The sequence below is a fragment of the Balaenoptera acutorostrata genome, chromosome 6 (genome assembly GCF_949987535.1).
Source record: "Balaenoptera acutorostrata chromosome 6, mBalAcu1.1, whole genome shotgun sequence".
Classification (NCBI taxonomy): Eukaryota; Metazoa; Chordata; class Mammalia; order Artiodactyla; family Balaenopteridae; genus Balaenoptera; species Balaenoptera acutorostrata.
In genome coordinates this window covers 53289784-53361872 of record NC_080069.1, presented here as the reverse complement: position 1 = coordinate 53361872, position 72089 = coordinate 53289784, and positions in this window count along the sequence as shown.

The window sequence follows — 72089 nt, the reverse complement described above, 5'->3', positions numbered from 1 at the left end:
AAAAAATGAGTGAAGGGTTAGAACAACTGAATTTTAGACCAGACTTTTAGACAGAGACTAACTGTGTAACTTTAAATAAATCTTGTAATTTATGTGACCTTAGTTTCTTCATCAACAAGATGTCAAAGGTCTGGGGTGTATTATCTGTCAGTGCCTTCCAGATCTCAGGGTCCATCATTTTAGGTATAGGCTCATTGTCAGCAGGAAATTTACACTTCTCTCATTGTACTCATCCCAAGCTAGTACAGTATTTTGTATATCTTAGGACTTTGCATGATAGAGAGATCCAAGTTCTGAACGTTTAGCCAGAGACTTCAGTTGAGTTCCAGCCCTGTTCCCATAAAGTCCTGTAACTACAAATTATTCACTTAATTTGTTTACTTGTAACATAATGCCCTTCAAAGTGCTTTACAGCTGTGAGGGGGAAAGGTTAAGGTATTGACTATATTATTTATATGCCAATATGAGAAGGTATGTCTTGGATTTTTTTTTTTTTGTTTAGCCTCTTACCTTGTCAAAGGATATCTCTAGAGGATATTTGCTCAGGTATCAGTCTCCACTGTTTATCATCAGTGAGACAGCTTCTTCCACTGAGTGGGAGAAGGGCAATTTGAAATTCTGTGTGTGAATTATGTTTACTTAGCAAAGCTTTACCTTTTCTCTTTTTTCCTCATTGTTTTCCCCTTGTCTCTCTATGATGCACTCAGGGGGCTTGCATTAAGCTTATGATGTCTGGCATGATTGTGTTTCCAGTGGCTGGACACTTTGCTGGGAGCCGTGGTTATGTCTTGGAAAATCACACTAATCGAATCTGAAGACACTGATGTGCATTCTCAAGTAAGAGCCTGGCTCTTGGGGGTTTCATCTAGGTCAGGCCTTATAAATTAAGTGATGATTTTTTTTTCCTTAAGTCAGTAAATAAAATTCATCAGTGGCCTCACATTGCCTTCACACTTCTGCAGATCAGCCAACCTATGAGTCAAGTAGCATTTTTATTTGCTTTAAAACTAATGTTTTGTGGTAGTTGGCAATCTATTTATTAAAGGTAGAAGATGGGAATGCAGGGAAATTCTGTTCTCAGAATTTGAGAACAATTTCTGAGATCACTGAAAAACTAGAGAAAAATGATCTTTAAATGTATGTCTCAGAAATAGTTGGAGAACATATGTTTACTATAATTTCTTTTGTACAGAGAGTAATGTAGAATTTTCCAAAAGTCTCAGAGCAAAAGCAGTTTTAAAATGGGAAAATGATGTTGTCTTTTTTATTTTATTTATTTATTCATCCACTTATTCAAAAATATTTATCAAATACCTACTCTGTCAGGCATAGGCACTACATCACTACATGGTATAGTAAGAAGCTCATGGCACTGGAAGAAGGCAAACCTGTGTCTGAATTCTGTTTTGCCACTTATTAGGTAAGTGATAACACATAAGGAAAATGACCTTTAAAACCTTAGGGTTTTGTTTTGTTTAGTTTTTTGGCAATTGGGGTTGGAAAAACCAAAGCAGATACTGAGAATCAGCCCACAAGAACGGTAACATCATTGGGATGATTTTAAGTACTATGAAATTTTAATATATGGTACCTGGATTATAATAGATGCTTGTATATGTTAGTCTGTTTTCACTAGTGAGAGATGAAACTGAAAAACGTAGATTGTTCTCAGACCACAGAGGATTTTGAATGCTGTGGGACTGTGTTTATATTATTAATTGATGTATACTAGTCCAGGGCCTTACTAAGCACTTGTGGGTACTTAATAATTTGTTTGTAATGAATGAATAGAAAATAGAAAGTCATTGAAGATATGAGAAATCTGTTGAAGATGCTGTAGACAGCTTTTGCATTAGATGGGATGTTACTCTCGGTGATCTTTATGGGAAAAGTATTTGCAAAACCAGAAGACAGGGACAGACACCACAAAAGTGTTAAGTATGGTTTATTGAGGAAGCCAGAAGCAAAGAGTCATCAGGACTCCTAAGCTCTCATCCCATAAAGAGGTATGCTTGGCTGGAGTGTAGCTAGATACCCAGTGGAAGGTGCTGCAGGAGAGGGACCCTATACCTATCCTGATTTCCACTTCTATAGAGAAGCTGGGAGAGGGAGCAGAGAGCATCTGATCCACACTGTAATAAAAAGAACTTTTTGGTCAATAAAAGTTGAGCTTTGAACTTTGGGAACTCACACAATTGTCTAGGTTAGTTTGCCTACTAACACCAGTATTATGAGAACCATGCAGAGCAAGTGTGCCTCTAGGCTACCTAAGAGAGAGAGGAAGCCACAGGGATTGTCCAGCAAATAGAAGGATTGTCTCTTCTTGGTGTTGATGCCATCATTTGTGCTTTGAAACTGTTGCAATGACCCAGAACTCTGTATTAAGAAGGAGCCTTAGATTTGTTTCTCCCTAGTCATTTTGTTAACGATTGTGTGAAAAACATTAACTACTGTGAAGAGCTGCCCTTTATGGGGAATTTTTTTTTAATGTAATCTGAGTTTAGATTTAGTTTAGGAAGGAGTTTCTTAGGAAGTCACAAAGTAAGGAGGGACAAAGCAAAGTGAATGTTGAGAAGAAATCTGCAGGTAGGATGATAGTATTAGAGATTAAGATTTAAAAAAAATTGATGTCTATGTTAAGATAAAAATAAAGAACAGACAAATATTGGCTACCTTGAGGATGGATTTGCCTAGAGCTAGGATACCTAAAATGTTAGGAATATACAATAGCAACTTGGAGGAGAGAGCGTTGGGATTATACATAAGCTTTCTGATTTTACCTCTTATGGTTAGCTTTCTTGATTAGGCTATTCTCTCAGTAGCTGCTGCACTGAATTAGGGGAAGAAAACCTAAAACATGGATTGGAACTTCTGCAGGTTGGATTTGTCCTTAGCTTGGGAGCTATACTCCCAGTGGAAGCCCAAGGAAATGAGTGATATTTCTACATTTCCACATAATAGATTCAGGATAATCTTGGACATAATTTGTTCTCTTGGCTAACTAAAGCTAAGCAAAACCAAAATTTATCTTTTCTCTTAATTATAAGCACTTGTATGGAAAGTTAATTTGTGTGGGTTTAATTTATTTACATATATTTACGTTTGACTCATTAAAATGTTCCGAGAGTTGTTTTGCAACTGTTGAGCATTTTAAGTTCTTTTGAAAAATGAAAATATTCTTTTTGCCAATTGAGAATAAATTTAGAAACCCCAAAGTTTGGGTTGTGGTATGACTAACTTCTAAATATGAGAAAGTACTTTGTGCTGTCCACCACTACAAAGCCAACAAATAAAAACAGAGCTCCAAAGTAAGCAATCAATCCCTCCTCTCATATGTGCACTTTCCTATCTGTACCCACATGAAACCTATATGAAATCCATAGATTCAAGGTAAAAATGCCACACCCACACAAAAATTGGTAAGAAAAATGCAAGATGGACGTAAATTTCATTTCCATATTTGTGAGCATTCAGTCACTTGTCAAACATTTATTAAATACCTACTTTGTGCAAGACATGGTGTTAAAGCACCCCAAATTTGTTATGAACCATGGCCCTTGTTCTCAAAAAACTTATTATCAACCCAAACTTCAAAGAGTTACTTATTATGATGATACAAATTCATCAACCCTAAACCTTCCTGTATTATTTTTTAATCCTATCATGAGCTAATAGAATTTATCATTTGCTGAACCCTATGCTATGCTGTTTGCCTAGTATGTTATATGCACCGCCTCATTAAAAGTCATATGGCCACATTTGTGGTACATGCTTTTATACCCATTTAACAGATAGAAGAAAGAGACTGAGAAATTGATGAACTTTTCAAGGCCTGTCTGGCTAGAAGGCTTAATTCATTATCATTGTCCTTTTTCAAGTAGTTGAATGAATTAACGTATCCTTAGGAGTGAGGGCTAGGTGATAGAGGATTGTAGAGGATACTTTTTCATATCTTATCTAGGAAATAGTGGTCTTTTGTAAGAAAAAATGATAGAACAGCTTCAGTGAAACATACAAAAAAGATTCCTTAGTTATAGAGCAGAGGCAGTAGGTCCATGAAACCAAATATTTAGAAGGAGAATAATGTTTAACTGCTTTGTTTGGAATATCTTAATGAACAATGTGATGGCACTGGATGATTTCTGACCACGTCAAAGGAGATTTTAGCTGACTGAACTAAATTAATCTTTTTAATTCTGACCAGTTAATAATGGCCAGTTAAGAAATCTAAATAATTAAAATAGCTTTGCTTTTACCTAAACCTTCATATAAACCACCTAATTGGCTCACTGAAGAGTGGACATTATGATCTGACGGAAAAAAAATCAATCCCATTTAATTCATTATCTACCTTTTTGCCTGAAACTGGATTAAGCCGAAAAGCTGATTGATTCTGGATCAAGGATGATTTAGGCTTTAGAAGTTAGATCTCCAAACAGAGAATCTGAAATAGGCCCTAGGGAATGAGAAGAAGCTGTCACTTTTCACTAGGATTAGAGAAAAAAGTGTTAGATGACGTTGTTCTTAAGAGACTCAAATAATTTTGGCTGCCCCAAAGGGTTTTAGTCTTTGTAGTTTCATCTGTCTCCTTCTTAGTAGTGGTATTTATTGAAATAAATGCATGATCCTAAGTCCAGGGAATACCTGAAGTCTGCGGTTATGTTGATCTATCTTTGATTTCACTAGAGTTTCCCATTATGTTTTAAATCTTAAAGCATATGTATATAATATGAATAACATTGTAAAACATATTTATAATATGTATAGTATTTTGGAAGTAAAAAATACTGCATGTCAGTCTAAGCTTATGACTATTCCAAAGGGAATTACTCTAATATTGTTGAGTTACTCAAAAGAAATTTTCTTTTATAATAGAGCAAGCAGATACCTGTCTGGTTAACATGGATTAATGGTGCTGAGTTATTTTGTCATGTAATCATTTCATTTTGTTTTTTTTAAGAAAGAAATGCTCAAGAAGAAGTTTAGGAAATACAGATTTTAGTAAAAATTTTTAAAAATGGAATCTCTTAAGAAATTAAAAATTTTCATTTACACTGATTTAACCAATTGAACTATCTACCAGCAGTAACAAAAATAATATAATTTGACATACTTACAACAAAACAAATAGTTTACTGCAACAAATAATATGGAAATGTTGCTTCCTATATCAGTCAGAATAGGTATATCAATGCTGTGGTAATAAACAATGCTCAATCTTAGTGGCTTAAATAACAAAGGTTAATCTTTCGCTCACACCACCTTTCCACTGTGGGTAAGTGGGAGACTCTGTGTTGTAATCATTCAGGGACCCAGACTGACGGAGTAGCCACTGTTTTGAAAATTGTTGATCTCCATGCCAGAGGGAAAAGGAGAGCTCTAGAAGGTCTTACACTGCTTATTAAATTCTTGACAATAAGCTTGAATTATTGTCACTAGAATAGTGGCATGCATTACTTCTACTCACAGCTCATTAGTGAAAACTCATCATTCTTCTCTCCCTCTCCTTACATACTGCTAAAAAAAATTAGGAGGGGAATTATACTAACAGTCGGGAAGTGGTAAGAAATTAGTGGATGTAGAAAATTGTAACTGATGACTAATACACTCTACTTGCTACCAACTATTTGATTCATCTTCCTCCTTGCACATGAAATAAATTACTTCCTCTCCAAGAAAGATAAGAAAAAAGCACCACTCACTCCTTCAAGCTCAAAGTTGAGATCATTAGTTGATACATGCTTATCTCTAAAGGAGGTTTGAATGTGGCTTCTCTAGATCTAGGTCCTATGAACTAGAAAGAAAAGTTTTATACCATCAAAAACTAATATACAATTGAGGAATCACAATAAATATTTCCATTCATAAAAAGAAAGATTGGGAAGTGCACAGCGATTTTACTTCTCTGCTGAATGTATAAAATCCCACTGATCAAAAATTTTAAGACCTAATGTCCTAGGAATGAAGAATGTTGCTTAATTAAGTGCTTAATCTGCTTCCTGGAGCTCTCAAATTTCATATTCTTTATGACTCTTGGCTCCAGGCTCTTGGGGTTTCCTATTTCTCTGTTATCCTCCTTGGCTACCTTTGAAAGAGCTATGGAGAATATGCTGTAGTTGGTGGCTGAGCAGGTTTCTTTGCCTGCTTCCTACCTGTAGAAGTTTAAGGCCCAATGGGTCATTTTAGCTTTTAAGCAATTGTAGTCTCCTTTAGTCCAAATTGATGGGGGATTTTTTTCTGATTTCGTTTTTGTTTTTTTCTCAGAATATCAGATGCAGAAATATATTTGGCTTTTTTTTTTTTTTTTTAATTTATTTATGTATTTATTTATTTTTGGCTGCGTTGGGTCTCTGTTTCTGTGCGAGGGCTTTCTCCAGTCGCGGCAAGCGGGGGCCACTCCTCATCGCGGTGCGCGGGCCTCTCACTATCGCGGCCTCTCCCGTTGCGGAGCACAGGCTCCAGACGCGCAGGCTCAGCAGTTTGTGGCTCACGGGCCCAGTCGCTCCACGGCACGTGGGATCCTCCCAGACCAGGGCTCGAACCCACGTCCCCCGCACTAGCAGGCAGACTCCCAACCACCGCGCCACCAGGGAAGCCCTATTTGGCTTTTTAATCTCCTTGATTCCAGTAAGAAACATGCACCGGTAGCCAAACTTATGGTTCTCTTTGTCATATCTATTTACTTTTCTTTTTCAACTTAATTGTAGTTATCTTGAGCCTAAGAGACTTTTGGTGGGAGAATGTCATTTGTTAACATCTTTTCCAGGGGGCAATTTGTAGAACTGCTAGGATTTCTTCAATACTACATTAATTCATTCAACCTGTCAATTCATTGAGAGGTATAAAAAATATCTGATCCTTACCACAGGCTGAGATTTGATTGGTCTTTGTCGTCCAACATATTTTATAAATTTTTAAATTATTATTTTCTTTTACAGTTGCTTTTTTCCAGTGCTACAAATCCCCCAGTTTTGGACCTGTCCTAATCTTTTTCATTCCTGCTTGCAAACTGGTCATTTTTTCCTAATTATTCTTATAATACCCTGTCAAATGCCACCAATAGCAGCCACCACATACTACTGATAATCTGTTTTTCATGTAAAGTAACAAGTTCATTAGGTACATTATCTGCATTTCAGGTCACTACAGTTAACATTTTAACCAAATGCCGTACTTTTGTATAACATAAAGTACCATCTTTCTACTCTTCCATATAATATCACTCTTTCCTCTCTACTACCTAGTCAAAACCAGTGCCATGCATTTTAGGTTTTATTAGAGCAGTACTGTACTTCTAGGGAAATTGTTTATCAATAAGGATAACTAAGCTATTTTGATGTAAGAATCACACTCCAAATTTCAGAGCTTTTAAACAACAAAGAGTTCTTTCTCTCTCTCTCTTTCTCTCTCCTTTCTCTCCCTCCCTCCCTCTCCCTCTCTTTTTTTTTTCTCTCTCTCTATCTCATGCTACATGTTCATCATGAGTCAGCTGGGAGACTTTCTCATTTAGTGAAGGGGTCACCATCTCAAACACTGTCGATCTTTGTCGATTCTGAGGGCCACAAACAGTTAAATGCTCAGCCCAGAAGGGACTTCCATTCATTGGTCAGAATAAAAAAAACACCTGATCACAGAGAAAATGTGCTCTAAATAATGGAGAAAAGAAATATTTGTTGAACATTCTAATGACATTCACACTCTCTTCTCTCATATCTTGTATTCAATCTCTTCGCAAATACTGTTGCACTTTGATTTTAAAAATGTCTAGAATCTGACTATTTTTCATCACCTTTATCACTACTAGCCTGGCCCTGTATTGTTTCAATAGCCTCCTGACCTTCTCTTTGAAACATCGTTATATAATTTCCCTGGCTAAGGAAAATCCTTGGATAAACTTTGAGTGTTTCTTAGGTGCTAGGCATTACTCTAGCCACTGGGAGAAAGATTGATGTTAGAGAAAGGGGAGCAGAACACCAGGTACAAAGATGAAGAAAAAAGTCCCTAACCACTAAGAGTTTGTAATAACGAGTAGAAAGTATATGACTTCAAGAAGAAACATAAACTTGAAAGGAACGTTTGGAGACATTTATTAGGTATATAATGCAAAGTTGTAAATTTCAGAGTTAAAGAGATATTTCTCATTATTTTGCCCACTTTTCTTATTAAATAGGTGAAGAACTCAAGGCTCAAAACATAAAGTTACCATGAAGTAGATGCGTTCTACTGTGGGGTGTGCTGGGATGATGTTTGTAGGCCAGTGGGGAAGGAGAAAAAAGTAAGGTCAAGGAGTGACTTGAATTAGAAGAAATGATGCAACCTTGGTATAGGAAATACCAGCCGAAAAACAGAGTGAAGACAGAATTGCTTCAGGCTGGAGACAATATACAAGGAAGTCAGTGTCGGAGAAAGGGTGTGCCATCAGGAGATGCAGTTATCCATTAACCTTTACAGGCATGTGGGTGCTATTATTGTGTTATAGTTGGTCAGTCCATAGGAGCATCATGCCTAGGGGTATAGGCATGTACTTCGGTCTGTCTTGCGGGATAAGGGCAGGACAGGTTAGGAACTAGGCAGGGATTTAGAACTTGGAGCTAAGTTCAGTAGGATTTCACTGTTAGCAAAGCCTTTGAGCCTAGCAGTCTCAGTCATAGTAGAAACCAAGCTTAGGATGGAAAGGCCTCCGTTTCTGAGGATACTTAAGTAATAGCTGCCTGAATCATGATTGGCTTAAAGGACTCCTAGACCCAAGTCTGCAAGTTGAAACAAGGAATTGAAGTTTGGGAAGGCAGTGACTGACAAAGTGATTTTTCGCAGATTATATAAAGAGTTGATGGGATCAAAGGAGCAAGAAGCTTGATTGTCTGACTATAATTTATCTTAGTTATTTTCTACTATACCATACTTTTGAAAAGATATTTAAAAGAGAGAGACAACCAAAGCAAAGGAAAAGGCAAACTAGAAATGATTAATTTGTTTAACTGTTTCATGACATTTTCAAATATTTTAAATATGAAGGAATTGAGTTCCCAAGGGTTTCAGGGTTTTGCTCTAGGCAGGTCACATCACACAGATGATGTTGCTAAGACACGGCTAGAGCCTGACTCTTCCTGCTTGCCAAGACAGAACATCCACCTATTGTGCTTCCTCTCCCAATTTTAATTATATGTACATATGTTCTTGTTTTGGTTTTGTCTTTTTTTCTGTCTGAACTCATCATTCCTGTGTTTGGACCCTATTTATTACTCTGGAATGTCCTTGGAGTGGAATGTCCAAAATTCCATTATGGGATTTGGGCTCAAATACATATTTGAATTCAACCTATTTGTGCAAATTATTTAAATTTTCCGATGCATATTTCTCAAGTAGAGATAATAATACTGTTAGGTACTGAGGAGTGCCACAGACAGGAAGGGGCTCCACTGTTTCGGAGGCAGTGGTACCAGGGCAACCCTTCTGGTTTTTCCCCACATCTTACTCCATTCACAGAGAAGCAGGAGTAGGTGAGCTTTCTCACTTGATTGGAAAAAGAACACTTAATCTGCAAAATCAGCTTCTTCTAACTTTTTCTTGGTTTGATTTACATGCTCTTTTCATGCAGATTTTCATCTGTTTACCAGATCAAAAGGAACCCCACAGTCTATACTCCTGCAGTGAAAGATGGGGGTGGGGGTATCAGGGAGGAAACTGCAGCTGATCAATTACTGTGACATGTTGAGTAACATGGATCTGGAGAAAAGGTGTAGAAAGACCATATTGTTCCTGGGTCCAAGCTGTGCTGTATGATCACCATGCTCCCCACCAAAAACTGATATTTCAATGTCTATTTGATTCCTTTATCTCTAAGGATACACAATTTAAAGGACAAAGGGCTGTCAAACCCTAACAAACTTTAAGGGAATGCTTTTAAGAAAAAACAAAGTTTATGAAAAGTATCTAGCAAAGAAGTTGGTACACAGTTGGTGTTCAGTAAATTATATTATATTATTATATATGTTTATATCTTTCCCATCATTGTTTGTATATAACTTCTACATTAATATTAGCGCTGTTTGATATTTGTTAGAAATTACAAGGAGAAGGCAGAAAGAGTACATTAAAACCTTGATTAGGATATCTCTTTTTATGCCAATTCCTGTTAAGACAGTATCTGTAAAACATTTGCTTTTTCCTCTGCCAAATAAGTAGGGCTGGTCATGTCTGTCTTAGAATTAGTGTAAGCTAACTGGTAAACTAAAACTAGCTGGTGAGCAGGAACAATATTGTTACTGGAAGGGGGACCCTTTCCAAGGCCCCAGAGTGGGCTCTTGTCTAACACTTGGAAATGAATTGTCCGAGGTACTGACAAAGCAAAAGACTTTACTGGGAATGGGCGCTGAGGGGTTAGGGAACCCAGGAGAACTGCTCTGCCATGTGGCTTGCAGTCTCAGGTTTTATGGTAATAGGGTTATTTTCCAGGTTGTCTCTGGCCCATCATCTTGCTTGTGCCCATTTTTGGTCTGACTCAGGGTTCTTCCCGGTGGTGTGTGCATCTCTCAGACAAGGTCAATTCTAGCACGAGGGTTTCTGGGAGGGTGGCAGGACATATTACAGACTGGCATCTTGTCCCTGCTTTTGGCCCTGCCAAATTCTCCTGGTTATTGGCAGCAGCAGGCAGCACTGTGCTCCTTATAGTGACCTCCTTTTGTGAGACAACTCAAGTGGTTATTATCATGCCTGGCCAAGGCGGGCAATTTCTGTCAGTGGTTCCCTAACAATACAGATTCAGGTATTCTATAAATAGTACCTGTGATTCTTAAATCTGCAGTTGTATTAAGTACTTGGTTTACAAATTAAAGAAACAACTCAAGCTAACTTAACAAAAGTGGAAATATTTTAGAAGGTCCCTGGAATATGTCATGGAATTCAAGAAAAAGATGGAGAACCAGACCCTGGGAACAACAGCAGAAGGTATAGGTAAACTTTGATTCTAAGCTATGCCATCATGTAATCCACTGTCCTCTCGCAGTCAGTTTAGCAGTGCAGTTTCTCTTTTTTGGGTCTTACTGTCTTGAATCATGTATCTGGCACAAGTCAGTAGAGATGTAGTCACTAGCAGCTTGACTCTGTGACTTATATGTTAGACACCTCAAAAGTTGTTTACCATAAGTCTTTTTTAAACAAAATTTATTTATTTATTTATTTGGCTGTACCAGGTCTTAGTTGTGGCACACGGGATCTTCATTGCAGCATGTGGGATCTTTAGTTGCGGCATGTGGGATCTTCAGTTGCTGCATGCAGGATCTTTTAGTTGTGGCATGCGGGATCTAGTTCCCTGACCAGGGATCGAACATGGGCCCCCCGCATTGGGAGTGCAGAGTCTTAACCACTGGACAACCAGGGAAGTCCCCTCCCATAGTCTTTAAAAGAAAGAGATTATTTGAAAATAACCTGATAAGATAATTATGGAGGAAATTATTAATGGATTCTTTATGTTGCTCAATTTGTCTTGTATGAAGATCCTAGTGGCAAATTCCTGTTAATGCATAGATTGCAGAAAAACCTTATTTCTTTTCATCAAATGGATTGCTTTTGTGACAATGAGACTATGTATCATATCTTGTATTTTTCTTTGCCTTTATTTCTGCGAGGTTTAGAACGAAATCATATTCTCTCATTTTTTGTAGCCCTCTTCAGTCAGAAGTTTTGACGTTTCCCTACCACTACTGTTTTCTGATTCTTGTTTTTTTTTTTTCTGATGATATATAATTTTGGTATTATTACCATCATTGAATAAAGTATTTCAAATGTGTTTGGGAGCAGATATCATTGAAACAAATAGAAATCAAAAATGAAAATGTTGAGGAATTAATATATTGCATTTTATAGATATGCTAAATTAATCAGTTATATTTATTTACCATGATCTCTTTGTAACCTGTATAAAGTCAGCTAAAGTTGAACACCAATCCTACCTCAGTAGCAGATTGTTAATAAAAAGCTCATATAGTTATAGGCCCAAATATTGTTTTTCCTCTGTTCTCTAGTCTTTACTCCAGTCCCTTATATCTTTCTTGATTCTGTTAATTAAACTGGCTATTGAGTCTTGGGTGTTATTCTCCATTTAACTCTGGGCATTGAAATATAGCATATTGGTTAAGAGAATGAACTATGTAGTTAGTCTGATTTAAATTCACCTCCTGGTTTTGATATTTGCTAGTTATGTCACCTTGGGCGAGTTACCTAAATTTCAGTTTACCTATCTATAAATATGAGATATTAATACCCACCCAATCAGGTTGTCATATAGATGAAAATAAAATATTTCATCTAAAGCATTTAGCATGACATAATGCAGGACCTAAGTAAATGGTAGCTATCATTATTACTATAATGGTAAAATTTTTTTTACTTCTACTGTAGATTATTCAATTTCCAGTTATTTTGGTAATTTCTAAGGCTTTATAGGTTTTTCTTCAATTCTTAGTGGTTCATTTAATTTCTCCACCTCTTATTGTGTTGCTTGGTACTGATTTTGTTGTTGTTGTTGTTGTTGTTGTTGTTTTTTGGCCATGCTGCACAGCTTGTGGGATCTTAGTTCCCCCACCAGGGATAAAGCTGTTCCCCCACCAGGGATAAAGCTGTGCCCCCTGCAATGGAGCACGGAGTCCTAACCACTGGACCACCAGGGAATTCCTGGTATTGACTTCTTTTTGATTTGGTTAGAACTCCTTGTTGTTTGTTCCCATGGCATCCTGTACTTTTCATTTTATTGCGTTTAAAAAATATTTGTCACGTGTTTATCTTCTCAGATAAGTGTAAACTCCAAGTAGGAAGGGATCATAAAGGCCAAGTGCATCGCATAATGCCTGCAACACAGTAGGGACTCAACAAATGTTTATTGATTTGAATTACATTTCTCTGTCAGTTTCTCGACTTTGCACCTTGCACATCCCTTGTTTCACCTTATCGTGGGTAGTTTTTATAGCTCTTCCTCCCTTAAGACTCCTGCTTTTTCTACTCTCTTTGTGTTTATAGTCTCATTCCTTTCTTCTGAAATCCTTGGTTATTATAATAGATCATTGAACAAGCAGGCCCACAGGACATCCTGTCATTTGAATGGTAAAGGACTGACTTTCTGCAGGGCCACTAGAAAGGGAGTCATCCCCATGAAACAAACAAACCAGCCAAAAACCCATATCTCTTGAGTGCCTATTTTCTGTCACTTTAAAATTTTTCCAAGCAGCAGCCCAAAAGGGAGAACATTTAAGTCTATAGGCTGAGTTGAGTCAGGACTGCCGTCTCAGCACTTTCACTTATAACCATTTACTGCCCACTGTATGAGTTACAGTGGGACATTATCATCTTAACTTCCTTTTAATGGTAATGATGATGTCCTGCAAATTGAGAAAAAGAGTTTGTCTGTTAATTCCTAGGAGATTATAGGCCCAGTAACTGCTGTTATTAGTTCCAGGATGATTGCCAATAATGCAGCATCACTTGGGCTCCATTATGTGCAATCTTTAGAGTGCTAAGAATCATCGAAATCCCTAAACCATTATGTTTAACTTAGACCAAGACAACTATGATGACAAGAACAACTGGGGTTCAGTCAACAGAAATTTACATTGGGAAATAATTGCCTTTTTAGTAAAATACCCTTCTAGAAAATAAGTCAGAAAAAGTTTCGAAAGGTTAAGAAATGGTAGGAAAATAAATGCTAATTCTTTTTTTCCTGCTAGTTCATAAGCCATTTTTTTCATAAGCAAGATTCTGAAGGGGTTTCAGCGTCCTGTTTAATTAGTGACCTTAACATTAAACCTCAGAAATCTCAGTCACTCTTACATATAAAATATAGAGATTTCTGTCTGTTCTGTGTATGCTATCAAGCTCAGTTCATGTAAAGTATCAGTGTAAGCTCCAGTGATGTTCATGATGTCAACCAGCATCTTTTGGTTATTCTAATTCTTTTTCCTTAAGTTTGGGCTAAAGGACATTAGCCCATACATGTATGAGATCGAAGTCAATTATTCAGAAGGGAAAACATCTGAAAATCAACAATTCAGATTTTCTGTAGTAGTTTCTAGGATTTCTTGGTATATAAAACTGGAAGTGTGGTATACTGGAGAGACTATTTTTTTTTTTTAAAGGTTGTTGACCAAATTCTTATTTATTTATTTATTTATTTATTTATTTATCCATGGCTGTGTTGGGTCTTCGTTTCTGTGCGAGGGCTTTCTCCAGTTGCGGCAAGTGGGGGCCCCTCCTCATCACGGTGCGCGGGCCTCTCTATCGCGGCCTCTCTTGTTGCGGAGCACGGGCTCCAGATGCGCAGGCTCAGCAGTTGTGGCGCACGGGCCCAGTTGCTCCGCGGCATGTGGGATCCTCCCAGACCAGGGCTCGAACCCGTGTCCCCTGCTTTGGCAGGCAGACTCTCAACCACTGCGCCACCAGGGAAGCCCGAGACTATGGTTTTGAAATTAGATACAGCTACATTTTTTACATCTAAGGCTTTGGGCAAGTCACCCTCTCTGAGACTAATACTTATCTTGCTATAATATAGTTAGGAGTAAATAAGATAATTTATGCAAAGCTCTTCAGAGCTCAGAAATTCAGAATAAGAAGGAAAGACAGAAACGGAAGAGGAGAATGTGTGTGTGGGTTAAGGCTGAGGGTAAATTTTGCAGAGACTTTGGGAGTTCTGATGCAATAGCAGTATGAAAAAGTTCATCAGAAACAAAAAAGAAATTTGAAAGAAGTATCACTATGGTTTTGAAGTCCTCTTCATTACACTAGAAAAATGGAAGTAAAGATTTTAAATTGTTGGAAATTCTTGTATTTCCAAACTGTGTTCCTTTGACTAAGACATTGCCTTGAGGCTGGATTGTTGAGATTGGTATAAACTCTTATATGGCTATAAATACTTCTCTCTCCAACTCCCCCGTTATTGATTGGGTTTATAGGGTTGCAGAGCAGAGAAAAATCCTTGGTGTACAGATATTGGTTTGACTTCATAAGATTCCATGTACAAGTTCTTACTCTTTCACTTTCTCATTTAAAACCTTAAAGTTCTTTACCGTCTCTGATTTTCATTGTGTATTCTATAAGTTAGGAAAAATAATACCTCACTCAGTTATTATAGTGATTAAGAGAATTTACACACAAAAACTTGAAGCATGGAAATGTATTTTATATTATTTACCATTATTGATATTGTGAAATTGAATCAGTAAAGAAGGTACCACAGGAACAGACTAAGAGCAGCCCTGCCAATTCTTCATTGCTGTTGTGTGTGGGAGTTGCCATTCCACAGAAGAACTTGACAGGGACTCCATCTCTTTTTCCCTTGAATTTTCATTTTATTATTTGTCTCCCTTGTTTTATACAACTTTTTAAAATTATTTTTATTTTTTCGCTTCTGTTCCCAGCACCCTTTCTCCTTAGGTCATAAGTTATAAAGAATGTACAAGAAATGAAAGTAAGGACACATCTACACTTTGACAATTTCGTTCATATGTAGAACAGTATTTTCTTCATTTATCCCAAAGGGCTTTACTTAACCTGTATTACATGTGTCTATAACTATGTGACACATTCTATAAAGTAAGATGCACAATGATAGAATCAGGGCTATTTTCTTAATTAGTTCTGTTTATTACAGCACAAGCCTGTTATTAATAACACTGAGAACATAAAGACATTTACTAAAAATGACCAGTAACTTTAAGATATTTTGCCATGTTAATATAAAACTTGACTGATGATTGCTAAAGACTGATGTTTTCCAAAGGAAGAAATTCAGATGTAAAAATCTCCAGACCCCACAACTCAATTCAAAACTGAGAATTATAAACTCAGCTCTATCATTGTCCATCATTGGGTAGGTGTCTTATACTTCCTGAGCCTCAATATCCTCATTTACCAACTGAATTATATCATAATCTTCTCTAGATGTCACTAATTAAGAGGCAGTCCATAATTACCACGTTTGGGGATAGTAGGGAGAGCAAAAAGCAGAGGAGAACCAGAGCTGTTAACCTGAAACAGAAGAAAAATGTAATCAGCTGAGATTAATTGAAGGCAGGGGTCCATAATTGACTTTATAGTGTTGTAATCATGTGGTACAGTCTTGAGAAAAATTTGGATGATCAGCAGCTTGGACTATCTGAAGACTTAACTTGATCAATTCATGGCTGCCCTTTTGACCACAAACATGAGTCTGATTTTCAAGCCAGAGTCTGATAAATTGTTTGTGCTATTTCCTCTAACTTCCCAAGTACTGTGATTCTGAAAAAAAGGAACAAAACAAAATAAAAATTAATTGATATTCCTGAGCTGGAAGATCATTTGATGACAACATATAATGCATCTGCATGAAAGATATCAGTAAGAGTTAAATGGTAGCCAACAAAGTAAAAATCATGGACGTCAAAAAGTTGTTGAGTTATAGTTATTCTTTGACTCTGAAGGAAAACCTTAAATAGAGATAGCCTTCCAAAGTGAATGATTGTCAACTTGGGTCCACTATTTAAATGTAATTCTCATCCAAAAACACCTACAGAAAGGACACTTACAGCGGAGACCCCAGGGAAACATAATTATTACTGTTAATTTTACTATGTTTTGATTCATTCTGTTGTTTGTTCTAGCTTTTTTTTTGTTGGTTTCTTTTTCTTTGTTGTTGTTTTAATTTTTTTTTTTTTTTAGTCTTTTGGGATCTCCGTGTTTTATAACATATTTTTATTTCTTATTTTTTTATACATTTCTATTTTGATTTTGCTTTTCTGTTGTTCTGTGTTCTTTTCCCTTATATTTTTTACCTCTTAGGCTTTAATATATATATTTTTTATATTTCCATTTCTACTTTGCTTTTCTGTTGTCCTGTGTTTTTTCCCTTTTTACTTAATTTTATTTTATTATTATTTTAATCATTTTTATTGGTTCTGTTTCCTTGCTTTATTCTTCAGTTGGCACACTGCTTTGGTTTGTTTTTTAGGTTATGTGATTTTGTTAGTTTTAATCCTAACTGATTTCATTTTTGAGTTCTTCTATTTGTCTGGATGTTCTCTTGCTTTTTGTTGTATTTGACTCTGTTATTGTTTCTTTTACATGTGTGTTTCCTTGTTTCTGTTTTTGTTTGTTTCATTTTGTTTTTACCATTTCTCTGGGGTTTGTTTGTCTTTTTTTTTTCTTTAATAGATTTTCCTTTTTTTTTTTTTAATATTTCTGTCTCTACGTTGCTTTTCTGTTGTTCTGTCTTCTTTCCCCTTTCTCTTTTTCTTTTTTTTTTTTAATATCATTTTTGTTGGTTCGGTTTGTTTCTTTGCTTCATTCTTTAGTTGGTTTTGTTTTGTTTTTTGGTTTTGGGTTTTTGTCAGCTTTCTTCCTAATTGTTTGATTTCGTTTTTGGGTTCTTCTGTTTGTCTGGTTGTTCTCTTGTTATTTGATTTATTTGGTTCTGTTTTTGTTTCCTTTGTGTGTGTGTGTGTTTCCTTGTTTCTGTTTGTTTGATTTTACTTTTCACCATTTGTCTGGGGTTTCGTTAGTTTTTTTTTTTTTTTTAATCCCCTTTATTGCCGGGATGAGTGACTTGCAGGGTCTTGGTCCCTTGACGAGAAGTTGGGCCTGAGGCTCTGGAGTGGGAGCACCAAGTCCAGGATGCTGGACCACTAGAGAATTCCCAGCCCCAGAGAAGATTAATCATCGAGAGCTCTCATGGAGACCTCTATCTGAATCCAAGACCTGGCTCTACCCAACTGCCAGCAGCTCCCAGTGCTGGACGCCTCACACCAAACAACAAACAAGACAGCAATACAAACCACCCATCAGCACACAGACTACCTAAAGTCATACTAAGCTCACAGACACACCAAAACACACCACCTGACACGGCCCTGCTCATCAGAGGGAAAAGACTCAGCTCCATCCACCAGAACGCAGGCACCAGTCCCTCCCATCAGGAAGCCTACACAAGACACTGGACCAACCCCACCACCAGGGACAGAGAACAGAAGCAAGAGGAACTAAGACCCTGCAGCCTAGGGAAAGGAGACCTCAAATCCTGTAATTAGACAAAATGAGAAGACAGAGAAATATCTTACAGGCAAAGGGTCAAGATAAAAACCGACAAGACCATATAAATGAAGAAGAAATAGGCAAAATACCTGAAAAAGAATTCAGAGAAATGATAGTAAAGGTGATCCAAAATCTTGGAAGTAGAATAGAGAAAATACAAGAAATGTTTAACAAGGACCTAGAAGAACTAAAGAGCAAACAAACAGTAATGAACAACACAATAACTGAAACTAAAAATACTCTAGAAGGAATCAATAGCAGAATAACTGAGGCAGAAGAACGGATAAGTGAGCTGGAAGATAGAATGGTAGAAATAAGTGATGCAGAGCAGAATAAAGAAAAAAGAATGAGAAGAATGGAAGACAGTCTCAGAGACCTCTGGGACAACATTAAGTGCACCAACATTAGAATTATAGGTGTCCCAGAAGAAGAAGAAAAAAAAAATGGTCTGAGAAAATAGTTGAAGAGATTAAAGTTGAAAACTTAAAAAAAAAAAAAAAAAAAGTTGAAAACTTCCCCAACATGGGATAGGAAATAGTCAACCAAGTCCAGGAGCGCAGAGAGTCCCACCCAGGATAAACCCAAGGAGAAACATGCCGAGACACATATTAATCAAAATAACAAAAATTAAACACAAAGAAAAAATATTAAAAACAGCAAGGGAAGAGCAACAAATAACATACAAGGGAATTACCATAAGGTTAACAGCTAATATTTCAGTAGAAACTGTACAGGCCAGAAGGGAGTGGCAAGATACATTTAAAGTGATGAAAGGGAAAAACTACCACCAAGATTACTCTACCCAGCAAGGATCTCATTCAGATTTGATGGAGAAATCAAGAGCTTTACAGACAAGCAAAAGTTAAGAGAATCCAGCACCACCAAACCAGCTTTACAACAAATGATAAAGGAACTTCTCTAGGCAGGAAACACAAGAGAAGGAAAAGACCTACAAAAACAAACCCAAAACAATTAAGAAAATGGTAATTGGAACATACATATCATTAATGACCTTAAATGTACATGGATTAAATGCCCCAACCAAAAGACACAGACTGGCTGAATGGATACATAAAGAAGACCCATCTATATGCTGTGTACAAGAGACCCACTTGAGACCTAAGGACACATACAGACTGAAAGTGAGGGGATGGAAAAAGATATTCCATGCAAATGGAAATCAAAAGAAACCTGGAGTAGCAATTCTCATACCAGACAAAATAGACTTTAAAATAAAGACTATTACAAGAGACAAGGAAGGACACTATATAATGATCAAGGGTTCAATCCAAGAAGATATAACAATTGTAAATATCTATGCACCCAACATAGGAGCACCTCAATACATAAGCTAAATACTAACAGCCTTTAAGGGGAAATCAACAGTAACACAATAATAGTAGGTGACTTTAACACCCCACTTAACACCAATGGACAGATCATCCAAACAGAAAATAAATAAGGAAACACAAGCTTTAAATAACACGTTAAACAAGATGGACTTAATTGATATTTATAGGACATTCCATCTGAAAACAACAGAATACTTTCTTCTCAAGTGCACACAGAACATTCTCCAGGATAGATCACATCTTGGGTCACAAATCAAGCCTCGGTAAACTTAAGAAAATTGAAATTTTATCAAGCACCTTTTCTGACCACAATGCTATGAGACTAGATATCAATTACAGGAAAAAAACTGTAAAAATACAAATACATGGATGCTAAACAATATGCTACTAAATAACATAGAGATGACTAAAGATATCAAAGAGGAAATAAAAAAGTACCTAGAAACAAATGACAATGAAAACATGATGACCCAAAACCTATGGCATGCAGCAAAAGCAGTTCTAAGACGGAAGTTTATAGCAATACAATCCTACCTCAAGATACAAGAAAAATCTCAAATAAACAACCTAATCTTATGCCTAAAGCAATTAGAGAAAGAAGAACAAAAAAACCCCAAAGTTAGCAGAGAGAAAGAAATCATAAAGATCAGATCAGAAATAAATGAAAAAGAAATGAAGTAAACAAAGCAAAGATCAATAAAACTAAAAGCTGGTTCTTTGAGAAGATAAACAAAATTGATAAACCATTAGCCAGACTCATCAGGAAGAAAAGGGAGAAGACTCAAATCAACACAATTAGAAATGAAAAAGGAGAAGTAACAACTGACACTGCAGAAGTACAAAGGATCATGAGAGACTACTACAAGCAACTATATGCCAATAAAATGGACAACCTGGAAGAAATGGAAAAATGCTTAGAAAAGTACAACCCTCCAAGTCTGAACCAGGAAGAAATAGAAAACATGAACAGACCAATCACAAGCACTGAAATTGAAACAGTGATCAAAAATCTTCCAACAAACAAAAGCCCAGGGCCAGATGGCTTCACAGGTGAATTCTATCAAACATTTAGAGAAGAGCTAACACCTATCCTTCACAAACTCTTCCAAAATATAACAGACGGAGGAACACTCCTAAACTCCTTCTATGAGGCCACCATCACCCTGATACCAAAATCAGACAAAGATGTCACAAAAGAAGAAAATTACAGGCCAGTATCGCTGATGAACATAGATACATCCTCAGAATACTAGCAAACAGAATCCAACAGCATATTAAAAGAGTCATACACCATGATCAAGTGGGATTTATCCCAGTAATGCAAGGATTCTTCAGTATACGCAAATCAATCAATGTGATACACCATATTAACAAATTAAAGAATAAAAACCATATGATCATCTCAGTAGATGCAGAAAAAGCTTTTGACAAAATTCAACACCCTTGTAAAGTAAAAACTCTCCAGAAAGTGGGCATAGCGGGAACCTACCTCAACATAATAAAAGCCCTATATGACAAACCCACAGGCAACATCGTTCTCAATGGTGAAAAACTGAAAGCATTTCCTCTAATATCAGGAGAAAGACAAGGGTGCCCACTCTCACCACTATTATTCAACATAGTTTTGGACGTTTTAGCCGTGGCAATCAGAGAAGAAAAAAAAATAAAAGGAATCCAAATTGGAAAAGAAGAAGTAAAACTGTCACTGTTTGCAGATGACATGATACTATACATAGAAAATCCTAAAGATGCCACCAGAAAACTACTAGAGCTAATCAATGAATTTGTAAAGTAGCAGGATACAAGATTAATGTACAGAAATCTCTTGTATTCCTACACACTAACAAGGAAAAATCAGAAAGAGAAATCAGGGAAAGACTCCGATTTACCATTGCAGCAAAAAGAATAAAATACCTAGGAATAAACCTACCTAAGGAGGCAAAAGACCTGTATGCAGAAAACTATAAGACACTGATGAAAGAAATCAAAGATGATACAAACAGATGGAAAGATATACCATGTTCTTGGATTGGAAGAATCAACATTGTGAAAATGACTATACTGCCCAAAGCAATCTACAGATTCAAGGCAATCCCTATCAAATTACCAGAGGCACTTTTCACAGAAGTAGAACAAAAAATTTTACAGTTTGTATTGAAACACAAAAGACCCCGAATAGCCAAAACAATCTTGAGAAAGCAAAATGGAGATGGAGGAATCAGACTCCCTGACTTCAGAGTATACTAGAAAGCTGCAGTAATCAAGACAGTATGGTACTGGCACAAAATCAGAAATATAGATCAGTGGAACAGGGTAGAAAGCCTAGAGATAAACCCACGCACATATGGTTACCTTATCTTTGACAGAGGAGGCCAGAATATACAATGGAGCAAAGACAGCCTCTTCAATAAGTGGTGCATGGAAAACTGGACAGCTGCATGTAAAAGAATGAACGTAGAACACTCCCTAACACCATACACACAAAAAAACTCAAAATGGATTAAACACCTAAATGTAAGGCCAGACACCATCAAACTCTTAGAGGAAAACATAGGCAGAACACTGTATGACATAAATCACAGCAAGATCCTTTTTGACCCACCTCCTAGAGAAATGGAAATAAAAACAAAAATAAACAAATGGGACCTAATGTAACTTAAAAGCTTTTTCACAGCAAAGGAAACCATAAAGAAGATGAAAAGACAACCTTCAGAATGGGAGAAAATATTTGCAAATGAAGCAACTGACAAACGATTAATCTCCAAAATATACTCATGCAGCTCAATATCAAAAAAACAAACAACCCAGTCCAAAAATGGGTGGAAGACCTAAATAGACATTTCTCCAAAGAAGACTTACTGAATGCCAACAAACACATGAAAAGATGCTCAGCATCACTAATCATTAGAGAAATGCAAATCAAAACTACAATGAGGTATCGCCTGACACCAGTCAGTATGGCCATCATCAAAAAAATCTACAAACAGTAAATGCTGGAAAGGGTGTGGAGAAAAAGGAACCCTCTTGCACTGTTGGTGGGAATGTAAATTGATACAACCACTATGGAGAACAGTATGGAGGTTCCTTAAAGAAGTAAAAATAGAACTACCATATGACCCAGCAATCCCACTACTGGGCATATACCCTAAGAAAACCATAATTCAAAAAGAGACTTGTACCACAATGTTCATTGGAGCACTATTTGCAATTGCCAGTACATGGAAGCATCCTAAGTGTCCATCAGCAGATGAATGGATAAAAAAGGTGTGGCACATATATACAATGGAATATTACTCAGCCATAAAAAGAAACGAAATTGAGTTATTTGTAGTGAGGTGGATGGACCTAGAGTCTGTCATACAGAGTGAAGTAAGAAAGAGAAAACAAATACCATATGCTAACGCACATATATGGAATCTAAAAAAACAGTACTGATGAACCTAGTGGCAGGGCAGGAATAAAGACGCAGATGTAGAGAATGGACTTGAGGACACGGGGAGGGGGAAGGGGAAGCTGGGATGAAGTGAGAGAGTAGCACTGACATATATACACGACCAAATGTAAAATGGATGCCTAGTGGGAAGCAGCTGCATAGCACAGGGAGATCAGCTCAGTGCTTTGTGACAACCTACAGGGGTGGGATAGGGAGGATGGTAGGGAGGCTCCAGAGGGAGGGCATATGGGGATATATGTATACTTATAGCTGATTCACTTTGTTGTACAACAGAAACTAACACAACATTGTTAAGCAATTATACTTCAATAAAGATATCAAAACAAAACAAAACAAAACAAAACACCTGCACAGAAACATCCAGAGAAGTCCCAGCTATTGATAAAATAACTACCACAGATTGGATGGGAGGTATGCCAAACAATCTCATATGTCTATTATATATTATACATACAATATGTAATTTAATATAATGTATAATGTATAACATAAAATGCACTGATCTCATTTTTATCTCTGTCTACATCTATCTAATCTATTTGTATATATCTATCATAATCAACAAATCTCATAAAATTCAATGTCATATATATGTATATACAGTAATGTTTATATGTACACACACACTAGCAAATATCACATATATTCATATAACATAAAGCATTTAATGTATATAATTGTGTGTGTGAGAAATCATGTATAGTGTGATTTTTAAATTAATTTTTCATTCCTTTTCACTAATGATTGGTAAAATCTCTAGCCAAGTATTCTGGTCAGTTTAGGTCTTCTTTTTATTTATTTTTTAAAATTACATCCCTGCTTTATATTGAAATGATTCTTCTTCTCTAGTTTAAGATTTAAATATAGGCATTATGCCATGGTGGTCTCTGGTCTTCACCTGACAATTTTCAGATTTTAGCCTTTACCAGAGCTGTCCTGAAAGCTGGCTTGCGTTGGCTTGCAAGAGGATCCTGTGTGCATCTCTTCCTAACTCTGCTCAGCGGTATTATGTTTGTTGGTAGCTTGAAATCAGTCTTGGTGGGACTGATTACAAGACAGAAATTGGCAAATGCGACAAAGCACAGTGTTTTTTTTTCCTCTAGGGAACCGGTTGTTAAACATTTACTAGCCGTCACTGGCTTTAACATTTATAAGTGATATAATCTTGGGCAAGTAACCATTCTGTGACCCAGTTTTTTAATGTGGAAAATTGTAATCTTTCTTTGCTGTTTTTTTAGAAATTGGGAGAATGTATAATAAATATACTATGGTGCCTTGTATTAAAAGTGCCTAATAAATGCTTTCTTTTATTAATTGCACAGAATTTTAAATTTCTGTATTTAGTTAATACTTGGAATACAGACTTCATTACTATTTATGTGTATTTTGTTTCTGTTGTATGTCTAATTTCCTGCTTCTTAGATCTGTGCAATGCTGGGAGCTTAAAGATATTCATATCTCCCAGTAGATTTTTTCCTACCTAACCACAATACAGTGATCAAAATCCGAAAATTAGCATTTATTTATTACTGAAATCCTATCTCCCATTCAGGTTTTACCTGTTGCTCCAATAATATCCTTTATAATAATAACAACAATAAAACACTTGTATTTAATTGTCTTGTTATTTAGTCTCTTTAGATCTGGAACTCTTTTTCATACGTTCCTTAATTTTCCTGATTTTGAAGATTACAGGACATTTGTTTTGTAGAATATGCCACAGTTTGGATTTATGATGTGTTCTCATGAATTAGATTCAGAGTATCTGTCTTTGGCAGGAATATCATTGAAGTAATGCTATGTTCTTTTCAGCCCATCGTGTGGAACTTATTTTCTATTTGTCCCATCGCATGTGATGTTCATTTTGATTACTAGATTAGGGTGGGATCCGAAAGAATTTCCACTGTAAATTTACCATTTTGCTGTTTGTCATTACTAGATAGTTTGTGAAGAAGTACTTTGAGGCTATGTAAAGTTCTGGTTCTCACCAAATTTCAGTACATTCTTTTATGCTTTTATATCACTATAGATTTATGGGATACTATTTCATCCAATGGTTTATAATCTGTGACTATGATTTTTATTGATGCTCACATTGCTCCTATTTGTTCAATAGGAGCTTCTTCAATCTGGGTTCTGTATACTTTGACTTGTCTTCATCATTTCTTGAGCACTTCCTTACTTTCTGGTACAGAAAAATGATTGTTCAGAGTCATCTTATATTTGCCTGCTCCCATCCTGGAATCAGCTATTTTTCCAGGGATCCATGGTTTCTTATAGTGTAGAATAGCTTTTAGAAATCCAAATCTGTTAATTAGGTATACTTCTTTTTTGAGGGTACTGCTGTTTGTCCCCTTCAGTAGACAAAACAGAGAATATTACATTTACACGTACAGATATTTATTTACCTAACTATAAATTATTTATCCATGTATATATTTATATATCTCTATCTCTGTATATTTTAAACCACCTGTTAACTCCAATATCTGCAATTTAAATCCGATACCACAATGTTTATTCTAGTTTTCCTTTCTTCTCTGACAGTGAGAAAATTGTTTCCCATTGTCCTCAGTATAGTTACTTGAAGCATTCCTCATTTTGGTTACGTATTCAAGGATTTATCCAAATTGCCATTGCTAATACTTTGTCTACTTCACCTTGCATCTAGATGCCCTCCTTACCTTGCTTGGGCTTTGAGATCTGCACAATATCCCTACAGCACCATTCCACTTGAACATACACTCTCTTCCACCTGAAAAGGCTCTGAACACCAGGCCATTTTCACCACTGTCCTTTGAGTGGATACCCTCCTCACCTTACTTAAGCTTCACCCTAGGATGCCCTCCTTTCTCTTCTTGGTTCTGGGCCATTCTCTTGCACATAGCCATCCCTCTTTTGTTCCAGCATACCATGTCAGGCTGCTAACACTTCTCTTTCAGCATGTGGATGCCTACCTTGCTTGGTTCCACCAAATAGCTTTTGGACTGAATTGTTCAGGAAGGGGGGAGGGAAGGGAGACAAGAGAATGAAAGGGAAGAGGGAATAAGAAGAGGAAGAGATATAGTAAATTCTTAAGAAAGTTTGTATCAGAATTATAATGTGAAAATGGTGATAATCCTTGATTTCTGATTATTTGGAGGTTTTTTAAAAAAATTATGTTGTTTTTCATGGAGTTAATTGAGGGAATTGGCATCATGGGTAAAGTAAGCCTGGCAACAGAAATTAAGGCCTGCTATCCAGACGTTTACTGATATAAGTAGCACTCTAACCCCATGCTATAAGATGTCAAAAATTAAGTATTTATTGTATAGAGTCTTCAGAAAAGAGTTTCCTTGGTCACAGTATATAGTTCTTCAATCAGTCAATATTCTAGGAACAATGCTAGATTTAACACTTTAATCTGTGCACACAGATGGAGTTGGGTAAGGTGCTGATCCTCTTGGAGCTGGGTTTATGGAGGCCCTGGCTAACCTGGTGGAATCTATGGTGCTCTTTTACCTACAGCCTGTAGTAAAAACTAGGTCAATTTTCAGCCCAGCTCAAATTGTCCTGATAGCCTGTGGAGGGACAACACTGGTACTAAGTGACTTAGAGTCCCTGACCACAGCTAATCCAGCAGGAGATTACCCTTTGGCTTGCAAGCAGTCAGTTAGATTCTCCCTCCCAGGAATTTGGATCTGAGGCACGGTTACTCTGCTCATTCTTTTTAGGGCACTTAAATGAGCCAGGGCTGACACAGTCTGGTGGCTATAAGGAAGTAGATCAGAAAAAGCCAGTCTGCAGAGAAAAAGAGAATAAAGCAGAGACATGTAGAGAAAAGCAGGGGAAAAAAAGGGCATACAGACCCAGAGAGTGGCTACTTCGGTTCCAGCTAATTTCCAATTCCTAGTTCTGTCCCTCTTTCTGGGATTCATTGAGATCTTCCTGCAATATTCCAACCACACCCTACCTCCCCTCGTTTTACTTAGCTGGTATAGCTGTGTTTATTTTCCATGCAACCAGGTGATTCCTGACTAAGGAAACCTTAGGCATGGGCAAGCCCTGAGCCATGCTTGAAGGGAGACCACATTCATAGTGCTCAGACCATTACTGTGGCAGTTCCATTTTGTCCTTTGTATGCATGGAGAATGATTCCAAGAGAAGTGGGAGAAGGCTAGAGAGCTGTTGGTGTGGGAAGGAGTGATCACTCTTCCTCTTTCCTCTACTACGCTTAAAGCTCTAATATTTTATTTCTTCCTCTAAAGATAAATGTTTTTATAATAAAGTCCGTCTTTTAATTTTTAAATGTTATTATTTTTACTGTTTTAAAAATATTCTTTAATCTCTTTTATTTACCTTCAATTCAAAAGCTTTAATGAAAAAGTTCTGTAAAAATTCTTGTGCAATAATGGTTTAATAAAATTAACAGTTTCTAGAATTCTTTTAGGCTGTACTTAACTGTGCATATAACTAATGCATATTAACAGGAAAAAATATAGGAGGATAAAACCAAGAGTAAATAGTGTACTTTCATCTCTGTGTATTTTCTATGCCTAACCTTCAGGATTTCCACAACATCTTAAGTCCGATCTGTCATTATTTATTGAGCATTTTCTCAATTCCACAAGCATGTTTTATCAGAAACAAATGAAACAATTATTCTTTGTCAAATCTAACAGTTTACTGGTTTCATGGATATTTAGTAATTAATTGTATGCATTTCCATAATATTGGAAGTGTGATCTTTGTTTGGGTACATACATTATTCTACCTATTTAGCTAACAATGGTAAAGTACTAGACTGTGAGTGAAATAAGACAAGAGTAATATGACCAGCAGCACAAAAATCTATTATGCCGTGGTGCATAAGATCTTGCATTTTCACTTTAATAAATCATCATTTTGGCAACATGGTGAATTTGTTGTTCAGGAAAAGACTAAACCAGGCTTTAAGAGTCATCTCCCAATATCATTTAATGGGAAGAGGAAAATGATTATTTTGTAAAAGTGTTCATATGAGTTGGACATATTAGTTGAGGGAGAAAATTCCTCCATAGGATATGTAGAATAGTTTTCAAAATTATAACCTGAAAAATAAACAAGCAAAAAATTTTAATATGATTATGTTTCAGGAAAATATTAGGCATTTGTTCTTCATTGTCAGCAAGTGTTTACTGCGTGTGTACTGGTTAAAGAGCAGTGTGGTACCCTCCAGTCATAAAGCTGATTGGAATAATTTCATTGGTTGCTAACTTTGTCTAGTTACTGGAGGATACACAAAAATGAGTAAGACAGTTGTCTTAGAAAGCTCATGCTATAGTAGTATAAGAAAAGGTTTACATTTACAGCTAGAATAAGTAGTTAGAATAGAATAAGTAGTTGGGAATAGATCTTTCCACTCCAACCCATACTCATCTCTGAAATGATTCATTATAGTTGTTTGCAATTTCTTCCTAATGGGAGCTCAAAAATGTGTATAAGAAATATCAAAATTATTGGAACTTACATATTACTAATTGCTAACTTCAAGATGCATATGTCATAAGGATGTGGAGCATTTTTTAAAAAATTGATACTATGTATTAGGAAAAAAACCAGAAAAAGTTTCTGCACAGTTGAGTTGATTCTTTGAATTTAAACTGTGACGTTAGGTTTGGGTCCACAGCTCCAAGATAAAGTGTTCTTTATTAGCCTAGGCCAAAGTAAGCTACTTAGGCTGAAAACCTAAGAGACTTTCACTCTCTGCCTCAGTCCAAATCTAGACTTTACCGTTGGACAGTCTCCAAGGAAGACAGGAAACAGCAGAGAAGATAGTACCCATGTGAAGAAGGAAGATTGATTCTGCTGCTATTTGCTGGCTTTTTATTCACTAGGAAACATAGATCTGTTTTTAGAATCTGATTATTTCTTCTTCTTAAGGAGGAATTAAAATGTGGATTCAGAGAAGGGTGTGTTTCCCTTCTTTAAGGGCCTAAAAAGACAAATCATTATGTAAAAATGTAGCTGTGGTTATATCTGAGTTATCAGATTATAGATAATATTTTTTCTTCTACAGGGCCAGATAATAAATATTATAGGCTTTGATGGCCATCCGGTCTCTATTACAACTAAGTAACCCTCTGGTTGTAGCAAGAAAACAGACATGGACAATAGGTAAACAAATGGGCATGATTGTTTTCCAATAAAACTTATCAAAGTGGGCAGTGGGTTAAATTTGTCCCACAGGCTATAATTTTCCAATCCCTATTTTAAATAGTTGTCCATATTTTTCCAAGTTTCTAAAATAGCATGTATATTTCTGTAAACATGCACACACACAACAAATTATAGAATAAAAAAGTTCTAAATTGAGTTGCTCTGATTTAGTTATTTTCGTATCTTCAGTACTGTAGAGTGTTTCTTTCTACTCATTCCACGGGAGACTATCAGTGATTTGAATCATCCTTAGCAGAAATCTTGGTAAATTGTTTGCCTTGGTAATTTGTTGTGGCTCTTTGGATAGAGAGGAGAAACCTCTCTTTTCATGATTACTTCTGATAGGTCTTATTTTCTTCTCTGCATTACTCAAAGGAATATGTGAGCAGCGGTTGAAAGAATATCCCAATTATATTGTGCTTAGAACATCTGCAGAGTTGGTCCTGGAGGTTTGGGCAAGGGAAACCACAGCTGTGAAGCTTTGCTTCTGCTCCTAGCACAGATGCCAAAGCAGATGGAAGGGCAGGGATCATCTGCAGAAAGGCTCCAGATCTTCAGCGTGAGTGGAGAGTGAAAGGCTTAGCAGACATGGCTGAAATGGCTAGATTGATAGGCTCTACACTCCCAGGAGCAGCAGAGGCGACAAACTCTCCTCACTTCTGTGCCTCAGACAGAAACAAGATGGATGGTGTACGTGCAGTAGTCTTCAGTCCCTTTGCAGCTGTGATTCTCTGTTCTGACAGACACTCATTTGGTGCCCTGCCTGGAAATTGTTTTGATGCTGTTTGTGTTTCAAATGCTTAGGAAAACATTTCTATTAAGGTCGCATGCCAAATACAAGGCTATACCGAATAGCAAGAAAGAAGAAGTAAATTTAGTGCTGCTAATCTGCAAAGGAAAATATTAAATATGGTCTCTCTGGAGAATAATGACACTTGGCATGTTGCTGTGCTAAATTTACTGCAGGACTATAAGTGTTAAAACATCAGCTGTGTAACTGGGCTGTGGGGTGGTAAAGGTTGACAGGATGATTATGCTTGAGGGGCCACTGTTATGTATGTCCTTTGGACAGTAGTTTGGAAGAGCTTCCGAGACACTAATTAATTCTGCCTCACAGTGAGGGGTGGTAACCAGCAGCCCAGTGGGAGGCTGAGCTAGAGTGCTCTGTCTCAGGTCAGAGGACCAGGAAAACACTTCAGGGTATGTCTAACTTGATCCTCCAGAGAAAAGCTCTTTAATCTTACTTAAGGTTACCAAGTCTTTGGCCTCATGCAAAACATTTCATCATGTGCAATTTTCAGCAGTTCTTATCTTTGAATAAAGTAATAGGATGAATCAAACAGCTCAAAAAGACCAGTAGAACCTCATTCTTTTAAAATGCTGATTATAGTTTAAGAATATTACTTCTCAAGCTCTTCTGATCACCAAATCTCTTTCTTGTACACAATTCAGATTCCTCAGTTGTATCTCACACAGCTCCAATCATAGCACTCATTGGATTTTTTTCCCCCTGAAATTCCTAAACAGGGATAGCCCTGATTCCTGAAAAGGGTAGTACAAAGGGAAAAACAAAATTTCTGTGAGGAATAGTGCCATCCACAAGCCAAGATGACCACGTAGCACTTAAGAATAGGATGCAGTATAGCTTTTCATTGGGTGAGGTTTTTTTGGTTGAAATTTCTATTCTAGGTTTTTTTGATTGTTTCAGGTATAATTAGTTAAGAAGTATGTAGTTTTCTTATAACACTTATTGAAGATAGGTAATATTCATTAGGTATTTATTTTGTCCAAGCATTGTACTAAGTACTTTGTATAAACCATCTGATTTATTTTTTCCTTGACTTTAAGGAATAAGTTTGAGGATAAGGTGATGAAACTTATGTAAGAAATATGTATGTAACTGAGATATAATATTGTAGTATGCTGTGACGTGTTCTGGCAAAAAATTAGATATGGTTATGGTTGGGATATAATTATAGTAATACTTTTACTTGATGTTGTGATTGGATTTTATGAATTGTTAGTGCTCCACTCTTTCTCTCTCACCTGTTTATTATGTCTTTGAGGCAGTGAGGTACTAGGTGGGGATGAGGGGAGGAAAGAGAAAAGGGAAGGAGAGAGTAAAGAAGAGGCCAGGGAGGGAAGAGGTACTAAGTATCAAATTAGTGATACAGAAAGAATTTCAGAGGAATGAGTGATGCATATCTGATAGAACATAATAATATATAGGTAATGATTAATAGAACAATAGGACAAATGATTTTATATCTTTGTAGTGTAATACATTTTAAAGCATAAATTAAAATATAATAAATTAATCTTTACAAATGAATTTTTATTATGTGCCCTTTGACTGATTAATAATATCTTGTATTCATTCATTTGAAAAAATCTGAAACTCTTTACCTTATTTGGAATTTAACTAATCTGACTAAAATTATGAATTTATCTATCTTTTCCATAACATAGATAGCTGTGTTAGAGTAGAGATAGTTTGATGCATGAAATTTTGGTGTGATAACTGGCATTCTACTAATTTGGTCTCTCCATGAATTTGGCCTAACCATTTAAACATATTATGACATTATTTTATCTGTAAATTGGGGGGGGAGTTAATAATATCTTCCTTTAACCTCTTTCATAGTGACATGGTCAGGATAAAAAAAAAAGAAAATAGTTTTCACAAGATTATAGGAATTTATGAAGTATAGTTTATTGTATCAATATGATAACCAAAAATTTTGAAGACTGGAAAAATGCTTATGATATAACATTAAACAAAATCAGACTACAGCTGTAATAAACAGTTGCCTCCTAAGCATCCAGCTGCTGTTCTCTTTTCCAGAGCACTCAGCCTCATTTGGGAATCTATTTCAGTTAATGATGGAGCATATGATCTAGATTAAGCCAATCACTGGGTTCCATTTCAATAATTTTTATGGAAATACTGTTATACAAATAACTTTTCTCCTTCTAGTATGGTGTGGTATATAGAAGTAAAACTTACAAATGCTGCAGTCTTGTTGTCACCATAAAGGAAGTCAACTAGGCAGTGATGCTGACACATAGAAGAAGAATGGAACCAAGAGGATCACACAGCCAGAAGTCTGAACAACCATGATTTAAACTCATCCTTCTTCTAGGCCTTTGCAATTACATGAAATGAGCTTGCTTTGAAATAAGATCTATCTGAAAGTGATAAGAAAAGAAAAGAAAATGTAACATTTCTAAGAGCAGTTTTTTCAATCTGCAGTCTGAAATCCACATTGACTGAGAGGTTGTTGATTTGGAGCTTGAAGATATGGAAAAGCCAAATTCTCTAACTGAAGTTAACATCAGCACTAGCAGTTGTAGGGAGACTGAAGATAAAGTATCATATAAGATTGGGGCTTGTATAAAATACCCTTTGAAATAATTTCTTTTAAATCTTCTTTGCTTGAAAAAGGAACAATCAGTCTCATTGTGGAGATTAATTTGGAATTCAATTTGGAAATGAGAAGAAAACAAGCCATCTATCCCACGATTTAAAATTGCCTTTAGGTGGACTTCTGCTCTGACCATCCTGAAATAATGGACACTAGTCTAGCCTTCCTGACATAAACATCTATATAAAACTGGAAAAACAATAAGAAGCTTGAGTTTCACGCATTTTACAGTAGGCAGTGGAGGACTACGATTCCTAAGAAAAGGGTGATAGACGTGATCACACGGGATTTCACCCTGGAGGTACATTTTGGACCACAGTGCAGGGGAGTACATTTTGGTGGTCTCACTGAACTGAGAAGTTAGAAATATGAATTTGTAGGTGCTGAAGGAGCTCATATTGGTGTGGGTAGAGTCCCAGAAAAGTCAGGTACACAGAGAAAGAGGTCCAAAAATTGTCATGGCAATAGCATTAATCCTTTGGATGAACACTAAGGTCACATATACAAACAAAATTTTTGTAAAGCATGGTGGAGAAGAACTAGTGGAATTATTAGATGAACAGAAATTCCAGTGCTACCACAGTACTGGAAAATGTAGGAGGTCTGACCAGCCAACAAGGAGAGACCTTGAGATTTGGTTCAGACCTCTGAAAAGATATGTATTATGAATAGAGTTACTCAAGCCCTTGAGTGTGGGTCACACTAAAACCTCCTCAAAAAGTTAAAAAACAAATTGATCTGATGGTAAATTAACTCCCCTCAAAAACAAAACTCAAAACTTAAAAAAAGAAAACAGCAAAACTCCACACTCATCAATGTATCATTCACAGTGTCTGGAATGCAGTAAAAATTGTTATACCTGTGTAAAATGTTACTCAAGAAATATAATCCAAGCCAAGAAAAATAAATAAATAAAATAGGATAACAGAAATGTTAATGTTAGCAGAAATGGACTTTAAAGCACTTATTTAAAATATTTTAATGATACAAGGGAAAATAGACATAATAAATGAACAGATGGGTAATTTCAGAGAGCAATAAAAACTGTAAAAAAGAATTAAAATTCTAGAACTGAAAAAAAGCTTGTAAAAATGAACTAAGCCTCAGTGATTTGTAAAAAAGAAAAATCAATTAGTCCAACATATATGCATTTGAAATCTGAGAAATAGAGGAGAAATTGGGGAAGGAAAATTTTGAAGAAATAATGACTGAGGAATATTTCAAATTTTATGATAAATATTAACCCTTCAAGCTAAGAAGCTCAAAGAATACTGAACAGAATAAACATAAAGATACCCACACCTAGACACCTTATAGTCAAATTGGTGAAAACAAGATATTAAAAGAAAATCTTAAAAAAAAAGACATGTAATTAACTACAATCAAGAAAAAGAAAGACACCAATCAATAGAACACTGATAAGTAATTACATTGGTTTATTATAAAAGCAATGCAAGGTGCAAGACAATGGGAAGGCCATCTTTAAAGTGCCAAGATAAAAAGTAAGTTTGTCAAACTAGACAGTGTCTTCAAAAAGGAAGGCAAAGTGTGAGAAATGGTAACTATGCAGGTAAATATGTTTATTGTATTCATTGTTTTTTATTATTTTTTTAATTTTTAAAAGGTAATTTTCTGTCTGAAATAAAAACAAAGTACTATGGAATTTATAGCATGTGAAAAAATAAACAATATTACCAAAAGTGGGAATGTAAGAGAAAAATACGATTTTAAAAAATATTTCTTCTGCCTGAGTTTCTTGGGTATCTTTTTAATTTTCTTACAATTTGGCAAATTTTATACATTATCTCTTCAAATGCTTTCTTCTGTCCTTCCCCTTTACTATCCTTTTGTTCCTCCAATTATACATATATTATACAAGTTGATACTTACCCACATGTTAATATTCTGTTCATTTTTTCCAGTATTTTAATTTTTCCTCTGTGTTTTAAATTTTGGATCATTTCTTTTAATATACCTTCATATTCACTGATTTCCTTTTTTTCAAGTCTCTGATTTGTAAATCATGCCCCGTGTATTTTCTCTTTAGTTATTTTATTTTTCATCTTTAAAAGGTCTACTTGGGGCTCTTAAATCTTCAGTTTTTCTTTTCATCATGTTCATATTTTCATCTGTCATCTTGAATATGTTAAATTTATTTTTAATAGATGTTTTAATAACTGTTTCTGTTAATTTTACCTTATGTGAAATTCCTGGGACTGTTTAAATTGTTTGACTTTCCCTATGATTTTGAATCATATTTTCCCACTCCTTTACATGCCTAGTGGTTTTTATCACATACTAGATAATATGAACTATACATTATTGGATGTTGAGATATTCCTTTAAATACTGTTGAATTTGTTTTAGATTGTAGTTAATTACATGGAATTACTTTGATCCTTTTGAGTCTTGGTTTTAAGACTGGTGGGGCAAGTCCATAGGAGGCTTTATTCTAAGGTTAATTTGGGCTCACTTTTAATGCCATTACATTTTGAGGACTCTACCCAATGTCCCCTGTATTAGGAAGTCTTTCCACTTTGGCTGATGTAAACAGAGCTGTGTGAGCCCAAAGGATTATTCTGCTTATTTCTCTTTGTTTGTTCTTTTCCTGGTACAATGTAGTTTCCTAACACTTTGGCATAGATTAGTGCTCAGCCCAATCTAATTAGTGCTCAGTTCTAATCTAATTAGAACTCAAGAATTCTTCTCTGCCCCAATCTGGAGCTCCTTTTTACTTCTACATCTCTTTTAGGACAATAAGGCAAGAAAAAGTAACATGAGGCATAAAGTTTGGGAATGAAGACGTAAAACTCTCTTTATTAAAAATGACATGATTATCAATTTAGAAAATCCTAAGGGTTCTAGAAAAAAGGTACTAAAACCAATAAATGAGTTCAGCACATTTGTAGAATACAAGTTCTACAAATAAAAACTGTATTTCTATATGCTAGCTACAAACAGTTGGAAATTAAAATTAAATAAATAATACAATTTATAGTAGCACAAAGAATATGAAACATTCAGAGGTGAATTTGACAAAATATGTACAAATCTGATTGCTATAAACTATAAAATAGGTCTGAGAGAAATTTAAAATGCCTAAGAAATAGAAAAGTACATTATGTTCATAATTCTGAAAATTCAATATTGTTATTATGGCAGTTCTTTCCAAATTGATTTATACATTCATTGCAATAGTAATTAAAATCCCAGCAGATTTTTTTTTGTGGAAATTTAAAAAAATTCTAAAATGTATATGGAGATGCAAAGGAAGTTTAATGATCAAAATAATTTTGAAAAAGAACAATATGAAGCACTTACACTACCTGATTTCAAGAGTTTATTTAAAGCTTCATTAATTACGACAGTGTTTTAGTTTCACCGTTTAATTGATGGAATAAACTAGTACCGTTTACCAGATTTTCCTAAATTGTTATAAATAGAGGTGACTTTTGCTTAATGTTTTGTCAATACATGTACCACTTTAAAACTCAAAATTTGATGATGTAATAAATAAACTGTGAGCAATTTTGGCATCTAAGTACCACTTTATGCTGCTGCTAAATGTAGTCAGGCAACTTTACGTCAAGACAAGTTATGTATCATATCATATAAAGTCATTATATTGTAATTTATTTTAGATTTGAAATTGGAAAAAAACGATTTTTACTTCTACCATTATTCTTTGTATGTCAATGTGCTTTTGTTGAGATAAATGATGTATTTTTCTTGTTTTGAGTTGAAAATATCTATCCTGTTATAACAAGACGTAAAGGAGGTGGTATTTATTTTTGTGAAGTCCTTTCTTGGCAAAATCAAAACTTGGCAACTCTATGTAAGTGCACAATTTCTTTTATTTAGAAATTTCACACAAAAAGTTCTTCTGAAATTTGAAATCTTTGAAACCAATCATCTAGTGAAACCACAGTTCTATTCCTTATAATATGGCTAGTTGGTGCATCATCTCTTACTGAACCAGTCTTAGTCTAATGCCACAGGACTTGTAACTGGCATCCTGTAACTTGTGTATACCTTTGGATGAATATCTTTGGAGATTAACTCTTTATATTTTAAGAGTCCTTATGGGACCTCATGGAGAGACTATGAAGGAACTTGGAAGATATGAGAGACTCCAGTTCTTATAACTTTGGGATCATAAAATTTGTGCTACCCAGAATTATTACAAATTTAAACTGCTAACTGATTTATTTTTGTTTTAAATGTGCAACATAACAATTCGCTCCTAACTATATTATGTTTGTACAATTTAAAATGAATGTGAACTTGGATGACTGTAACATTCATCATCCAAAACTCTTATGGGTTCATGGCATGCTATTTGAAATTATGCTAGACAGTGGCATAAACTGATATGATTTTGGACAAACCAAGCCCTATGGTCACAATAATTATAACTATATAGTTATAAATATCTTATAGAATGTGTATAAATACATATATTCCAAAAATATGTAAGTATATAGATAGATTTACATATTCTAAGATGACAACATGTATATATATACTTTCTATATATACCTATATATGTACATAAATACTATACAGACTATATATATAGATACGTACATAATATGCAGTGTATTCTTATGATTAATATGTGTGTGTGGGTGTGTGTGTGTAGTCATCTTAGAAATGTGGGCTTTTTTTTCTCTTATGGTGAAATGTTGTGAGTTGTGATAGCTATTGTGAACAATTGAGTAAGAACCATTTTTCTTATACTCCTTCCCTTCATCACACAGCCTTTCAACGCTGAAGTCTTAATGCCCTTCTTAATATTACAGCAGACTTCGTGGACTAGGCTTGGGTGGCCAGGGATTTGGTTTAATTGAATCTTTTTTCACAGAGTTTTTACTTCTCTGATATCACCATTTGATCTGAAGTTCAAGGGCTATAAATAATTTGACTTCTATCTTCCATGTTTAAAAATAGTAGAAAAAAAAATTGAACTGGCTTATGCCAAAAAAAGAGAAAAAGATCCTGGAAATCTTGTAGAATCCAAGCACAACTATCTATCAGGATTCTGGGAGGCTCTTCTCTGTTCCTATCCCCTGCCTCTGAATCTCACTGAATATCAGCCTTATTCTCCCTAAATTTGATTTCTCTGATTTTTTTTATACAGACACTCTGCATTTGTCAAGTTTCTCCCCCAGGTATGAGTCCAGCCAAGACTGGCATTTTGTTCTCAGTTGCAATTCCAAAATTTATAAGAGAAAGAATAGGTTTGGCTAAATTTAGGTCCAATTTGCTCCACTGGCTCAATAAACGATAAGCACAATCACATATGAAGACACATCTATCAGAAAAAGGGGTCACTGTGAGCTGGACAGGCACCGTAAAGGAATTTTCAACTGCAGCCCAAACTGAGAAACACTAAGCTATATTCCCATAACTTAAATACAAGCTTTCAAAATATGGCAGGGTGTGGCTATACTATACATGATGGTAATTCTTTTATTTAGAGTTTAATATATGCCACTCTAATTTTTTTTGTAGCATAAATTTTTTTAAGTAAACAGTAAAATTAGTCATACATATTAGGTTCAATGACAAAAGGAGCACCGAAATCAAATAGTATTTCACTGAACAATCCTTTAGGACTAAGAATACCAATTGCTGTTCATGAAAAAGAAATTCAGGACCTTGAAAATTGCATTCCTATGGCAAAAATGAATAGAGAGAAATAAATCCACTAGACAAGAATGTGAAAGAATCAAAAGACCTGAGAAATGTGTCACTCCGAACATCAGTCACCTGCGTTTTTTAAGATTTAAATTCTGATGCCCAACTGACAGAGATTCTATGATTACACTTGATACAAATGCCATTTATATTTCCTGGTTACTGAAAAAAAATTCTTTGGGGAATGTGTCTGAATAAATGTTTTGGGGATGGTATGATTTTCAAATAAATTAGCATAGGATTCTTATTTCAAAATGGAGCACTAATAATAACCTAGTTGATATGAATGTTTTTACATTTACGTGGATCCTGTTTGCAAGTGACCCCTGGGAGCAAAGCCCATATGCCTAAGAAATAGAAGTTAGACACTACTGTGAGCATATAGATTGACTACTGAGTGTTTACATTGAATTGTCCAGTGAAGAAAGTAGAGAGTTAAGAAATTTGATCACTAAGCCTATGAATTTGGGATTCATAGGTACAAATTGAAAAAAAAGGCTGGAGCTGCTACTGAAAGCTTTGTATCAGGGAAGCACTGAATTTCTCTTATTCCATGTGGCACTAATATATTTCAGAATTTTCTATAGAAACGTCCCTCTCAGATGAATGAACATATTTCAAATAAAAGTACCGAGACATAAAAAAGGAGGCTAAAAGGTGAAAGGAAAGGGTCTCAGAAATGGCCTATAAAGTGGGGGATCATAGACCAACCAACTGCTATATGGAATTGGGCACATTATCATGCTATTCAGTATAAGTTAATTTACATGATCACATTAGCCTGAAAAAACCATGTGGTGTTCATCAGACTATAAAGCTTCTTGACCTACTAAAGACAAAATGGACAATGGTGTAGTATTTTTTTTTTTTTTTGGTAGAAGACATAGCATATGTAGTTTTTAAACAACTTAAACCAATGTCTATTTTTGAAAACACTTTAATTTTGAAAACACTTTAATTTTGAAAACATCACAAACTTAAAGATAAATTGGAAGTACAGTGCAAATTACTTTTTTCTTCTGAACCATCTGAGAGTAAGTTGCCAACTGGATGCTCTAATCACTCCTGACTACTATAAACAAGAAGTCCTCCTACATAACCACAATACAGACAAAAATCAGGTAATCAGAACTGATACATTACTACCATCTAATCCCCAGACTCCATTCAAGTTTTGCTGATTGTCCCAATAGTATTTTTATAGCAAAGTGACCCAGTCCAGAATTTTGTGCTGCATGAAATGGTCATGTCATCTTAGTATTCATTCTGGAAGAGTTCCTCAGTCTTTCCTTGATTTTATAACCTTGATACTTTGGGGCTTGACTGGTGTTTCCTCATGATTAGATACAGAATATGCAACTTTTGTAGGAATATCACGGAAGAGATGCCACATTCTCATGGCATCTCATCCTACCAGGTTGTGCCTACTTTCAATCAATAAATATCTGGTAGAAAACAATCTCTGGTAGAGACTATGAAAATATCCCCTTTTTCATCAAACTTCCAACTAATTTATTTAATTATATTTATATGAATTTATGGTTTTCTATTTTATTATTTATTATTTCTATTTTCTATTTTATTCAATAGGTTATAATGCATTGCTATTATTATTTATAATTAATTCTCATTATCTGTGGTAGTTCTGTGTTCCATAATGTCACCATGAACACTGAATTGTGAATATTTAAGCATTACTCCTAGGGGAAATACAAGGTTATGTCCCCTTGATCCTCTGATTACAACATTTTAGTCAACTGATCAATCAATAATCTTGGTTTTTTTGTTTTTGTTTAAAGGGACTTAAGTTAATATATTTTGTAGATTCATTAACATTGAACTCACACCCAACATTACTATAACTCATGCCTGATCAAAACTTATCTAACACAACATTGTCTTCTTAAGGGATTTCACATCCTCTTGTACCTAGGAATACCATACAGCATGCCAGCACTGTACTTGGGGGTCTTTTTAAACAGTAAATTCAACAACAAAAAGCACAGAATTTGAAAAACATGGCACTGAATAGACTGTGAAAAGGATACTTTTTTACAGTGTGAGAGCTGAAACAAGAAGATGGTGTGCCATCATGTTTGACCGCAGCTGGGATCATGTATGTCAGACAACTCAAAATTTTTTGTGTTTCTTTGTATTTCTGTGAATGACTGTGAAAGTGTCATGAGTATTGATTTTGGGGTTACAAGTAAATTTTAGTGAGTAGGCAGATTTACAGATATGAGATCTGTGGATAATGAAGACTGACTATATTTTGATACCCAAAAAAGAACATTTAACAGTGGGGAGCCCATTGAAGCTGGCTTCAAAGTTCTTTTGACATGGCCTCATCATTCTTTGAGCTCTTTTTTGCTTTCTGGCACAAGATGTTACAGGTGCATGTTATCTAATACAGCCTTGAAATTTGCCATTTATTCAAGGATAATCACGCCTTTTAGTGGAAAATGGTATTAGGAAACCAAGATCTAAGAGCTGGATTTTCTAATTGCTTCTGCTTAGTGCTATTCTCAGTCCTTCTCATAGGATGGTTCTAGGGAAGATAGATAGGTAGATAGTGTTTAAGTATAGTGTAAGTAATAGGGTTGTACCAAGGAGATCAAGTCTAGGAACATTGAAGTTATATATAGTGATGGTGAGAGTTAGGGTGGAGAGAAAGTATGAGGGCCAGATGCCATGCCCTTAATAAATATAAGGAACTAATTAAGAACTTAATTAGTATTGAAGAGTGATAAGTTAATAAACCCTGATTTCATGAACCCCAAAGAAGGAGGGTAGATTGGATAGAATTTGGTTCAGTATGAGAGTCAGAAAGCTGAAATTACAAGATTTTGATTATTGTTATTATAAGAATAAACAAGATTGGGTTTATTTTACTTTTAGGTAAAATTTTAGAGGTAGTAATAATAGATTACCCTACTTTCTAGGGAAAATAGAGCAATCCATTATGTCAGACTTCACAGATCTTATTGCTCCTCCAAATGTAGCCTCTCCTCCCAAGTTCACTTCATGGTCTCAGATATGGGTTCAGCTCCACTTTCTAGCTACCAAAAAGGAGGAAAGTGAAGGGGCATACTCCTCCCATTAAGAAAAATTTCTGTAAGTTTTACATACACTTCTATTTACATTCCATAAGCCGGGATTGATTCACATTGAAATTTAGGTATTCCAGGTGGCCATGTGCCAAAATAAAACATCAAGATATCTATTTCTGTAGAAGGAAAAACAGATTCTGAGAGATAATTGGCAGCTTCTGTCACAAAGAGGGGTTCATGTAAGATGAAGGAAAATGAATAGCTTAAAAACATGATAGGGAGCTAGGAGCATGTGGAATAACTTCTCCTGGCCCCATGTAAGGCAGAATGAATATTACTCCCCCATAAAGAATTATCCTTCCTTCATTTCTTTTGTATTACACTTTGCTTCTTTTGTTTTAGTTTTTTTGCATCTATAATTTGCTGTCTTCATTAATGTTTTTTTGCTTGCCTCTGTATGTCTGTATTTATCCATCTCTTTCATTGAAAATGAGCTTGTAGGCAGAAAATGTAACCTTAGTGGTTGCTTTTTTTTAGGAAAACATTATTAGAGTAGCAGTTCAGAAGCCAGATCCTTAAGAGAAACTGTTCTACATTCAAATCCTGGTTCTGTCTCTTCTCAGCTATATTACTTGGGCAAGTTACTTAATCGTTCTGAAGAGTAGCTTCCTTATCTGTGATGATGCATGAAAAGATCTTAATATGTTGCCTGGAAGATAATGTCCTGAATTAATATTAGCTATTATTTTTGGTATCCATTACCAAAGTATACAGAGTATATACCTTTCTAACTTTTATTTGATTGAATGGAATGCTTCACTGTTGTTTTCAGAAGAAACAGACCTGAAAAAGTGAAAACTCTGTTGCCATTTGACTAGAAATGTTATTAAAACATTAACCTCACAGCTCAGGAACCCAGACTCACTATCAACAGATTTCACATCATCTTTACTGCTAAGCTGCAGACCTCCAAGTGCTTGATTATTATTAAATTCTCTTTTCCAGTTAAGTTATTTCACACTATGATGAAGCAGTGGGCAGACGTATAATGCATAATTTCAAGGAATTTAAGATGAGAAAAGGGAGCACCATGTTCATATTATGGACCAGTGGTCAGACACTTATTTACATGCCTGTTCCAAAGCACATGGTCATCTTCTAATCTGGTAGATCTTCCACTCCAAGTTATGCAGTAAACATAATCAATGTGCATGGAATTCACAGGGATAACTGCATTCATCAGCAGTTGAGGTGAGATGGAACATGGCAGCAGTTTTTCTGTTTCCTGTGGCAAAGTTTGAATTTCGTACAGCAGTCTAGAGCAAATGAGAATGACTCAGGTCCCTCATTCATAGCAGGAAGGGTCAGATCACAAATAGCTTGTCTTTACTCATTTCCTTTAACATTAGGGACTTTTATTGTTTGTGTGTTTGTTTTGCTGACTACTTGCCTGTTTGGCTCAGACAGAAAACCAGACACATCTGAGGGGATTTACAAGGAAATCTGTAAATGTCAAATGCAAAATCAAGAGTAAACACTCCAAGGAGGCAAATGGTAACAAAACTTCCAAAAGTAAGAGCTGTAAATCAGATAAAGAAACTGACATAAGGAAGATAGACCCCCCCCAAAATATTAAGTGTAAATAAGTTATAATCTTAGTTCCAGGGAAACTGGTATTCCAAGGAAGGACTTGAAATGCTTGCTCAAAAAACAGCAGATGAATGAATTAATTAAATTTGTGGAATCTAGATTACATGTTACTGAAACCATCTCTTTCTCTCTCCCTCTTTGTCAAAATAAACTACCCTACTTCATTATGTGTCTTTAATTTTAAATGCAAGATTATTAAGAATTTATCACAGATTTTCAAATTACAAATCTATTTTTGAGAGTAAATTACACTTAATCTCAGTTATTTTTCCTCATTTGAGTTATATTCCATGGTTGTTGAGAGGATTAAATGGGATGATTTATATGAGGCACATTGCATGGTACTTGGCACATGGTAGATCCACAGAAAATGTTTGGTTATTAGTTCATGTAGGTTTTACCCATGGAATTATTAATGTGTGCCTTCAGTTAAGGTGGAAGGAAAGGTTTTTTTTAGAGTGAATGAAATGGCTTCTCTAAGGCCAGCGTGTTAAATAAAAAAGATCTATATAGTTTCTATGATCATCTGGTAACCAGGAAGTCTGCACTTCAAATATATCTAGTCTTCCTATCATATTAAAGTATTTACATAGCCTGGAAATCTGCCATGTCTATTAAACCACTTACCTTGCAAATAGCCAGCCTCCTGAGATAATCCTGCACGACTGATATGTTGAATGGTGCATATGATTCCAATTTTAGTAATTATAGAGCTTTTAATAGAGAACTGAAAATGCTGCTATTAAAATTAAAAATGCTAATATTACATTAATCAGGGTTTCAAACAGAAGTAGAACATAAAGTGAGACAAGAGACTGTACTTATGAGAGAGGCAACTAAAATCCTCTACACCCCTGGCACCCAAAATTAACTTCTCTGTAGTTTGAGTTATTTCTACAGCTCCCAGGGACTCTTAACACTGATTGTCCTGAGTAGAGTTCAGTATCTGAAATACAACTTTTCAGTGGCCTTTCCTGTAAAGAAACAAAAAACACAACATAGTCTTGTAAAAATAAAGGGCAGTTTGTAGTGAAGCAGGGAACCCAGGGCTCTGTTTCAAGCATTCTATTGTCTTTTTTTCTCCTTAGTAAAGTCACTTTAGAGATCTTTCATATTCTGCATCATAGGGAAAGAGCCCTTTTCCTCAGAATCCTCATAAAAAAGCATATAAAGACAGTTAAGATGGATCTAGCAAGGTACTTAGAACTCTTTGGAAAACACCTGTGAAATGCATTCATGTCAGTATTTTATGTAATAAAACTTTGAAATATCACAAGAGCTTCAAATATTTCTAACAAAATCAGTCATAAATTGTTACATTATGCAAAAGTGGGACTTGAATACCTGAGAATAATTTTTCAGGTCATATGAATATCCATAGTCTTACTGCTTCTGATTAGAATAACTATACCAAACCTATGATAAGGGCATAGGTTTGAGACTCAGACCTGGATTCCAAGCTTACCTTCTTAGCTCCAAGTTTCACACAAATTACTCAATCTCAGTGAGTCATTGTTCCTCATTTGTCAAATGGTGCAACTCTAGTTATATCCCATGATTTGGGGGAAATTTAAATGAATGATTTATGTAAGGCACATTGTAAGGTACCTGGTACACAGTAGATGCACTGCAAATATTTGGTTATTAGAATTTAAATTCTTCACTGACCTGTCAATATTCCAAATATCTAATGGAAACAGAGAAATGAAAAATACAGTGTGCTTATAATTTGCTCTTCTGTAAGGTAAATATTAAAAGTTCCAATACCCAATTATTTTATTTTTAAATTCTTTTAATTTTTAACCTTTTAACAATTATATACATATTTAATATAAATGTACATTTACATTAAATATAAATCTATCATCTGTCATCTTAAACTTGGATGCTCTTAGCCATTCTAGTGATTAAACAAATTTTCACATTTCAACCATCAGCACCTACTGCTGATAATGCCTTCTAACAATTTTGTTTCAGGAAAATAGCATTTATTTTACTACTACTAACTTGTGACTCTATCTTTAACAGTTAATACCTCAAAATCATGTGTATAATCATTAGGGATCAAAACTCCAGCTAAGTCATTTGAATTCATTTTTCAAATTGCTTCCTTCCCAGGCTTTCCAAAAGATATTAGTAAATGCTAAGTATCTCCCTTTGCTAGCCAAACATTCTAACTACAGAACTCTGGAAACATATTCGTTAACATTCCAGATAGTACATTCTCTTCCCAGTCAAAATGATAAAATCATAGATTCCTTTTTATCTAATTTGCACTGGAAAACTATTAATTTTGTTCCAGTGAAAATATAAAGCATAAACTAATATTTATTGAGCTACTGTGAGCTTACTACTGAAAAATTTACATGTATTATCTCATTAAGCTTCAGATTCACTACCGTTTTCACACTTTTTCAGATAATGATACTTAAAGATGTGGTGAAGTTGGCTCAACATCACACATCTATGCTATTGTGGACCTTGCAGTTGAAACTGAGGGGTCTAACCACAGTGTCTCTGCTTTTAAATACTTTCCAAAAAAGCAAGAACTCTATACTGATTCCATTGAGGTCTCTCTAAGAATGTCTTCTTTGACCACATATTCTTAACATTAATGTTTCTTCAGAATTATTATCTCAGCTGGATTCCTCTCACCCATTCACCCTTACCTCCCACACTCAATTTCAGTTTTTTTTATTACCTCAAATTTGCATAGTTTCTTCTCCTTTAGGTAGAAACCAGGGTGGGTCTCAGTAACAATAATCAGTGTCTTATATGAGAAATGGTATAAAGAACTATTGATTTTTGTTGTGGAGCAAAGTAAAATAACTCAGTGATATAGAACATCTGACCTTTAATATTTTTAAAGGGCTATTGTGTGAAAAACAGATAGCAGAACTAGAACCTATGGGAGAAAAATACAGGAATGAAGATTTTGGTTTAAACAAGGAATAATTTTTTTAAAAGAAATGTATTAGTATTATCTAAATCAGAAATGAGCAGTCTTGGGAAGCAATGAGCTCTCTGTGGATCAATTCATATTCTGGAAAGGAATAAGGTAATGATGTTACAGAAAGATGATCCAGCAACAGATGGGACTACAAAAGATGCCAAAGATGAGCCTGTAGTTATATAGTTATGTCAGTTTCCTCCTGAATGTTAAGCATTGGTGGAAGATTAGAGCAGAAGAGGTCATAGGACATCCAAATTCCCAGATGAGAGGGCATTGCACAGTGAAAAAATAAAAAGAACAGAATAGAGATAATGAAACGAAACTTTGGTGACTTGACAAATATACTTGACAGTAGACCATTTCCCTTTTCCAGCTCATACATCGACAGAATCTGGAATTACTTTTGGCATATCCTGCTACCCTTGAGCAATTTCCCATAGAGGCACCGTAACTGAGCCTGTGATAGAGGCAACCCTTTTTTGCTTTACTTACGAAGCTTTTCCTTAGTGGGTTTTTCCTTGGTATGGAAAAGAAGAACTTTGCTTCATAACGAGTTATCTAAAATCCATTCTTTAAAGGCTTTATCAGCAGATAGTTGGCTACTAATTTTTCTCTTCTAAAATCACTTAATAATAAAAGGCCACAAAATTTATCTCTTGAGACATTTCTCAGGTTTTCTTGTCACTAAACTTATTTTACTCCTGAGCAGTGGTATTTTAAATTTGAAGATATTCATTGTGCTATTCTATGCAAATTTTTTCATCAGTTATATCATTAAACTTAAATCAAAGCTAAGAATAGATTTTATATTGACATGTAGTGATATTGACATGCTGAAAAGTTTATAGATTTAGCAACCAGAGGAACAAGAAGTTTCTAATAAAAATCTGAAACTGGGAACAAGTGTTTTGTGAATATAACTTAGCATTGTACAGTATTTCCAATAAGCTGTCATTACAAAAACCCAGAGGCCTAATTACAGTCTAAATTTTACAATCTAAAATTGCTAATATCATTCTATTTTCAATATTTTTTTCTTAGCAGTTTCAGATTGGACTGCTGGCTCCAAATGCATGCACTGACCTAATAATTTAAAGCCAGTGGAAATAATGATCATATAAAAGGCTTAATTTCAGGCATAAGTTAATAGAGACTAAGAAGTGCAAAGAGAGGCACCAGGTGGTTCATAGGACCTTCAGGAAGAACAAATGAGATTTTATTAGGCTTACAGATATAATTTGTGTGTGTGTGTGTGTGTCAGGGGATAACAGGAGTGTTGATTTGAGTGGCTTATTAAACAGCCATGTTTAGCTCAGCAATATTTCTCATCACTCGGCTTTTTCATCTGCCAAGAAATGGGTACCATTTGCGCTTATGAACTGTGTGTAATTATAGTGAATCAGGTTTCAGCGTATAATGAATCTTCTATCACAGTCTGCTCTCTTGGTCTTTTATTTTTTGTTCCTGTAAGTGAAGTGGGACTGAAGAGAATTCTACTTTGACCCTGGCTTAAGAGTAGAATATGTATGTCTATAAAAATATTTAGCATGTACATTTAAAAAATTTTTACTTGCATTTCCCTAAGTTTTATATTTTGGTGATAAGAGAGTAAGTTGTCTGTATCATTCAAGATGGTATTTTTATATTGTATTTTTGTACTGATGGGTGAAGCAAAATAGAAACAAATCTGTATTTAACTTTAAGCAGCCGGGACTCTCTTAGGAAATGGAAAGTAGGTTATGTTTTGTCTTATCATGTGCATTCCTTTCAGGTTTCTCCCTCTTCTGTTACCCTCAGCAACTTAGACTACAGTTCCATCTATATTTACTTCCAGTTACACCATAATTGATACTGCTGGATGGAACCCTAGATCTCAATGTGTTCAATTCACTAATTTTTACAGCTGAGATCACTGAGTTTCTGATTTAAGAAACCAAGCAAAACTGGAACTAGTGCTCCTGACCCAGCTCTGTGATATGGTTGTTACAACTTTACCAGTCATCTTGTCCCCTTTTCCATTCTCTACTCTGATCCCTTTCTTTCTTTCCTTTTTTTTAACAAGAGAAAAAGGAACAAGTTTATTAACATGTATTCCTCATGTATACATGGGAGATACCCAGGGAAAAATGAGTCATTCTCTGTGAGCCCTCTCTTCCTTAAAGCTATTCTAATCTCTGCCAGTATAGTAAACATTTTAGGAGTTAGTGGTATTTTGCCTCCGAGGGTCACTTAAATCAAAAAGAAACTCTACTTAAGGCATCTTAATTCAAAGGCATGAATCTCTGCTAATGGATTAGTGAATTTTCAGAAACCATCATAGACATAGACCAAAGGGTGAAACTTTTCTGTATGGGGATTTTTGGAGGGAGATTCTTACCCCAAATCCTGATATTTTTTGCCTTTATCTGCTTTTTTATTAATTACCCACCTGGGGAAGTGGAGTGACTTACTCTGCTAGATGAATTTGGAGAGAATGAATTAGTCATGTTCAGATTAGTTCCATTCTTTTTGTTTTGGGATACAACTGCCTGAAGGAAGAAAGATTTTACCTGACAAATGGATATAGATGTCCTGGTCCAGTATTACATGTAACTGGAAGGGGAATTCTGCCTAATTCCTAGATTATACCCACTGGTTCTCACACTAAACTTTGTCCTCCAAATTAATTTTTTTCATAGTAAAATTGATGTTTTCAGTTTTATTTGCTGGTGTTTGTCAATTTGATAGGTGAAGAATGCTAACTCATTATGGTTTCTAGTTAGATTTTTTGTAACTCTCAAATATAAATATTTAATCAAATATATTGCCTGTTTGTTTCCTTATGAGAATTGCTTTGTTATCCCCTTTTCCAATTTTTCTCTCCAGGCTCTCTTTTAAAAGTACTTTGAAAGAAGTTTTGTTGATGATAGGAAAGTATTCTCATTGGGGGAGGGACAAGGAGTAGTTCTACTTGATGTTAGCATGTATCTGTATGAACATTTTCTCTCATTGTAAAATATTGAACACAGTTGTGTTCAATAAGGGGAGGGGGAAGAAGGACAAATGGACATTACTAAGAAAGAGATTGCTCCTTAACAATGTCTCAGTTAACTGGACAGAAACAACAGAATTTGATGTGAGGTGGCTAGAATACTGAAGGTGTTAACCCAGAGGTGCTATAGAGCAAGCATTTCTAACATTAATCTGATATACCCACACTCACCATGGAAGCCCTTTAAAAAAATCTTATGGAAATCCCATATATAACATATATAAATGAGTGGTCATGCTTTTGGAGTATGAGCTGATAGATCCTTGTTCCCCTGACTTCCTTATATCTCCCCTTTCTGCCTTCTTCATGTAGCCAATAATGCAACCAAGAAGAACTTTAGGATTGCTGAGAACTGAGAAAGAGCCCACTGCAGTAGAAGGACATATTTGCTTGTGAATTAGCTCCTGAACGGTCAGTTATGTAATCACTTTGCCCCCAAACAAGTGTCTCTGTGGACATCCTTTCCTTGGGCCTGACCATAGTTCATTAGATTAGACTCTTTTCGGAGTCCCCAGTTCTAAGCTTGAAACTATTGGTGACTCCCATTTCATTATATTTTGAAAATTGTCAATATAGAAACTTTTCTCATGAATACCATGAAGGTTCTTAGGAAGAAAGATCTTTTCTTTATAAAAATATTATTGGTATTCTATAAAATTTTAATGCAAAGTTTGGGAGGGTAATTTTCTGGCTAAGACTTATTCAGCTACACTGAGTCAAGTTCATACATCTTTTTCCTCTAAATTACAGTTATTCTACCCCAACCCCCAAAGCCTAAAAGAAAAAACTTTGAAGAAGGTATATAGCCTTATTGAAATATGAAGCATTCACATGTACTTCTAGCCTTTCTTAAAGATACAGAAAAAGTCATGGGCTCTGATTGCTAGCTTCAGAATCTTTGATATTTCATAATGAAAATTTATATGTATAAAGAGTCCAGCTATTTGGAGACTTACATTTTAAAAGAATTTCTACTTTTTTTAGGCTCTGTAACTGTTTTTAGTCAAGAGAAAGAAAAAATGTTTAACTGAAAACATTTAGTGACAATGTTGTGATAGGAGCCAAAATGTCTCCAGTTGACCTTATTCATAGGAAAAGAACTTTGTTGTAAGACACTTGGAGCTCTGTTTGAAAAAGTGGCTTGCTAGTGGATATTTCTGTTCTCTCTCTGTTACACTAATGGGTAAAGGCATTCTGGTAAGTTACTGTAGCCATATAGGGTTCATGCCAGAACGGATGCCAGAGCTCTACTCTTTCTTAAGGGATAGCAGATACTTATGGACACCATTACAACGTATTTTACAGGAAAACTACCTTGCCTCTGGAATATACTGTAGCCCCTATTCTCTGCATTTTGGCTTACTACAACAATTTCTCCTAGAAACGTCTCAGTTTCAGTAAAGCCTACAATGGAAACTTCTTTGGGGTCTTTCTCTCTTATATCTACTCCTCTGCTTCTTTTCCTTCCTTTCTGGTAATCCGTTTTCTTCATTCTTTCTGTCTGTAGAAAACGTGCTTTAAAGATGGTCAGATCTGAGCTCAAATTTTATCTTGGTCACCGATAAAAATGTGGTCAGGAAAAATTATTTGGTTTCTAAAGCCTCTCTGCTTCCTCATATGGAAAATGGAGATAGTATACACTCAATCAGCTCAGTTCTCTGTAGTATATGGGGCAGTTATCAATAGGGAAAAGCTTGGAATTTCCAGCTTAGTTCTTAATATTTTGAAGAACTATATAATTACTTCCTATAATTACAAGTACTTAAGCAGCATATAGAGCAAAAATTATAATTAGATTGGCCCACTACATCTTTGCAACTACCAACAGAAGAGATTTTTATGTATATAAATGCAACCCTGAACTTCCAAATAGGTAGCCAAGCTTTGGTCCCATCATTAAACTCCAAAACTTGATAAATGACAGATCCTGAAAACTTGATAAATGCTCCATTTCAAAGTGCCTGTTTTCACTGGAAATTTGAAATGGAGCAGGATCTCATTTTTTTTTATTTTTATTTTTTAAAAAATTATTTACATATTTATTTAATTGAAGTACATTGACTTACAATGTTATATTAGCTTCAGGTGTACAAAATAGTGATTTGATATTTTAATACATTACAAAATGATCACCAAGATAAGTCTAGTTACCATCTGTCACCATACAAAGCTATTACAATATTACTGACTATGCTTCCTTCTTGAATTAAAAAGTTCAGGGCTCTTCTAACTGTATGAATTCCAGGTTCATCTCTTACAAATAACCTACCCTTAGAACTTAAAAGAACATGGGTAGGACTTCCCTGGTGGTGCAGTGGTTGAGAATCCACCTTCCAGTGCAGGAGACACGGGTTAGATCCCTGGTCCGGGAAGATCCCACATGCTGCGGAGCCACTAAGCCTGTGTGCCGCAACTACTAAGCCTGTGCTCTAGAGCCCACGAGCCACAACTACTGAGCCTGCATACTGCAACTACTGATCCTGTGTGCCTGGAACCTATGCTCCGCAACAAGAGAACCCACCGCAATGAGAAGCCTGAGCATTGCAGCGAAGAGTAGCCCCCGCTTGCCGCAACTAGAGAAAGCCTGCACGCAGCAATGAAGACCCAACACAACCAAAAATAAATAAAAATATATACATTAAAAAAAAAAAAAAGAGCATGGGTAGAATTCACCATTTCATACTGATCAACCTAGGAAAAAACAGTTAAAAGTGTTTCCTGGATGGGTTCCTAACTCTATGACATTTCTGTTAAATCGGTAATTCTCAAATTTATGTGTAAGTGAAAAGCATACAGAAATTTTAAACTGCAGATTTCTGAATCCCACCCTTGGAGAATCTGATTTTGTAGCTCTGGAGAACAGCTTAGGACTGCATTTTTACAATGCATTTTAACAATCCTAATGTAAGTAGTCCTTGGACTTTACTGAAAAACTTTGCCCTACACCCTACCTTATAAATAAGTTATACAAGTGCTTCTTGGGGGCTGCTAAGCAGTAGAGTATCTAGTGAGATACTAACAGTATCTAGTGAGATAGTTGCAATTCCTTGTGCCGAGAGAAAGAAATCTAATTAAGAAATGTAAATTCTTCTTCCTGCTGAGAGAATATGAGGCAATAAAAATATGAATTTCTTTATGTTGCGTGGAAGCTTCTGGGAGCCCATAAAGGGTGAGCAATCCTTGCCGAGCAGCTGGACTGTCATCATCTTCTCTGGCTTTTATGGGAGAAGATGAGGCACTTTTGGCACTTTCCTGAAAACAATCTCTTCAAAAGAGTTTCTGTACAGGCTGCGAGGCTCTCTATTTTAATGCTTGATATCCATAATTAACTATTTAGAATGAAGAGTAGTGTTAAAATATGTAATGAGTACAATTTCTTCTTAGGATAATTATCTGATTTCTAATTGCACTCTCCTCTCTACAATACATTTGTGCAGAAAAGCTGGTGGTTGGGGGTGAGGAAAAGGTTGTTCAGTAACATTGGAGGGAACTACTTGGTGCTTTAAAGAAGAGAGACCAGTTCTAACCACTACTAATGCTCCAACACAGTTGTTTGACCCTGAATCAGGTCATAGTACAGGGCTGAAGCCCATAAGCTACTGCTGAAAATGGCAGAAAGGAAAAAGAAAAAGAAAAAAGTAACTTGTACACTGTTGGTGGGAATGTAACTTGGTGCAGCCACTATGGAAAACAGTATGGAGGTTTCTCAAAAAACTAAAAATAGAACTACCATATGATCCAGCAATTCCACTCCTGGGTATATGTCTAGAAAAAATGAAAATTCTACTTCGAAAAGATACATGCACCCCAATGTTCACAACAGCACTATTTACAGTAGCCAAGATATGGAAGCAACCCAAGTATCCATCAACAGATGATGTATTATTGGGGGGAGGGATAAATTAGGAGGTTGGGATTAACATATACACAATAATGGTATATAAAATAGATAACCAACAAGGACCTACTGTATAACACAGGGAACTATACTCAATATTTTGCAATAACCTATAAGGGAAGAGAATCTGAAGATTCTCATTTATATATATATATATATATATATAACTGAATCACTGCTATACACCTGAAACTAACACGATACTTTAAATCAACTATGCTTCAATTAAAAATAAAACAGATGAATGGATTAAGAAGATGTGATACACACACACACACACACACACACCATGGAATATATTAGCCATAAAAAAGAATGAAATTCTGCCATTTGCAGCAACGTGGAAGTACCCAGAGAATATTATGCTAAGTGAAAGAAGTCAAAGATAAACACTGTATGATATCACTTATATATAGAATCTAAAAAATAATACAAATGAATGTATATGCAAAACAGAAACAGACTCACAAATATAGAAAACAAACTTGTGGTTACTGAAGGGGAGAGAGAAGGGAGAGGGACAAATTAGGGGTATGGGATTAACAGATCAAACTACTATATATAAAATTGATAAGCAACAATTATACATTCTATAGCCCAGGGAATTATAACAATTATCTTGTAATAACCTACGATGGAGTATAACCTGCAAAAATACTGAATCATTGTGCTGTACAACTAAAGCTAATATAATATTGTAACTCAGCTATACGTCAATAAAAAAAGTAAGTGGGACTTTGGTATGAGAGATTCTATTGCCTTGATATGCCCATGAAAGCAGAGTCAGGTTAGGGAGATGTTTTTTTTTGAAGTGGTCCTTTCATTTGGTTTTCTGAGAGGATTCTATGTGATCCTGGCTGAATCCTCCCTACCACTTCAAATACTGTCTTCTTTCCCATTTTGCTGTTACATTTATTTTTTAATTAATTAATTAATTAATTAATCTTATTTTTGGCTGCGTCAGGTCTTAGTCGTGGCATGCGGGATCTTCTGTTGTGGTGTGTGGGCTCCTTGCTGGCCTGGCGGGCTTCTCTCTAGTTGTGGCATGCAGGCTCCAGAGCACGTGGGTTCTGTAGTGCGGCACGCAAGCTCTCTAGTTGTGGCCCGCGTGCTCAGTAGTTACGGCGCGCCGGCTTAGTTGCCCTGTGGCATGTGGGATCTTAGTTCCCCGACCAGGGATCATCCTGCGTCCCCTGCATTGGAAGGTGGATTTTTAACCACTGGACCACCAGGGAAGTCCCTAGTGAAATTGTTCAGGTAACCTTTTCAAGAAAATTCCTGGTTCTGTTTCCTTTCCTTGTGCCTCAGCTTTTGTAAATTCAATTTCTAACTCAAAGATTCTAAATCTATATAAATTGCATCCTGTATAAGTAAATATATATTGTTCAAGACAGATCCCAAAGCAGCATCCTCTATACCCCTTCTCTCTGTTTTTCATTATGTTCCTGATTATTGACTTAAAGAATGCTATGTGGAGAAAACTAATGTGCTTTAGGATTAACAGCAATTCCCTTTGTACACCAAACCTGTTAAAAATGCATTTCCAGGAGCCCAGTATGAGCTATACCAGAAAGTCTGAGCTTTTGCTTCCTGTGTGGAGAGAATTCTAGGTTCCTATCTTCAAGGATTGCTTTATTGGACACAGAAGAAACAACTAAAGTAGAGATTCCCAGAACGATTGTAAATTAATCATTGAATTTAGAATACCATTTTCCAATGATTTTCAATCATTGAACAGACTTAGTAAGTACAAATACAACTCAATTCTTGGTTTATCTTAACCATTTAAAGATATTCATAGGTTTAAAATTTAATGTTTTCTTTCATTTATAGTGAATTTATTGTTGGCAGAAAATGCATGAGAGTCCAGCCTTGGAGAATTAAGTCTTCTGTTCCCTACATAATGGATCTAGCACACATGGTTAGCTATTTAGGATTCACTAGTGCTGCTCTACCAGTCTACATTAGACATTATTTGGTAGTGCCACAAGAAGTGAGTATATATTAAACTTTGCAAAGCATTTCAAACCATCCTGTGTCAGGACCTTGTTTAGGGAAGGAAAGCTACGAATTTGGCTAAAACTCCTTACTACAGTATAAGGACTGAATACCTTAGGACGTTGCTTCAACCGTAATATCTGACCTCTTTTGTCCTTTAGGTTAAGGCCCATTTTCTAGCTTAGTGACTCTATATACCCTTCTGTATGGACTCTAGTCTGTGACACATTGCTGATTTCTGTAAGCATCCATAAGCGTGTTCTCACTGCTATGCTGTTTCCTGTGGAGGAAACTTACAATGTAAAAGTAAGAAAATCCCACCCTTTCTGAGGTCCAGAGTGGTGCTGTTGCTTGCCTAAGGCCACATCCTTAGTTTGTGAAAGGGCAGAGACTTAAATTCAGATCTTAGGAAAAAGAAGTAAGGTAAAGTTCAGCCAAAGTTTGTAATATGTGACTTACACTTAAAGCTTCCACTGATTTCTTCTGGAAAGGAAGAAGGGAGTGTTTATGGAGCACATGGATTCTGAGTCAGGCAAACTTGGGTTCAAATTCTGTCCTCCACTTAATAGCTAATGGATTTGGGGGAAACCACTAAACCTCCCCAAGCCACATTATTATCATTTATAAAAGGGGAATAATAATATTAAACTTTATAAGGATTTGCAATGCTATTTATAAAGAGGTTGGCAGAGTGCTTACCCAATGTGAGATTTAGTGAAGGCTCATCTATAAAACCTAATCTGTCTCCACCATACCATACATCTTTCCCATTGACAACATCACTATGTCTACCATTGCATATTTCCCCATCCACTCTAATGATAGTAGCAGGACGCTTTCTATTATAAGACATCAAAATTCCCAACTTGGGGGATTACTTTGGCCAATATAGTTAGAAAGGTAAAGAAACATGCCATTATATATTTGTAAAGTAGGATATAAAATGAGATAATTGAAAGTCTGCTTGTTTATCTTTAGGGGACAATGGTGATTCTTTTTTCTTCCCAAGTAATGGATTGTTATATATTTAATTGCTGTTTTGAGAAAGGTGTTCCTCCAAATGGGCATTAGGGAAATAGGACAGATTTTAATTAAACCATTTAGCACATACTGAATAACCCCACCAGGAGGCATGATAAAGGTATGCTTAATTGGCCTAGAAAGATGGTAGCAATGTGAGAATTTCAAATACAAAGTTAACTACAGAGAGAATTCTACATCTATCTCCTAATCAACAGCAAGGGAAATTATTGAAAATTTTAAAGAATAGGTTGACTTTCTTCCAATTTGTCCCCCCAAAAACTTTCTCCAGGGTGTGCCTGTATGTTCTATTTTGTGGATCGGTCTACATAAGGAAGAGGCTGCTTTATTCCTAAGGCTATCTGACAGCATGTTTTCCTCCAATACTTTGTATAGTGTGTCTGATAGAGTTTTTCATTCTCTCATTCCTTTCATTCTTCTCTCTATCCAGTCTCCTAATTAACACTTTTCTAAATGTCAGTGCCAGCACATGGGCACATGAAAACTGGGTGACAAGTCTGGGTTGTGTGTCTGCCATGCATCTATTTGTCATCATCAGGCATTGTAATAGGCTGGAAGATCAGGTGAACGGGGAAGCTTTAGGACCAATTGCAGGGCAAACAGCTAGACAGACAGCAAAATAGCTAGTTGAAGTCAAGTAAGTTTTGAGTTATGAAAACCAGAAGGCCACAGAGATAAAGTAAAAGAGCAGTAGAATTGAGAGAGGTAAACAAAAACCAGTTCAGCTCCATTTAACCAGTATACAGAGATCGCCCATTAAATGCCGAGGTTTGTGATAGATTATAATACCTTTGGGTAAACTTTGGAAGGCAAAGGTAAAATATACCTACGCTTGTTCTTCTGAGAGATATTATTGACTACCAGAGGAGACATGCACATGAACAGATTATATTGAAAAAGAATGGAAAGTCCTGTGATAGAGGTTTGTATAAGGTATTAGGAAGGCACATGAGATGACCACCTATTCCACTGTTCTTTGATTTTTACTTTTATGATTATTGTTATTTTGGGGATAAGAGAAACTTTACAACATCATTCTTTTATCTGAGGCTTTTTTATCAAGAGTGTTCTCAATATGGGCATTTCTATGTCCAAAAAAAAACTTGCCATTTTTAGTTCTATTTTCCATACATTTTAGTTTTTATTTTATAGCTTCCCTCTTTTTATTTTTATCTTCATTTTCCTTTCTTTTGTATCTTCAATATAATCTTTTCCCAATTCACATATTTATTATTAAATTGTATTATCCTCTTTTACCTGCTTTTATAGTCATGATTTCCATCAGCTTTAAAATAAGATTTCTTGTTCTTGCTTATATTTTTAATACCTTCACTCATCTCCTAACGAATGACACTTATTTTAAATTATTGATCCATCCATTCCAATGTTCATATGGTTTATTCAGTTTGTGTTTTTCTTTTATGGTCCTTGCAATCCTTATGTACCTAATTATCTTCCCTGGGTGTTCATTTTATCCTGATGTTTTAGCTACTCTGTCTGGTAATATATACTTTGTGAGCCTAAAGGCTAGGCTCTTCTCTGTGTATGCTCAGGCAGATTTGGAGAGAGTTGGGGCTCAGTGCCTGAGCAGAGAGTCCAGGAGTCCAAAGTTTCTCTTTGCTTACCTTCTACCAGGCAACTCTGAGATTTATCTTTAACATCTTAGGAAGAAGCAACATTGAGAGAAGGTTATGTGTCTGGTTTGTTATCCACAATCTTGGAGTTTAGAGGGAGAGGGGATAGAGAAGAGATGACTGAGTGGGGCTTGTCTCTTCACACAAATAAGACATTTAAACTGCACTGGTATTGTCCAGGTAACAGTTCAGTGGCCTGACCTGAACCAACAGTCAGTGAACTTGGAAGCAAATTCTTACTCAGACTTCCAAATGAGACCATACAACAGCTGATACCTTATTTGCACCTTGTAAGACGCTAAAAAGAGGACCTAATAAAGTCATGTCAGGACTCCTGATCCACAGAAACTGTGAGATAATAAATGTATGTTGTTTTTTAAGTCTCTGAGTTTGTGGTAGTTTGTTACACAGAAATAGATATAACTGATGCAGTCAGTATTCCTCCCAGAGGGGATGGCATGTAAAGGAAGAAGAGATATGAAAAAGTATGGCTGTCTTGTAAATGTTTAAGTAACTTGATATAGCTAAACCACAGGAGACATCTATATTCATCAGTGATACTGGTCTGTAATTTCCTTTTTTGTGATGTCTTTGTCTGGTTTTGATATTAGGGTGATGCTGACCTCATAGAGTGAGTTCAGAAGCATTCCTTCCTCTGTGAGTTTTTGAAATAGTTTGAGAAGAATAGGTGTTAACTCTTCTCTACATGTTTGGTAGAATTCACCTGTGAAGCCACCTGGTTCTAGACTTTTGTTTCTTGGGAGCTTGTTTGTTTGTTTTAATTGCTGATTCCGTTTCATTACTGGTAATTGTTATATTCACATTTTCTATTTATTCCTGATTCAGTCTTGGGAGATTATGCCTTTCTAGGAAAGATTGTCCATTTCTTTTAGGTTGTCCATATTATTGGTATATAATTATTTGTAATAATCTCTTATGATCTTTTGTATTTCTGTGGTGTTGGTTGTAACTTGTCTTTCACTTCTGATTTTATTTATTTGGGCCCACTCTCTTTTTCTTTTCTAGATGAGTCTGGCTAAAGGCTTATCAACGTCATCTTTTTAAAGAACCAGCTCATAGTTTCTCTTATCTTTTTTTAATTGCTTTTTTAATTCTCTATGTCATTTATTTCTGCTCTGACCTTCATTATTTCTTTCCTTCTATGAACTTTGGGTTTTTTGTGTTCTTCTTCTTGTTCCTTTAGACATAATATTAAATTATTCCTTTGAGATTTTTCTTGTTTTATGAGGTAGGATTGCACTGCTAGTTTTAAACTTCCTTCTTAGAATGCTTTTGCTGTGTCCCATTGATTTTGGATTGTTATGTTTCCATTTTCATTTGTCTACAGGTACTTTTTATTTCCTCTTGTATCTCTTCAGTGACCCACTGGTTGCTTAGTAGCATATTGTTTAGCCTCCATGTGTTTGTGGTTTTTGCAGTTTTTTCTGAAGTTGATTTCTAGTCTCATACCATTGTGGTCCTGAAAGATGCTTGATGTGATTTCAATCTTAAATTTACTGAGATTCGTTTGGTGGCCTAGCAGCATGTGGTCTATCCTGGAGAATGTTCCATGTGCACTTGAAAAGAATGTGTATTCTGCTGTTTTGGGATGAAATGTTTTATGTATATCTGTTAATTCCGTCTGGTCTAATGTATCATTTAAGGCCAATGTTTACCTACTGATTTTCTGTCTAGATGATGCCCATTGATGTTAAGTGGGGTGTTAATGTCCCTACTGCTATTGTGTTACTGTCAATTTCTCCCTTTATGTTTGTTAATATTTTCTTTATGTAATAGGTGCTCCTGTGTTTGGTGTATATTTATTTACAATTGTTATATCTTCTTGTTGGATTGATTCTTTTATCATTATGTAATGTCCTTCTTTTCTTGTTGCAGTCTTGTTTTAAAATTAATTTTGTCTAGTGTAAGTATTGCTACTACAGCTTTTTTTGGTTTCAGTTTGCATGAGGTAACTTTTTTTATCCCTTCACTTTCAATCTATGAGTCTTTAGAGCTGAAGTGAGTTTCTTGTAGGCAGCATATATATGGGTCTTGTTTTTTGCTCATTCAGCCACTCTGTGTCTTTTGATTGGAACACTTAGTCCATTTACATTTGAAGTAATTATTGATAGATATATATTTATTGCCATTTTGTTAATTGTTTTCTGGTTGTTTTTATTTTTTGTTCCATTTCTTCTTCTTTTGCTCTCTTCACTTGTGATTTGATGACTATCTTTAATGTTATGTTTGTATTCCTTTCTATTTTTTTGTGTGTATCTGTCATAGACTTTTGGTTTGTGGTTACCATGAGGTTCGTTTATGACAACTAAAACATATATGATTATTTTAAGTGTGTTTATATGATATCATACATTTATGATTATTTTAAGTTGATGATCTCTTAAGTTCAAATGCTTTCTTACAACCCCACATTTTTACTCTCTTCTCCCACACGTTTAATGTTTTTGATGTCATATTTTACATCTTATTTTGTGTATCCCTTAATTACTTTTTGTGAATATACATGATTTACTACTTTTGTCTTTTAACCTTCCTTTATAAGGGGTTGATCCACTACCTTTATTGTATGTTTGCCTTTGCCATGAGATTTTTTCCTTTCATAATTTTTATATTTCTAGTTGTGCCTTTTCTTTTCTTTTTAGAGAAGTCCCTTTAACATTTTTTGTAAAGCTGGTCTGGTGGTGGAGAACTCTTAGTTTTTCTTGTCTGTAGAACTCTTTATCTCTCCTTCAAATCTGAATGATTACCTTGCCAGGTTGAGTGTTCTTGGTTGTAGGTTTTTTTCCTTTCATCACTTTGAGTATATCATGCCACTCCCTCCTGGCCTACAGAGTTTCTGCTGAAATATCAGCTGGCATTCTTATGGGATTTTCCTTGTACCTACCTAGGTGTTTTCTCTTGCTGTTTCAAAGATTTTCTCTTTAATTTTTGCTGTTTTGATTATAATCTGTTTTGGTGTGTACCTCTTTGGGTTCATCTTGCTTGGGACTCTCTGTGATTCCTAGACCTGGATGTCAGTTTCTTTTCCCATTAAGGAAGTTTTCAGCTATTTTTTCTTCAAATAAGTTCTCTGTCCCTTTCTCTCTCTTTTCCTTCTGGGATCCCTGTAAGGCAAATGTTAGTATACTTGAAGTTGTCCCAAAAGTCTCAAACTATTCTCATTTTAAAAATTGATTTTCATTTTTCTGTTCATCTTATGTAATTTCTACTACTTTTTCTTCCAGTTTGCTGATCTGTTTCTCTGTATCATCTAATCTACTGTTGATTCCCTCTAGTATATTTTTTATTCCAGTTTTGTATCCTTCAGGCCTGTTTGGTTCTTCTTTATGTTTTATAACCTTTTGTTGAAATTCTGACTATGTTCATCCATTCTTCTCTCAAGTTTGGTGAGCATTTGTATGATCATTATCTTGAAATCTGTATCAAATAGCTTGCTTATATTTACTTCATTTAGTTCTTTTTGTGAAGTTTTATCTTGTTCCTTTGTTTGGAACATATCCCTCTGTCTCCTCATTTTGCCTAATTGTCTATATTAATTTATATGTCTTAGGTCAGTTGATTTTGTCTCTCCATCTTGGAGAAGTGGCCTTAAGTAGGAGACGTCCTATGGAACCCCAGTAGCATGCTCCCCTATGGTTACTAGGCCTATAGAGTGACCCCTGTGTGAGCTGCATGAGCCCTTCTGCTACGGTGGGGCTGAACAGTGTGGGTGCCCTGACAGGCATGGCTGGTTGGCCCTGGCCTGGTTGGCTGTGAGGAACTGCCTCTTGTGGTGGCTGCAGGCCCACTGGAGGGTGAGATAGGCTTCCCTTGCAGTTTGCTGCTGTGTGGCCTGGGGAGTACGGGGCTGCTGCGGGCCCACTGGTGGATGGGTAAGCCCCCTAGTGCTAATAGGCTAAAGGGAGAACTTTAAAATGGCACTTTGCATTTGCCAGCACTAGTGTCCTTCGGATAGTGTGAGCTCCCCAAAATGTCTGTTGCTAGTGTCTTTGTCCCCAGAGAGAGTCCCAGTTTCCTTCTGCCTCTCTAGAAAGCTCTGCAGTATCAGCAAGTGGGTTTGACCCAGGCTTCCTTAAAACTACAGCCACTGTGCTGGGACTCAGAGTATGTGAGATTTTGTGCCTGCCCTTTAAGAATGAAGCCTCTGATTCCCATAGCTCACTGATTCTCCCAAATGTAAGCCCTGCTAGTTTTCAAAGCCAGACGTTTTGGGGGCTTGTCTTCCTGGTTCAGGACCCCTGTGCTGGAGAGCTTGATGTGGAGCTCAGACCTCTCATTCCTTGGGGAGGACCTCTATAATTGTGTTATTCCTCCTATTTGTGGGTTGCCTACTCAGGAGTGTGGGTTTTGACTATACTGCATCTCCACCCCTCCTATCAGTTTTGTTGTGGTTCCTTCTTTACATCTTAGGTGTGGAAAATCTTTTCTGCTAGTCTTCAGGTCATTCGCAAAGATAGTTTCTCTGTAAGTAGTTGTAATTTTGGTGTGCTGGTGGAAGGAAGTGAGCTCAGAGTCTTCCAGTTCTACCACCTTGGCCACACCTCAGTGCTATGCTTTTTAAAAAACTGATAAGAGAGGGCAAACATTTTGTTTGGCTAATAAAATGAGAGTTAAAATTCAAGGAAGAGAAATCAGCATGCCAAACCTAATTGAAGAGAACGTTCTTTTTTCCCATTTTCATGTGGAAAGGTAATATTTAAACATTCTCAGGGTCAATTGCTCATTTTTGCTTGAATAAGAGACAGCAAAATTAGAAAACTATGAGTCAAAAAACAAAAGGAGGAAGGCATAACTTTGCTTGTGAGTACTGTAAATACTGTAGTAAAATGGAAACTAGAACAGAGGTATAGAAAGACTGAAGGAACCACAGTGATAAAATAAATTATTAATAGAAAATACTTTATGCTCAACTTATTAATAGTATTAAGATCTGTGACCTACTTAGACAGAAATAGGTTCTCTTAGTGTTCAGAACCTCTTGAATGGACTAGGGCAAGTATATCTAGGGGTAGATTTCCTTCAATAAATCATTTAAGTTGCATCTTGTGCCTGCAATTAAAAGATAAGTGAGGAATACATTCATAATTTATGCTGCTTAGGAATCCTTATTGAAGCTTGTTTTCCTACCACTAAGTTTATATGCCTTCACCATCTGTGGTTCTCAAATTTGAGAAGCCATGTTAATTCTGACAAAGTGGCTGGATTGGCAGATCAGTCTTAGAGCGAGCCTGGAGAATTACCTACTTTAGAAAGGTAATTTAAAACTAAATCCACCTTTAAAAGTGAGTGTCCCCTTTGGTTTATAAGTTTCAATAGAGGGCAGACCTACATATTGCAAGCATTCCCTTTGGTTTGCCAACAGCAGGAAAGACTAAGGCCAAAACCCAAGAGGATATGACTTAGACAAGAATGAGCATATGGCTCTCAAAGTTTTAATCATGAAGAAAGGAAAATATAGTTGCAGCTAGTGGATAAACAGTTCTATTTTATAAAAATCTCTGATCAGTTTAAACTTGGTTATAAATCTGGTTAAAAAACATCAGCAACTCAAAGGAGCAAATCAGTTTGCATGCTAAACAAAACAAAACCACCCAAGGAGAAGTGAGACTAACAGGAAAATAAAAGCAATGGAACAATTTCGTGCAGTAATCTCCTATAAAGTAGGATATCTGATTATGAAATATTTTATCAGGATCTGTGTTAGTGTTAAGAGGCAGGAGTTCGTTCAGGTATCAAGGCTAAAAGTGGTCTTACATGGTCATTGCTGATAATATTAAAGGTTCTCAAGTTTTAAGGAAATAATTTGTCATGCAATCTTGGGGCATCAAATGATTCACATTATATCGGAATTTTCATGCTAAAACTGACAATTCCTAGGTGATTTTTTCCAACTTTCAACAGAAGATTGCAAGTCTCTTATTTCTAAATAAGGGTGAAGTGCAAATTGTCCTTATAAGAAGATGTAATATGTTTCCAGTTTTCATAATATTGTCATTCTGTTGCCTGATTATACATGTTGCTTAGGAATCTTTGGCCGATCTGTTATCCACTTGTAAAAAGCTAAAAGTTCAATAATAGAATGTGCAGTATTCCTGAATGTGCTAATCAAATAAACTTAAGAAAATTTGATATACATTCGTTTAACAAAACTTTAAGCAAGTTTAGACAGTCATTAAGCAAATATGTAAATAACACCTACTCTGGACTAGGTAGGCATTGTTAAAATGTGAAGCTGTAAACTTGAACTTTCTTAAATATTTACTGTCATGTCTCTGGTCATGCCTTAATTTCATAGCTTGCACCCTTCCTTCCTCCCTTCCTTCCTTCTTCCTTTTCCCTTCCTTTCTTCCTTCCTTATCCAATATATTTTAAGTTTCTTTTATATGGCCAGGCATGGATGAATGAAATGTGGGCTTGGTCATCTCAAAACTCACAGAAGTGGTAGCTGATATGTAAACACCAGTGTATGATAACAAAAATCTGTAAGTTTGACTCACAAAGTAAAATATTAACCACAGACTAAAAAGCAAGAGGTTATATAAGTTATACTCTTCTTTATTAAATACTGTGCTAAGTGTTCTAGGTTGAAATATGCCAAAATGAGTAAGGCAACCCTACCCACAAGGAATACATAAGCAGTAGAAGGGAGATGGTATGAATACAGATGTTAAAATAGGGGTATGTACATAAAAATTTTCAAGGGTGTTGAACAAATGGCCATATATGTATTGTCTCAAAACAACATGCATTTATTATTTTACAGTCTGTAATTCAGAAGTTTGGCATGGATCTCCCTAAGCTAAGATCAAGGCATTGTCAGGGCTCTGTTCCGTTATGGAGGCTATAGAGGATAATCTGTTTCCTTTTCTTATATAACTTCTAGATGCTATCTGCATTCCTTTGCTTGTGGTCCCCCTTTTCCATCTTCAAAGCTATTAACACCGCATCTCTACAGATGCAATGTTCTGTAGTTGTGTCTCCCTCTGACTTTCTTCTTCTTCTTCTTTTTAAAAAATTTTTATTGGTGTATAGTTGATTTACAATGTTGTGTTAGTTTCAGGTGTACAGCAAAGTGAATCAATTATACATTACTTTCTTCTTCGACTTTTAAGGACCCTTGGAATTACACTGGACCCAGCTGGATAATCCAAAGAAATCTCCCTTAATTCCATCTGCAATCAAAATCGCCCTTTGCTATGTAGCCAAAAATATTCACAGGCTCTGGAAGCTAGGATATGAACATCTCTGATATCACAGTGCTATCAAAATGCAATAGAAATTCAGATTGAGATAATGTATATAAAATACTTTGTAAAATATAAGGGGTGATGCTAATATAAGTGTTATAGTAGCAGGTTGCTATCCTTTGGTTTGGCTGTGCAGCCTATGCAGGCATGTGAGGTTAGGTCACATTTCCCTTTTCTTGTCTACTCCTTCTGAGTCTCTAGTTACTATGTTTGACTTGCCTATTTCCAAGAGTTTATTTTGGTACAGACAGGTGCTACTTTGGTAGTTTAAAGTCAGGCTTATTTTCCTATGTGAGGACAGTGGAACCATTTTCCTCTGCTCTAGGCATATGAATCCTGATATATTGATCTGTCTACATTTCCTGATTATTATGAGTCCCAGAATCACTATGGATAGAAACTTAACCCTATTCACAGCTGTGATTCAGACAAATGAAGACATGTCTGATGGGCTATGAGTAAGGATGCATGATTGACATTAAGAATCCAGGTTTAAAGGAGGGAAGTGCCTATTCCAGTTTTTTCTCCACTCCACAACTCCCATGAAAAATCACCATACTTGGAAATATTTTTCTCATCTGTTAATTCACCTTGAGCAGGAAATCTGAGAAGGCATAAGAAAAAAAGCTCCTGATTATAACATAAGTTATATTTTAACCTTCCCTAATAGGTTCTAAATTGCCTGAACAATAGAGTGATACTTGGTAAAAAACTGAGTCATAGGGGAGGGGCCATCCAAAACATTGTTGGAATACTATCACCCTTTCTACAGGCTTAAAACTAACTAACTAACTAACTAACTAACTAACTAACTAACTAACTAAGGCCCAAGACACTGCCCATTAGATGGTAAATGAGGAATTTTACAATTATTTAGTAAGGGAGGAGAAGCAAAGGAAATAAAGTAAAGGATGACAGCTTTTGAGCTTAAAAGTTACTAGAGCTAGGCTTTCAGAAGTTGAACTTGCAACAACTTGTAGGATGGATTGGGGAAGGCTGGTAGTGCATAGAAAATGATTGAATTGCTTCCAATTCTATGCTACTACAATGCCATGGTTGAATTCTTTTATATATAACTGTGTATAAGTATATGATTGGTGATTCTGTTTATACATATATGTGTGTGTGTATATATGTGTATGTCTTCCTCTCACTGAGACTGGAACGAAGATTTGCATATAATAGGCACCCCTTTAAACTTTACTCATTAACTGAACATGCGGCTGATTGCTTGAATTGTTTCAGACCAGGGCAAACTCATAGGACAGCTGTAATAAAACCTTTCAACCACAACAGAATCAGAATAGAACCAACCTTTAGAGATAGAGGAAGATGATCCCATTTGTCTACTGGTTGTAAAGTAGATTAACCTTAGATAAAGTATAATTTTGTGCATCAGTTAGGATGGAAACTTCATGTAGGAGAAAGAACAATGGCTTTGGTGTCAGAAACTGTGAGTTAAATTCCCACCTTTACTCATTACTAGAACAATGACGGTGAACAAGTTTCTTTATCTCTTTGAACTTTGATTTCCTAAGTAAAGGAGCATGATATTTGGGTGACATCAGTGAAAAAAAGCACTGTACAGGGCATGTACAATCACATTTGAGAAACTCTAGATATTCTTGAACCAGAAAATAAGGATTTGTGATGTTTGAATTATTCCAATTATGTTTGAAAGGATTATGTGCCGAGGACCACTAATTGTGATCATATTCCCTTTCTGTGTGTGGCATCGGAGAACCTGGAGCAAAAGATCCAAGGAGGAGTTTAACAGTAAGCCTCCTGGCTTCTAACCTAATATTTGTTCAGCGCCCCTCAATGAGGTTATGTTGTGATTGTTATCAAAGACTGGAACTGTGCTGAACTTTTGCCATAGGTATTAAGCAGGCATCTCTGTTTGAAAAGGATTTCTGGTCTAAGGACCAAACAGGTCTTTGGAGTAGAAGTGTGCAATTAAAGACCTGGCATATTTGAATAGATTCTACATTCATGGTGGGCATTTGTACCCAACTCCTAAAACCTATTAGGGATCAATTATGCTTAAATCCAATACACTTAGATAAAAAGAGACTATGAAACTGCTCAGCTGTTTCTTCTGTATTGTTGAAAATGATCTTGGTAGAATGCAAAGCCTCTTTAACTTGTAAAATATATCATTATACTTTGCTTTGAGTAATGTGCAAGTTAATGTCCCTCCCATCCCAATCATAACAATCCCTCAGCCAACTGTAAAAGATCCTTTAATGATTATTTTCTCCTCTTAATGCCTTTTTTCATCTGTGGTTAGACAAGTGGAGCTGCAGTGCCTTGCCTATGCACTATCATTTGTTTTAGAGATTCTTGGGGAGTTAAAAATACAAGGCATTTGCAAAAAATGTTGAAAGTTAAATGGATATATTAACATAGTACCAATAAATTAAACGCACAGTGCAATGAAATAGAATTTCAAATTCAAAAGGGCTTATCTCATGAAAACTTAAGCTTTTTAAAATTTTTACTATATATAAAATTGCACAATTAACAAGGAACTCAGTGCGCAAATGGTTTTAAAGTATTCATTTTAGTCTTGTAGTTTCCTGTTTATACATCTTTGGGAGAGCTTCAATATACAAACACCACAACAATTCACTTAAAATGGTGTTTTTAAGTTTCCTAAGTGATTTGGACACCCAAGCCTTTTTTTAAAAGGATTTTCTTAGTATGATAATTAGGCAATGGTTCAATTCATTCCAAATGTCTAGTAAAGTTCCTCCTAACGATTAATTATATCTTAATAAAAGCTTCCAAGTGAATCAAAATTTTAATGTTTCAAAGGGTTATAATTTTCCTGGTCTTATAAAAAGAAGCTAAGTTAAAGAGAGCAAGCCTACTGGGAAAGTGAAATTCTGTCCTCAGTCTCCTTTGTGCCTATGGTTATGCTAGAGAAAGAGTGAGAATGACAAGACCTCCAGGCAAATGTTTGTATTAGTGAGCACCTGCTGTGTGGCACACAGCCTTTGATGCTTGCCTTTTCCTTCTATAACCTAACATTGCTAGATACTGGCACTATGCTACCCTCACCCTAGCTCAGTAATCAAACCCTAAGTTCCTTAAGTGCAGGGACTGTTTCTTTTTCTCTCAGTATCTGTAACAGTATATATAACATTATCAAGTACTTAGCTGCTTGCCATTTATATAAATATGTCTATATGCACATGAGTATTTGTATATCCACATATGTATGTGTGTATTGTGAAGTAAAGAATTTGTCTGGTCTTTGTACCAGATTTCTGGGATAGAGCTTCTAAACCCTTGGAATTTCCTGAGTGATAAGAGTATATCTGTTGTTCATGATGGGCCCCTGAGCTGACTACTGATTTTATACATATGGGATGTTTCATAATGGAATCTTAGATAGCCTATGCTGCTAAGTTTCCAAGTTGATGCAGATGGGGGCAGGCCATTGCAGAAAGACCAACCATGTGACCAGATGACTGGGACTTTGAACCACGTGCTATCAACCCAACCTCTGGGAAGAAGGTAGGGGCTGAAGTTGAGATCAGTCATGTGGCCAATTATTTAATCACTGGTGCCTGCATAATGAAACTAATAAAATCTCTGGACATTGAGGCTTAGGTGAGCTCCTTGGTTGGTGTTGAGAGGTGGTATCAATGTGTTAAGAGGGTGACATGTCTTGATTCCACATGAGAGGACCCTCAGGACTTTCTCAGACCTCTCCATATATTTGTCTTCTTTGACTTGTTCTGATTTGTATCTTTTATAATAAAAGTCTAATTATAAGTATAGCACTTTACTGAGTTCTGTGAGTCATTCTAGTGAATTATCAAACCTGAGGAAATTGTGGGAACCCCTAAATATGTGGCAAGTTAGTCATAAGTATCAGAGGCCTGAGGACTCCTGAATTCACAACTGGCACCTGAAATGAGAGCAGTCTTGTTGGGGACTATACTTTTAACCTGTGGAATCTACTCTAATTTTGGATAGTTAGTACCAGAATTGAATTGTGGCATTACAGCCTCTGTGTGTGTATGAAAATATGTAAATATTTCTATGTTAGCATCTCTAATTAATGATGGCAACAAATATTCTATATTCTTAACTTTTGAAATAAAGATTTAACCCTTTGCCATGAAGTGCTTGTATTGCATTTCCCAGTCCCAGCTCACAGTAAATCCAAAGCTGGCATTATTAACCCTCTCAGGGAACAGTCCTTCTGGGGTTTGGGGAAGCCTTTTAAAAGGTTCTACTACTCTATGCCTAATGCAGGTACAGGACAGAGTGAGACTGCATTCACAGGCAGAGGACTAGGAATAGACTTTGGGGAAGACCAGAATGGCTCAATCATGATTTTTGTTCTCTCTTTCCTGTGTCCTCTTCCATTTTGTGACTTAGATTTCTTATTTTTCTTTACATTGTCTCCATATCATTTCCTTTTCAAAGGCATAAACATTATGCACTCATTTCCATTAAAGAGTTAACACCTCACTCATCTTTCAGTGTTATCTTCCCTCTGAGCAGAGTCCTCCCCAGTTCTCTTACCCATATGTCAAGAAGGCCTCACTATCTATTCTGACCCTGTGAAACTGGTTGTCATGACAAGTTGGATTAAAAAGCCCTGTCTCCTCTGAACCTTGTTCTCTTTATAAAAATAGCAAGCAGTTTATTATGTCAGAAACTCCTTTAAATGCTTCACAACTGCTAACTTTTTGTATCTTAAATCATGAGGTAGGTGCTGTTTTTGTCTATGAGGTAGGTAATATTTTTATCCTCATCTCATAGATGATTTTGTGAGACATGACGAGTTAAATTTTTGCTCAAGGCCCCTCAGCTAGTAAGTGGTAGAGCCAAGATTTCAAACAAGGCAGTTTGATTCTGGAGTCTATACTCATAAATACTGATTTATGCTCCCTCACGTAAAATGCTTCTTAATGCGTGGGGAACTCTGCTCTTGCTCATCCTAGGATGAGTAGCTCATTAAATATGCAAGAACTTCCTCCTATTTCCATAGTCTTATTTCTCACGGAGTTCCCACATGCACTCTTTCTACCATATTGAATTATTGGCTGTTTCTCAAATGCCTAGTGCTTTCTGCAACATCCCACTTGCTTTTTCCTCTGCTTGGAGAGCCCTTCCCCATTTCTCCACACCACTTATTCCTACTCATTCTTCAACTCAGCTTGTGGACTTTTCCTGATGCCCAGTCTGGGGAAGAAGCCATTTCTCTGACTCCTCTCAGTATCTGCATGCTTTTATTATGTCACTTGTCACAGCCTGTGGTGACACAATTTACTTTTGTTTTCTTAGAAGACTAAAATGTATTTGATGGAGGTCTTTTGTGTTATTTATCTACTTCTAGATTTGACCTAGCATAAATTCTGTAACATAATATCATTCATTGAAATTTTTAAAAATAAATGAACAAATTAATGAAACTAGGTAATAACATTGCAGTATTTCTGGAACCTAAGTTGATAACCAACAGTTTTCAATTTGTCTTATCCTAAGAATTTTATGGAACATCTCTAGGGATGGTGAGAAATAAAGTGTAATCATAATGTATTTACTTGATGTGTACTTACATCATTGCACCTGAAAGTTTATCCTAATCTCAGACAATGGATTGAGGTCACAGTGAAAGAAAAAATAGGTAATAATCTTACTTCTTTATGCACCCCTTCTAAACTTTATCTAACCTTCAGGGAACTTAAAATTTCTTGAGTGACACAATTAAAATTCTCAGATTTTTAATACTTCAAATACACATAGACATAATCTCCCACACACGTATACCTGCATACACTATGGATATAGAATATCCATGGCATACTATAGATATAGTATAGGTATCTGTAGTATACATTGTGTATGTGTGTGTGTTTGTGTGTGTGTGTGTGTAATATATATTTCCCTGTATCACCATGTGGAATGTGACAAAGTGTTCTATCTCTTTAAATTACTTTCTTAATAGCATAACAAAATTATAATAAATTGTCACTTTTAAAGCTTTATATTTTTTATCCCATCAATTTTATCAGCTGTTTTTCAGAAAGTTCTTTTAATGACTTCATTTTTGATTTGGAAATTCAGTGTAAAACTCAAAAGAAATGGATATATCTGTGATTGCAAAAGAACAATTTCATTTATGAAAATACATTTATCTGTCTGCATATCTTGAGATCTCTCAAGATGTAGGAGTCTATTGCAGAGTGAAAGGCTATCCTGTATGAGATGAGTGAACTATTCTAATAATAAAGAATATCCATGCTAACATTAATTCTGTGTAACTGTAGGGCACTGGGCAGGAAAAGCCAACTTGATGGCTTCTGCCTGTAGAAGCACACCAGCCCGTAGTTTGTGGTAGATCCTATTACTTTTCTTCTGGAAAGTGACTGTAGCAGCTTGCTAAGTTTTCTTTCTTTCTATGAATTCCTAAAGAATGCCTAAAACCAATAACCCACAGTTCATGGAGATCATATGGCTGACCTCTGTAAGCTACAGCACTCAAGTTATTCTTGCCTTGTCATGGCTAAAAACGCACCTGCTGTCATCCTAAATGCCAAAGTTTTCTCCAGCACACTTATATCCTTAGTGATTAGTATTCCTCTAGGTACCTATGGCTTATTATTTTATTATACCTGCTTCCTTAGGGTTCAGTTCAGATTTTATGTAAATGTATGTCAGTAGGGATCTTACTTTACTTCAATTTTGTATTTGGTTATAGAGCAGTGGTTATATGATGCTACTTCACTAATTTTGTAAATTGCTAGTAACTTTCCTTGTTTATATAGTCCTTACATAATGGGTGGAAATTATCTAACACTGAGAACAAAAAAATAACAAATGCCATCATTTCTTGAAGACTTAGTATATACCAACCCCAGTGCTAAGACCGTTACGTATGGTTTTTCATAAAATTTCCATCACAGATTATTTGGTAATGGGAATTATTATCTCCTTTTACACATGAATTTAATGAGACTTCATACTTTGATAATCTACCTAGAGTCACACAGCTAATAAGTGGCAAAGCCATAATTCACAATCAGCGTTTGTTGATTCCAGTAGTCCATATTCATAACTCTTAGGTAAAGCTGCCTTCTTTAGTACAGGTGTGGGAAGGCATTATAGTGTAAAACAGCCAATAACAGAAAATTAATGTTGACTGCCCAGTAGAGAAGAAGTTTTTTATTCTTTATTTTTGTGAATTGTATTCAGTTGTTCTTTTTTTGCTGAACAATGGTGTAATCTACAGATCCATCCCTATTGTTTCAAAGAAAGCACAGGGTGATTTGCAAAGGTAAGGGGACAACCATTTCTGTGAAATATGTAGCTGGCATTTGCAAAGAACACTTTTGAAGAATAGACATTTTTAAAAACACTAGTGTTGCCTAGATCTGTGCAGTA